Source organism: Gossypium hirsutum, chromosome A07 (assembly GCF_007990345.1).
Source record: "Gossypium hirsutum isolate 1008001.06 chromosome A07, Gossypium_hirsutum_v2.1, whole genome shotgun sequence".
NCBI classification, from domain to species: Eukaryota; Viridiplantae; Streptophyta; class Magnoliopsida; order Malvales; family Malvaceae; genus Gossypium; species Gossypium hirsutum.
In genome coordinates this window covers 52,022,788-52,094,876 of record NC_053430.1, presented here as the reverse complement: position 1 = coordinate 52,094,876, position 72,089 = coordinate 52,022,788, and the positions used below count along the sequence as shown (strand labels likewise).

The 72,089-nt window shown below is 33.6% G+C and overlaps 2 protein-coding genes, 1 long non-coding RNA gene and 1 pseudogene across 7 annotated transcripts; 2 read left to right on the top strand and 2 right to left on the bottom strand.

Annotated features, from left to right (window-relative positions):
- Positions 1-29,844: 29,844 nt before the first annotated feature.
- Positions 29,845-34,481, top strand: LOC107898300 (elongation factor Ts, mitochondrial). Of its 4 annotated transcripts, XR_005930013.1 has the most exons (10): positions 29,870-30,115; positions 30,297-30,612; positions 30,727-30,899; positions 31,070-31,159; positions 31,738-31,912; positions 32,096-32,280; positions 33,519-33,644; positions 33,740-33,882; positions 33,995-34,083; positions 34,196-34,416. XR_005930013.1 is itself a non-coding variant. In XM_016823824.2 (9 exons), exons 2-9 carry the CDS (start codon positions 30,318-30,320, stop codon positions 34,239-34,241), a joined length of 1,179 nt encoding a protein of 392 aa, XP_016679313.1. In that variant the 5' UTR covers positions 29,845-30,019; positions 30,297-30,317; the 3' UTR covers positions 34,242-34,481. The 4 variants fall into 4 exon arrangements, 2 of the variants coding, with proteins under 2 accessions (XP_016679313.1, XP_016679308.1); XM_016823824.2 differs by lacking the exon at positions 33,740-33,882 and having other exon boundaries at positions 29,845-30,019; positions 34,196-34,481; XM_016823819.2 differs by lacking the exon at positions 33,740-33,882 and having other exon boundaries at positions 29,845-30,115; positions 34,196-34,481.
- A 10,743-nt stretch (positions 34,482-45,224) lies between these two features.
- LOC107898294 (uncharacterized) lies at positions 45,225-47,632 on the bottom strand (annotated as a pseudogene).
- Positions 47,290-54,321, bottom strand: LOC107898285 (auxilin-related protein 2). 2 transcript variants are annotated; one of them, XM_016823805.2, is made up of 8 exons: positions 53,367-54,321; positions 50,567-52,220; positions 50,340-50,472; positions 50,136-50,236; positions 49,965-50,030; positions 49,120-49,209; positions 47,902-48,078; positions 47,290-47,738 (listed from the first exon to the last, which is right to left on the bottom strand). In XM_016823805.2, the coding sequence occupies exons 1-8, from the start codon at positions 53,969-53,971 to the stop codon at positions 47,700-47,702; spliced, it is 2,865 nt and encodes a 954-aa protein (XP_016679294.1). In that variant the 5' UTR covers positions 53,972-54,321; the 3' UTR covers positions 47,290-47,699. The 2 variants fall into 2 exon arrangements, 1 of the variants encoding a protein (XP_016679294.1); XR_005930765.1 differs by lacking the exons at positions 47,290-47,738; positions 47,902-48,078 and having other exon boundaries at positions 50,321-50,472; positions 53,367-54,305.
- Positions 54,322-64,894: 10,573 nt separating this feature from the next.
- LOC107959075 (uncharacterized) lies at positions 64,895-69,855 on the top strand. The gene is made up of 5 exons (XR_005930080.1): positions 64,895-65,078; positions 66,884-67,209; positions 67,327-67,411; positions 67,513-67,779; positions 69,472-69,855. It is a non-coding gene; the product is annotated as an uncharacterized lncRNA (long non-coding RNA).
- Positions 69,856-72,089: the final 2,234 nt, after the last annotated feature.

Sequence of the window (72,089 nt, the reverse complement as noted above, 5' to 3'; positions counted from 1 at the left end):
ATTAAGTTAATAAAGTAAAAGAATAAATGAAATGAAATAAAGAAAGAAAGAACAACAGAAGCATTTCGAAACAAAGGAAAGAAAAGAAAGAAAGAAAATAAAAGGAGGAACTAGGGTTTGGGAGCTTTAAGCTTTAATTGGTAAGTCAATTAAATCCTTTTTACTTAATTTTGATGTTTTAGAAACTTTAAACAAAGTTTTGTTGAAATTAAGTTGAAGTCTTAGAAGTCCATAGGTTTTTAAGCATGGTTCATGTTGGATAAATTGTTGAATTAGGGATTTAATTGAATGAATTTAATGAAGTTGCTTGTGAAGCTGTTGAAAAAGGGTGGACTCAACCCATTATGACAATTGTTGGTGGCAACACATGACTAAAAGATAGAAGCAGATGCACTATTAAAGAAAAGAAAGGCTACTCACAAAAGCTCACAAGCTTTAAACGCTATATTTAGTGAAGTTGACATGGAACAATTAAGAAGATTTCTACTTGTGAATCAGCAAGAGAAGCATGGACTATTTTGAAAAACCAACATGAAGGGAATGCCATTATCCAAACGTCGAAATTGCAAATTTTGACTACCAGGTTCAAAAATTTAAAAATGTTTGAAAACAAATGAACAAATCGATTCAAAGACTAATATGTCATTTATCAAGTCTAATTGAGGAGATATTTTGTCTTGGGCATCAGAATGGATAACTCTAGAAGGTAGAGACATAGATGTGATTGACAGTACATCCAATAAGACCCGAGTAGAATAGATCATGAATCCATTTATGGATTTATTCACTTGTGACGTTCATAGTGCAGCATGAGTGACTCTTATACTTTGATGTAAGTAAAAGCCTAAGTTCAAATAGATTAGGAACCGAAAGTTGGTCCCTTGGGTATACAACTTCTACTATATGTAGCATCATTCACAATAGTAGAATTTATAGCACAAGACATTGACAAATGATATCCTCTCATTGACATTACATGATAGATGAAAAGTAAAGGTGGTCACGAGTCATTTATCTTTGTGATTAATGACTTAATTACTATATGATAGTAATTGACTTTTCATGAAGGAAGATGTAATAGTTACCATGAAATAAAATATGATCATATTGGGAGAAAAAATATATCCTATGAGGATAACACACTTATGACAAGGTCATTGGACAACTACTGGTCTAGTGGCTTATGTAGTGATATGTAATTGGGGAGAGCTTAGTCATAATACTATAGTGGAATGACTTCATAACTAAATGAGTTTATAATTAATAGGCAAAAAACTGGAACTTTAATATAAATCATTTGAACGCTAATCACATATGTCTAATCAGTCCCTCCATTAGCTTATTGAAACCAGAAATGAATTGCATGTTGAATGAAATAGATAGAAATGATAAAGTTAGAGGATGAGTTACATTCGAAAATGAATGTGGTTTCTCATTTAGTATAGAAATAACTTGAGAATTAATTTAAGTTTTTCAAATTATTATTTAATTAATTCAAGTTCGAAAATGGAATAAATTAATTGGTCATAGTGAATTCGTTAAAGGTAAAAATTAATTATATTTTCTCATAGATTCTTTTATAGTAAAGTTTCCATGTAAAATAACTAACAAACCCGATACCAGAGAGGCCCAAAACCGCTCATAGTAAACATTAGGGGTGACAACCCTAGTTAAAATAACTAGGGTTAGCCACCCCTCTCTCTTAATTGAGGGATTGTTTTTCTGTTAAACAGACATTCAATGCATTCTACTAATTCCACTAGGGTTTCACTTCCTCTTTACATAAATAGGTGGCACCGATAGGGCTAAAAAATAAAATAAGTTACATACATTTTGAGATATTATTATTCTTCACAAAACTAGTGAGAATTTATTTGTAAGTATAAATCTTATTGCATGGCATGTTTTCAAGTCCTATTTTTAGTGGTCTTTATGTTTTTGAGCTCGTTTTAGCTTAATCTAACTAAGTTGGAGGTTAATTTGCAAAACTGTTAAAGGTTGAGGGACTTGTCAGGGGTTTTTTTAATGTGTTTTGATGATAGTTGATACATTATTAACTTTATTTGATAAACAAACTTGTTTTATTAAGTGATTTTTTATGAATTTTGAGATTAGGGATTAAATTGTTAAAAGAGTCAATCATGGGTTTTGGTGTGAAATGTTGGTAATTAAGGGCTTGTAACACTCCTAACTCGTATCCGTCACCAGAATAGGGTTACGAGGCATTATCAAATAACACACCTCATTCACATACATTTATACATTCATACTTAAAATCAATTGAAAACATTCACAATGTCCCTTATAAGGCTCTACAAGACCTTAAAACATGCTTAGAAGTGGTTCAGGACTAAACCGATAATATTTGCAAACTTTGAGAAACTTAGAAAATTTTCAGACATATAAGGGTCACACGCCCGTGTGAACAGGCCGTGTGCCTCACACGGTCACCAGACACGCCCGTGTCACAGGCCGTGTGAAAACAGGGCATACGTACTGACTTGTACCACACGGCTGGAGACACGCCCGTGTGCCATGGCCGTGGGAAAATTAGGGAGGTTACTAACTTGGGTCACACGGCTGGCCAAACGCCCGTGTGTCTAGCCCGTGTACCCTTCGAAATGGCCACACACGCCTGTGTGCTAGGCCATGTGCCATTTAGGGGTATACTGACTTATGTCACACGGTCAGTCACACGCCCGTGTGCGAGTCCGTGTGACACACACATGGCCAGAAGACACGCCTGTGTCAAACCTGTAAGGTACACTGACATAATTCGTAGGGCTACCCTAGGGGACACACGACCGTATAACATTACCGTGTGTCACACATGGCTGAGACACACGCCCGTGTCTCTACCCATGTGGACAAAAATAAGCCATTTGTAAAGCCAATTTGCCACTCTTTCCACAAGCATACAAATCAACCAAAATAGCACCACTTCATTACATTTTTAGGCAACCAAAAACATACCAAATCAATCACATATCAAGCTATAAATATCATCAACCAATTCAACTAATAAATTCCATATACTAATATGCCAAATCAAGCCAACATATAAGGTATTATATGCATCATATATATCACTTATCAAGTACATAACTTAAGCCAACTTAAATGGCTAAAAGCATACCAAGATTTACATCATTAACAAGCCAAATCACATGGCTAACATCATAGGTCAAAACATACCAAAATGACTCTAACCTATACATGTGATATACCATATATATACAAGCTTCAAAAGTACCAACAATTGCCCGATAGTGTGATGACGTTTCCCGATGATCCCCAAGTCTGAGCTACCTTTGATTATCTATAAAACATAGACAAATAACACACAGTAAGCTTCATAGCTTAGTAAGTTCATAGTTAAGCAATTAAATTCATCTAATAATATAATTCAACCATTTGCACATTACCAAATCAACATTACATTAATACAAACCTTATTCATGCCTCAAACATGATTAAATAACATTTCATTAAACTTTCTCAATGTAGTACTTGAATAGGTTACGTACATACTCGTATCACCTCGTACTAACCTCTTTCTCAACCATGGCATTCATTTATCCGTTGAACCATTAGAGATAGAAATCGGATACTCACAAATCACCATCGATAAGTACCTATACCATGGCCCATAGCCAAATCAAGGTAACTTATCCTGGAGTACCTATGACATGGCCCGTAGCCAAATCAAGGTAGCTCCTCTCAAAATACCTATACCATGGCCCGTAGCCAATGCATTAACTTAATGATATTACATTATCATCATCACTGTACTTAAGGTTTAACCAGGAAATTTTGCTTGTTAACTTAAATCAAGGTATTATTCACACCCGGAGTGCTGATATCATGGCTCGAAGCCAATGCATTAACTTAATGATATTACATTATCATCATCACTGTACTTAAGGTTTAACCGGGAAATTTTTCTTGTTGATTTCATCGTTGAACACTTCTGTATAGTCGTATTCACAATTCAAACATTATCCATAATCTCATAAACTCATTTTATACAATGTCAAAGCATATAACATTCATTTACAATGAAATTAACACCTACGAACTTACCTCAGTCGTAAAAACAATGGAACTAGCCGATTAATCAAGTACTTTGTTCTTACCTCGATCTAAGTTTGAGTTCCTCTTTTCTTGATCTATATGTATTCAAAATTAACTTATTTAATCACCCATTCATTCAATTTCATCCAAAACACACAATTTGGGACATTTTACACATTAACCCTATAATTTCACATTTTCTCAATTTAGTCTCTATTTCATAAAAACACAATTTACATCAATTTCAATTAAACCCAAGCTAGTCGAATATCAATAGGCTCCATAACAGCCCATATTTATTTTCACACATTTAACCACATATTTTACACTTTTCACAAATTAGTCTCTTTTATGCAATTTCACTAAAAATCACTCTACAAAACATGATAACCTATCAACAAATACTTATTTTCCATCATCAAACATTCAAGAACACACGAATTCATCAATTTCAACTTTCAAAATCATCAACACTTTCAAAAATTGAGATATGGGCTAGCTAGCACTCAACGTAACGATCACAAAAATGTAAAAATCATCAAAAATCGAACAAATTTCATACCTCAATCAAGATGAGCAATGGCCGAATGGTTGAAATCTTAAAACCCTATTTTTTTTTGCTGATTTCCGGTTGTAAAATATGAACAATAAGATGATTTTATGTTTTGCTTTATTAAAACATATACTAATTACTAATTTACTAATTTGACCTTGATTTAAAACATTAATAAACATCAAATACTTGCCCATTTATGTCAAATTCCACTATCAATGGTCTAATATCAACATAAGGACCTTTCATTTAATAAGCCATAACAATTAAGCACTTTTAACTTATAGCATGCTACTTTTGCATTTTACGCGATTAAGTCATTTTTCTCGAATTAACCACTTAAACGATAAACTTAGCACACAAAATTTTCACACATATGTATTCACATGCTATAAACGCCAAAAATAATATAAAAATAATTTTATGACCTCGAATTTGTGGTTCCAAAACCACTGTTCTGATTTAGCTAAAATTGGGATGTTACAGAGCTGTTCCAAGGTCCCTTGTAGAATTGGTTAACATGAATTTAGGTTCAAATGGTTAAAATTAAAGTTATGAGCTTAAGGAATAAATTGTGAAAATTTAAAATATTAGGGGTAATTTCATAATTTTACATAAATATGAGTTATGGATTAAATTGAATACTTGAAGTGCTTAATTGAATGAAATTATCTATTTAGATCAAGATAAACAACAATCGGACTTAAATCGAAGGAAGGGGAAAGCTTCAGATTAGTTTTAAATTCTACTTTTACGACCATAGTTATTGAGATAAGTTCGTATGAGTTATAATCATATTAATGATAGCTAAATTAATTATTTACTATATTGTGTTAATATAAACATACTTGAAAATGCTTATGAATTGATTTTTTGAGTAATTGACGGATAGCGAATCCCATTTGAACCTTTAGAATTCTTAGGATATGAATGACATGTCATTAGGTATTTCATGTTTCCGGTGTTGGTCTTGAATGTCCTACCGATGGCTGAGGTCTTATATTTGTTGCAGATTCTCCACAGCTCGTGTGAGCAATATCGTGGAGCTAACATTTCGACCCAAAGCTCGTGTCAGCAGGCCCATTTCACATCTTGTGTGAGCACTATTGAAAAGGAAAGGTTATGATTATATAGAAAGGCACACTATGTGTGAGCATTCCCGAGTATCTGATGTAATTCTAGATGGTTCATCGAGTAAGTAAAGGAAATGGCATGGTAAGTATATAAATAAAATGGTTCATGATCTTATGAAAAGGTTGATAAATTAAATTATGTATATATGGAATCTACTTACTATATGTTTAAACTCATATGTATCATGGATGAACCTACTAACTTAAGAATTTGATGGTGCATATATAGGCTTTTACTAAGCTTATGGACTTGGTAATGACATTATACATATTTTATAGTTTGTGCTAAGGAAACGGTATGTTATGTTTGAGTTTATACGAGCTTCCTAAGCATTCATTACTTATGTAGTTACTTTTCTTTGTTTTATAGATTGTCAGAAGCTCGATCGGTTGGAAGCTTGTCAAGGATTAATCACACTATCCAGCAACCATTTCGGTAGTTTTGTGTATTTTGGCCAGGGTTATAAATGGCATCTATAGGAACTTTTGTAATGGTATTTTCTGAATGTGTAATGGATGTTTTAGTATGCACATGCTTTGAAGTTTAAGTTTGGTTTGATTGACTTTAATGCCTTACCAAGTTAGGTCATTTTGACCACTTTTAAGTGCTTGTATATAAGATCCATTTTGGTATGTTTGTAATGGCATGTAAGGGGTCATATGTGATATCATTTGGTAGATAAAAGAACTAGGTTCTATGCTTGAAATATGGTTATGTTGCTTTGATTTGATCAATGATGTTTTGACACAAATGTGGTGCCTTTGAATTACATATTGGTTAGATGAATTAAGATGTTTGAAATGGTATGTTTATAAGTGTTTGATTGAGGCTTAGGTCAATTGAATGTGTGCACAAATGGAATGGATGGTTAAGTATGTTTTGGCCTTGAAATGGATTGTTTTAAGTCATACGGCTGTGTGACATACACGACCTAGCTACACGGTCATGTGTCATTTGTAAATTCCTAGTATATTAAGTCAATAAGTTACACGGCCTAGCACATGGCCTGCGACACGGCCATGTGTTGCAAGTCAGAGAGCTACTATAACATCCCAAAATTGGGTCTAGTTAGAACAGTGGTTTTGGGACCCCAAATCTGATGTCAAAATATATATTTTATGATTATTATGAGGCCTATAACATGAAGGTAAGCATGTGTTAAATTTTCATGAAGAAATTCTTAGTGTAAAGTGTCCAATTGGAAATTAGAGACCAAATTGAATAAATTGCAAAACTTGGATTTTAGAAGTAATTTGCATGAAATTGCTTTAGATTATTAATTTTCAGGTCTGAAAGAGTAATTTACCCAATTTCTAAGTTTTTGGAAGTTTAGTAAGGAAGGACATTTTGATCATTTGGTAATAAAATCAATAGAAAGGAGAAATAAAGGAAAAAATCAGCCATTCTTCTCCCTCTTTCTACCGAAATTCCAAGAGACACCATATCTAAGGTTTCTTCACTTTCCAAGCTCAATAGTAAGTGATCCTAGCCACGTTTTTAATGTTCTTTGTATTTTTTAGATCCTTGAAACATGTTCTCTCCATTTCTACCCATATTTTAAGCTAGGGTTCATGTATGCAAAATGACCCATGTGTGACATGTTTGTCCTTTGATGATTTATGGGGGAATATGAAAGTTAGATTTGTGTTAAACATCTTTTCCTAAGTGATTTTCATGAAAAACCACTAAAAGGACCTTTTCGCAAAAGGTACAAAATATGTGGTAAAAATGTGAAATAGAGGAAAATGTGGGCTAGTATGAGTTTATAATACATTCAGCTAGGCTTGGGTAACCAAGGAATTGCATGTATTTCATTTTACGAGCCTAGGGATTAAGTTGTAAAATTTTGAAATGTTAGGGGCAAAATGGTCATTTTTCCCGGGGGTGAATTTTAGGTCCGAAATAAATAGCATGAGGTATTAATAATTTATTTTTATTGATATAGACCCCAAGGAACCAATTCTGGAGATCGATCGTGGAAAATGAAAGATTTTAGAATAACTGAAATACGAAACCTAAGCAATTACCTAGTAAGTTCGTGTAACTCGAATGTAAACTATCTTTAAATACATTAAAGATGTATGTACATGTATGAATTATAATAGTAATATTGATTGTATGACAACTCATGAATTATTAGTGTTATGATGAAATATCCCAGATGAATAAAAAGGGATGTCTGATGGATTACTCGAAAATGAAATAATGGTATAAAGGATCTAGCTCGGACGGGTGATCCTATAGTGATCTAGCATCCTGAAGAATATGTGTGCTTTGATAGATTTAGCCCAGACAGGTAATCTGGATAGGATCTGAATTTAGCCTGGACTGGTAATTCAAACCTGAACTCGTAGGAGTATATGTCATTGTAGGGGATTTAGCCTGGACTGGTAATCCTGACATTACTCTATGAGTTACGTTGTGGGGGATTTAGCCTGGACTGGTAATCCCGCCATAAAAGTGAGGTTCACGAGAGTGCGTATTTAAAAGATCACTTGCATGATTTGATGGTAAACGAGATATCCATCGAGATTCTAAGAAATTCGACGGGATTAAAATGTTAAATGGGAATAGACATGTTTAAATTGATGAGCTCATCTATGAAGGATGTTACATTGTACTGGCATAAGACTAACTTGATGGTTGAGTACATGTGATAGGTAATTTTACCATAAATGTTTGGCCTGAATGTCTTATATGGTTACATGCTAAATAACCGGTAAGTTTACTTTCCTGTTATTCAGACTTACTAAGCATGTTAATGCTTACCCCTTCTCTTTTCCCTGTTTTACAGAGCTCGTTGACTTGTGAAGATTGGAAGACGATTTGAGCATTGTCGACACTATCAACTTGTCTTGTGTTGGTATATAGATACTTTATTTTGTTCCAATGGCATGTATAGGTTTTGGTTATTTTGTGATATGTGTCATTTGTTGGCCTATGTAACGGCTTAAATATTAAACTTATTCTTTTTGTATATGGCCATAAGACATGGCTCATTTTGATGTAGGCTATGACCTACTAATTGTGCTTGTTTGTGGTTAAATGTTTTTGTGATGATTAAATATGGTATATTATAAATAGACATATGAAATGTGACCAAATCACTTGGGATGGTTAGGTCATAATTGGCAATGAGTTATAACAATGAGCCAAGTCTAAATGTGTTTTTGAATGAGATGGAAATCCTAAATATAAAGAGGATAAATTAGCATGTACATAACCGATGAGATGAGCTTAACATGCAATAGACCATTTATGGTAGTACTCAGACATATTTAGGCCATGTTAAACACCATTGAGGTTCACGAATATGAGTGGTTATAGAGGGTAACCATTGGCTTAGAATTGTATTCTCCAAAAGGGTCCACATGCGTGGTAGTAAAAACAAGGGTAGAGACACGACCGTGTGTCTCAACCGTGAGGACACAGCCTAGCACACGAGCGTATGTCTTGGCCATGTTTCCCTAAACGCATGATGACATCATAAATAGAATGCTTGAGTTTTTTTGACACAGGTGACAATACGGGCATGTCTAAGCCGTGTGAAGGACACGGGCCAGGGACACGGGCGTGTGCTTGGTCGTGTGAGAACCCCTGTAGGTTCGAAATGAGAAATAAATTAAATTAATTCCACACGGGTAAGGGACACGGGTGTGTCCCAAAGCACACGGGCGTGTGCATTGCCTCCACACGGGCGTGTGAGGCTTAACCTAGGAAATTTTCCAAAAACTTTCTTAAGTTCTCGGTTTAGTCCCAAACCATTCTCAATTTATGTCTTGGGCCTTGTAGGTCCATAATAGGGACATTATGAATATGATTGATTGGTTTAATTTGGAAAGAAATTTTATAACCTGAAATTTTCCCGAAAATGTCATGTTTGTACACAGTAACACCCTGTACCTTGTCCCGGCCTCGGGTACGGGTAAAGGGCGTTATAGCTACATGGCTTGTGACATGACCGTGTGACCTAACTCAATGAGTTACGCGGGTGGAGACACAGGCTGGGACACGGCTGTGTGTCCCTTCGTTCGATTGTTACATGACCTGGGCTATGTCACACGACCGTGTGACCCTTGTTTTCAAATTTTGCATCTTTTTCTTAAATCTTTTGTTTTGTTTCAAATTAGTCTTGGATTGCTTCTCTAAGATATTTTTATGGCCTCGAAGGCTCGATTTAGGAATGCATATATTTGATAGGTTTTTGAATAAGATAAATATATTAAATGATATAATGTTAAATTATGTTTTGATTATTCGGTAATGCTCTATAACCCTAGTCTGACAACGGAGCCAGGTTAGGGGTGTTACAATCATAAGAAAAAAGGTCATTCAGTTGAAAGCCAGAAATGTATAGGATCTCTCTAGCCTAAAACACTTGTATTATTATTGTGTATGAAAATCGTTTTCGAATTAAATTTTCCATTGAAAGGCACACTTGATGCCAAACATAAAAGAGCCATCTTTATCATTTTTTTAGCTTTCTTTTATTTTTCCCTACACCATTTTTAGGTTTTTAGTTTTTCCCTTCTTAGCTTGTTAGTTAGTAAATGGTAGTTCTTCATTTTACCGTAGCTTTTACTTCCTTTCAATTAGATACAAAAACTTTCCCCTTATTACTTTGATTTCTCTTTAAAATATCCAATAGATTTTATCTTTGAGAACTCTCAAAAGTGTAAAAATCTCAACTTTGGTTTTTCTTTCATCACCAGTAGTGTTGTTATCTTCTCCAGCAACAATTCTCTAAAGCGTCACTAAGATTTTCTCAACCTTGCCTTTTTATGTTTTCTTTTATGAATCATTTAAACATGAAATAAATTGATATTTGTATTTTGGTGATGGATAGTCATTAAATCTTATGGTGGTTTGTTGATTGAAATGTTGCATGGTTAGTTTTTGGGTCAGGGACTAAATCATAAAAAATAGACTAAATTGAATAAATTTCAAAATATAGAATTGATGCCTATAGGTGAAAATTTAGATAGGTGAAACCGAGGAGATTCTATTGCGAACCAATTCAATTGTCCCGATTTAGTTTAGCAAGGTCGAGAGATAAATCAGGCTAAATAGTCTAATTGGTTAAAATGGTGATCAAAAGTTAAAATTGAACCAATTAGGAGTTTGAGTAATTTAGATCCTTAATCTAAGAATTGACTAGAAACATGGATATCAACCAACCATTTGATTTCATTAATTGATATTTGTGCACTTTTTTCTGTTATTCGATTTAATTCTTTTAGGTGTAACTTAGTGTAGTTAGCATTTGATGATGATTTTCCATAATATGACATTTTGTAATTAGCTAGCTAGACTTCTTATTTGCATGCAATATCATTGTTAGTTACCTTATCGTCCAATCTCTCTTGGGTTCGATCCTTGGAATACTCTAAGTATTCCATTGTAACACTTACTAATATTATAACTGACCAATCACACTTGCAATTAAGCCGCCTTAATTCTTGATATTTTGTGTTGATTCTCTTTTCGGTGTTCATACGTCGTGGCATGGTTATATCTACTTACCCTTTTTCAACATTAGGAATTGGGGCATCATCCTCATCATCCACTACCACTATAGTTTGCCTAACCTTTGCATGCTCCTCACCTTCCCGCTTAGGGTTATTATCAGTATTACTAGGGATACTCGTGTTAACCTTTGATTGCAATGCTTGGAGTAATTTCTCTATTTGACCTTGCATTTGATGCATTGTCACGTGCATCGAATGCATCCTTTCATCAAGCTTGCTCACCCTAATGGTAATTAAAGGGTCATTACTAATGATGGGTTTTCTCCCAACTTAAGGTTAGGATGATCACGCCACCCCAGGTTATAAGTATTCAAATAGGAGTTACCATCCCTATTACCTATATAGTTTACCTCAGCATAATTCCCTTCTTATTACCCCAAACAATACCTACATGGACTACCAGATACAAGTGTTAATTTTAAGGTTGTTAAGCCTCTCGAGGATTTATTGAAACTTATCCTCACCATTGATTGCATTCACAGTCGACGGTTTAGCTCTATACTTGAACTCACTAGTCAGTTACATGTATGAATTCATTACCATGTGTTAGATAAGTTGGCAACCCTCAACATATGTTTTAGACATGAACACCTCTATAGATACTCCATCTAAATTAGACCTTAATTCCCATCCAAACCATTATAGAAAATTTGTAACTGCAACCAATCCTTAAGGCCATGGTAATGGCACTTATGTAGCATAAGTTTGAAGCGTTCCAACAACTTATAGAGTGATTCCCCTTCTAACTACTGAAATTTGGTGATGTTCACCCTTTTTTTCATTGTCCTGCTTGGTGGGAAATACTTTACAAGAAATCGATTGGCGAGTTCCTCCCACATTCTAATTGAAGCTACTGACTGTGAATCTAACCACATAAAAGAGTCATCACATAATGAAAAAGGGAAGACCCGAATACGAGTAACGTCATCAAATACCCCATTATATTTAAAGGTATCATACAAGGTTAAGAAGCAACTGAGATGTTATTTAAGGTCTTAATTCATCGAACCCTGAAAACGCAAATTATTCTGGATCATCAAAGACTTAATCTCAAAATTATTAGCATTGACCATCGTCCTGTTGATACTGTCTCACACAACATTTAAGTTGGGAATGGCATAGTCTCTCAATGTATGATGTACCATTTTTCTTGATCTAAATAGAGGGTTAGGTACCTCTTCTTATTAAACTTGCAACAATGGTTCCTCAAATTTTGAATTATATGAACACCCCTCACCCATATCGGATGCTAAATTAGGGTTAAAGGACGTTACCACACATAATAGAGCAACATCATGTTATATCAATGTAAAATTACTCTAAGCAAATGTTAATCATCAAACATATAATCAAAAACAAGTTATTCATATATATTATCGGGGTTAAATTGAGCTTATAAAAACTCTAAAACAATTTAAGACAAAACAAGGACTCATTTGAAACATTTAAAAAAAAGGAGGCAAAAATACAAAATAGGGGTCACAAGGTTGTGTAGCCAAGATGAGGCCGTGTAGAGTAGAACCGCACAGCTAAGTCCCCAAGCCATGCTACAAACTGATGTCGTGTAATCCAAGGTCTCATGGCTGTGTAACTAACTGTGGTCATTTATACCAATTGACACCTAAATTACACAGACCATACGATCGTGCCATATACCCGTGTATACCTCTATATCTTTTTCTGAAACCATGAAACCCAAAAACTTACCTACTCTTACTCCAAAAGCACACTCTCTTGATTTAACTTCATGTTATAAGCTTGTAAAATAGCAAGAGCTTCAAACATATCCTCAATATGCCCCCTCAAAGTAGCACTCTTAACTAACATATCATCCACATAAACCTCAATATTGCAACCAATCTGCTCCTTAAAAATCTTATTAACTAGTCATTGATAGGTTGCTTATGCATTCTTCAACCCAAAAGGCATAACTCGGTAGCAGAACAAACCTTTCTCTGTAAAAAAATGTCTTATCTTAGTCCTCCTAAGCCATAAAAATTTGATTATACCCTGTGAATGCATCAATGAAGCTTATGAACTTGTAACTCGCTGAAGCATCCACTAATCTGTTAATTGATGGAAAAGGAAAACTATTTTTTAGGTACGATTTGTTGAGACCGGTAAACTCAATGCACATTTTCCATCATTAGCCTTTGTTACCATAACAACGTTCGATATCAGTCAGGGCACTCCACTTCCTAAATAAACCCCGTTGAAAGAAATTTCCCAACTTCCTTCTTGATGGCCTCCACAAACTATGGAGTGAACTTTTTCCTTTTTTACTTAATTGGCTTGGCTTCGGGAGACACATTCAGCCGATGTACAATCACTTGTAGGTCCACACCAGGCAAGTCCGCTACTGACCATGTAAAAATATTTGAATTATCCCTCAAGCACTATACTAAGTCCATATTTTCCTCTTCAACTAATGTTGATGAAATCCTTACCAACCTTTTTATGTTATCATAAAATAATTATAGATTTTCTGTGACATTTGTTGCCTTTGGCTTGTGAACTCTTTCCTTGCTTCTAACATCCAAATTATCCAAATCTAAAACATAACTAGCCACCTCCACCTGCTGTGAACTCTAACATTGTAACTCTTGCTCGCAAGTCTGTTTAACCGACAATATATGATATTGTCTAGCTAACTACTGGTCAGATTTCATAAATCCTACCCTCGTTTTGGTAGGAAATTTGATTTTCATGCAAAAAGGTAGCAATTATCATTCTAACCATTCTCATAATAGGACACCCCAAAATGGCATTGTAAGTCATAGGATGGTCTGCCACAAAAAACTGAATGTATTCTGTACCAATATGTTTGCCATCCCTAAGGGTAACGAGTAGAGTAATACACCCTTTTACTTCAATTGGGTGATTAGCAAAGTCATATAAAGGGCTCACCTTATTTAAAGCCTATTCCTTCAATCTCATCTTCTTATATGCGTCCCAAGTTAAAACCTCTACAACACTTCTACTATCAACCAAAATCCTTTTAACCTCGAATCCAACAATAGTTATTATCACGACCATAGGATCATTTCCTTCCTCATCACATGCTGACTAGGTCGCATAGATGGTAGACTCGACAAAATTCCCAAGCTTCTCACCTGGTTAAGAATATAGGTACGAGAAGCATTTAAAGGAGTGTAAGCTTCAAATTTTCCATAGCGAACATACTTTCTCATGTGCTCGCCTTGAAGCCTCTGGAATGCCCTTGATGGTTCATTATGTGAATAATTCCTCTATTTTCCCCCACCTTAGAACCATAGACTCTGAGAAGAAGGGCCTTGTTGGCCACGCACACTTTTACGACCCCTAAACTGCCTATCATTCCTCTAAAAGGTGTTGCGAGCTGGTCTTTTGATTTCTTCTGCCTCAACAAACTTATGCGCCCTCTCATATAAGTATGCTAAACTCTGCAATCTATTATCAATAAATGAGTACTGAACATGCTTGCTTTGAACTCCCATGATAAAGGCATCAATAGCCCATTAGTCCTCCAATTTCTTCGTATTCAACGTGGTTGTATGAAACCTATAACAACCCATTTTCAATGGTGTCGAAAACAATAGTTTTGAGACCATAATTTCGACTAGTGTGTCAGTGTTTTATTCTTTATTTATTATTTTTATATTTATTACAATGTACTATTAAAATTTGGTTAAGAAATTTTAATGTTTAGTTATTTAATTAAGTAAAAACGACTAAATCGTAAAAGCTGCAAAAGTTAATTGTTATAGGTAACTTGTGTCAATTGGCTATATGAGTATGATTAGATTGTTTTATATGGTAATTAAACCAAACCTATATGTAGTGGATGGTTTTGGCTTAATGATTAAAGAAATTTCTATTAATTTACAACGGTAAATAAGTAATTTAGTAAATAAAATGATAAATTAAATAAGAAAAGATGGATATCATCTTCTCCAATAGGTTTTTGCCATTTGAAATACCCTAGAAATAAAGCTTGAAGGTTTGGTTCATATTCTTCTATGCATGTAAGTGATTTTGGCTTCCCTTTTTAGTAAGTTTTATGTTTTTGGAATCGTTTTAGCTTAATCTAGCTAGCCCATGGACTAATTTATAGAACTATTAAAAGTTTAAAGACTTACCATGAATGAATTTGAAGTGTTGTGAAGTTAGTTGTCAAATTTATGAGCTTGATGGCTAAATAGGAACATTTTGTAAAGTAGCTTTAATTAGTTTTAAATTTAATGACTTAATTGCTATAATGTTGAAATAGGTATGGTTTAATTGTAATTATTTAATTGTTAAGGGTTGTAAAGGGACTACAATGAATTCGGCTTAAGGGTTTTTAATTTAATTGTGGAAATTTTGCAAGTTTTAATTTAGGGACTAAATTGTATAAAGGGTAATTATTGGGGTTAATTTTATAAATTTATTTTGATTAGGGTTATAAGCTTAAATTTAAGCTATTTGAATTGTTTAATTGAATGAAAATAATTATCTAGATCAAGAAATGAATAAGTCAGACTCAAATTGCGGAAAAGTCAAAGTAGCAGAGTAGTCATCGATTTGTGTTAGTAATTTTTTTTGTATAGGTAAGTTTGTGTATTGATTAAGTTCGTTAATTATTATTTTGGTTGAATGTTTTATTAACGTTGTACTTTATATAGCTTTAATTGATTGGTAAATGTTAACCAGTGAATTAGATTAGATTATAATGTTAATTAAATTAATGATTGTGTTTGAAATATGAGCTGCATAGATGTATCTTTGACAATGTATAATAGAATGAAGATAAAGAATTTGAGTATGTAATGTGTCCCGTTTGAACCTAGTGAATACTTAGTATACAAATGATATGGCATTAGGGTTTATACAATTTCGGGTACAGGTCTTGGATGTCTTACTGATGGTTGAGATATTGCATTTGCTACGGATTCTCCACTACTCATGTAAGCAGCATCATGTAACTTTACATCTCAACCCACAGCTCGTGTAAGTAGGCCCATTTAACATCACCTGTGAGCATTACAGATACGGTTACAGTTACAGATACAAGCACACTTTATGTGACCATTGTTCCCGTGTATCTGACATTGTTTCATTTGGTTCAACGAGTAAATGAAACTTAATGGAATAATTGTAATTACAGAATATGTTATGTAACCTTAATGAATGAAATGGAAAGGGCTGTATAAATGCTTGAAATATATGAATGTTACACATTGGAGGTGTGATGAATGTAATGTATGTGGATACATTCCAAATATATGTTTCATGAAATGGGTAGATTCTATGTTTCATTATTGAACTCACTAACTTGTGAGATTGGTGTTGTAATTAGGAAATGAATAATCACATGAGCATGCCAATGGAATTATGCATAAAATATGTAAATTAAGCCTATTTGGTAAGTTTGCGTTAGTTATTTTTATTTTCTTTTAGATCATCGGAAAGCTCAAGCGATAGGAATCTAATTAGAGCTCATACACACTATCCGTCCATCATTTTGGTAGATGTTCTGGTTACTTTGGTGATGGTTATAAATGGCATGTATTAGGGATTTTTATGTTATTTTGCAAATATGAAGTGGTTTGAACTTACTTTTAACTTATTTATATATATATGACTTTTAGTTTTGGCTTGTAAATGTCCATGTATATGTGTTTTTGGCCACTTTGTTTATGCCTCTTAAAAGAAAATAGGATACACTTGAATGGAATGTGAATGGTATGGTTAAAGTGGTAGTTTTATTTATGTTTAAGGTATGAACTTGTAGCATTGACATTAGATTAATTTAGTGCATGATTTGTGGTGCCAAATGATGCCATATTGGTTAGGCACTTAGGGCGAATGATTTGATATGTTTTAGCCTTGATTACATGTGTTTGAAAGCATGTTTAAGGCTAATTTGGTTTTGTCTTAGTACCTAAGGAAATTAGTGTTGTTTTGCCTTGTTTTGGAAGCAATATTAAGAGCACAAGGCTTGGGACATGGGTTGTCACACGGTCGTGTGCCACACACAGTCACACAACATAGCGTGTGTGATTTTGATTTTTAGGTGCAGGTTTGCCCACATGGTCACAAAGAGTTACACAGCCTGATGACATGACTGTGTGACCCTATTTCAATTTGTACACGAGCTACAACACGACCGTGTGACCCATACTTTGAATGGTACACAGTTCGACCACAAGGCCACATTTCTAAGCCATACAGTTTGGGCTCTATCACTCTAGCCAATACAAGAACAAACACAATTCATACAACCAAATCAACCACAAAGGCATTTAACCAACCATGAAAATGCATCTTTTATAACTCAAAATGAATATTAGCCATCATTCAAGGCTTAATACAAAATGAAGGGTTTCCAACCCAAGCCGACATATTTGGCCAATTCTCAAAGTCGCAAAATAATAAAGTCTAAGCCCTATACATGCCATGTTCAAAAATATAAATCCAACGATACCGAGTGCTTCGGTCGATAGTGTGATCGATATCTCTGACTTCTGGTGATCCTTGAGCTAGTTAGGCGGCACTATAAGAAAGTGGAAAGAAAAGGGGAGTAAGCATAAAAGCTTAGTAAGTTGCATATAAATAAATATACAACAACTACTTATCAATCATCAATAAGCTCATAATACAAAGTGGGCATAAGCATTACTTACTCATCAATATCCATACAATTTACATAGCATATATACATATTAAGCTCACATCTCATATATAACAATTTGGTACCTGTACCACTCACAACACGGTTATACTTTCCTTATTGACTGAAAATCATAACTTTCACCATTGAACCATTAGAAACACTACCAGTTATTCATTAAGCCTTGAACATGAGTGAAAGTGCCAATGCCATGTCCCAGACGTGGTCTAACACTAGTTCTCCCCTATCTGTGTCGATGCCATGTCCCAGATATGGTCTTACACTGACACAACTCTTAGCCGATGCATGTTCCAAACGTGTCTTACACTAGCACTCGTCTCAATGCCGATGCCATGTCCTAGACATGGTCTTACACTGGCTCTCATAATGTGGCCGATACATGTCCCAAACATGTCTTACACTAGCTCACATAAGTGATCCAAATGTCATAGCATGAATATCCAGTTTATTTCCTAAGGTTCTAACGGGATTTCTACTATCACAATTATCATTATGCATTCTCAATTCACAATCAAGCAATTCATGCTATATTAATTCAATGAAAATTCAAACACACATAGTAGCAATGTAGTTGTATTATTTACATACAACTTACCTCGGATTACAAAATACATACGACTAGTCGTTTAGTCGATTTGCTTGGCTTTTCCTCGATCTAGGTTTGGATTTGGCAATTCTTAATCTATATTAGCAAAATAAATTCATTTAGTAACTAAATACAATTTGGAAATCAAAATTTCACATCTTTGGTAAAATGACTATTTTGCCCCTAGACTTTGACAAAATGACCATTTTACCCCTATGCTTTAAAATCAATTTTTATCAAATTTATTTGTATCTCAAGCCTAACCGAACCATTATCACTCTTATAGCAGCTTCAAATTCTTAATATTTCACACATTTTATCAACTATTTTACAACTTATGCAAAATAGTCCTTTTAGGTGTTTTCATGCTAACACCTTCCAATAAAAGTTGTCTATTACACTACTAAGAGTCATGTTCTTCCATAAAAACTCAGAAACCATTACAAATTCATTCATGGAAAAACCTTAAACTCTTAATCATTTTGAAAAATAGACCCCTCATTTGAAAGCTCATGCTTCAAGGGTCTCAAAAATGCAAAAATATTTAAGAAAAGCCATTAACATCACTTACTTGAGAGAGGAATAAGTGGATAGAAATTTTTTTGAAGCTTTCAAGCCCTCCTATAGCTAATTTTCGGTCAAAGAGAAGAAAAATAGATGAAGAAGGTGAATGCTAGGCTTTAAGGTATTATTAAAATGTATATTATAACATCAATCAACCTAACCATTTGACCAAATACCCTTCCTTGTCTCATGGCCGGCCAAGCTCTTCTAATAGGGTCTAATTGCCCTTTAAAATCCCCCAACTTTCATTCTCTAACAAAATAACACCCTTAGCTATCAATTTAAGACTTTTGCACTTTATGCGATTTAGTCCTTTTTTACAATTGGGCTCACAAACGTTAAAATTAATTCACCAAATTTTTTATGCACTTATATAATCATGCTATAACATCAAAACAATAATAAAATAATTTATTCAACTCTAGATTTGTGTTCCTGAGACCACTATTCCCAGTAGGCCTTAAATCGAGCTGTGACATTTCTCCCCCTTAGGGATTTTTGTCCCCGAAAATCTTACCGGTGAATAAGTTCGGGTACTGATCTCTTATAGTCTCCTCGAGTTCCCATGTGGCATCCTTGACCCCATGTCTCTGCCACAAAATACTCTTATTGCTTAACTGTTTGACTTCCCAAGCCAAAATCTTGACTGGCTCTTCGCCATAAGTCATGTTCAGATGAATCTCAACCTCTGTAGCGCAATCACATGCGAAGGGTCTGATCTATATCGACGTAACATAGATACATAAAACACATAGTGATTCTTTTCCAATTCTGACGGCAAGGCCAATCGATAGGCAACAAGCCCTACTCTCTCAACAACTTCATAAGCTCCTATGAAACGGGGGCTCAACTTGCCTCTTCTACCAAATCTGAGGACTTTCCTCTACAGGGAAACTTTCAAAAATACCTTATCACCGATTTGAAACTCAATTTCCTTTCGTTTTAAATCCGCATAAGATCTTTGCCCATCCGAGGTGGCCTTCAAGCAGTCACAAATCACTTTAACTTTCTCTTCAGTCTCTTTGACTAAATCGACCCCGTGAATCTAACTTTCTCCGAGCTCAGTCCAATATAAGGGCATTCGACACTTTTGCACATACAAAGCCTCATAAGGCGCCATTTTTAGACTTTCCTGATAATTGTTGTTGTAGGCGAATTCCACCAATGGCAAGTATCTTTCCCAACTTCCCTGAAACTCGAAAGCACAACATCGCAACATGTCCTCTAAAATCTGAATCACTCTTTCCAACTATCCGTCAGTTTACGGGTGAAATGCCGTGCTAAAACTCAACTTGGTTCCCAATGCCTCTTCTAACTTCTTCTAGAACCTCGAGGTAAACCTCGGGTCTCGAACTGAGATAATCGATAACAGCACCCCATGAAGCCTTACAATCTCAGAAACGTACAAGTCAACTAGTTTCTCGAGGGAGTAGTCGATACGCACTGGTAAGAAATATGTCGACTTCGTTAGTCTATCCACAACAACCCATATTGTATCCTTCTTTTCCGAGGTTACCGGCAAACCCATCACAAAATTCATGGTGATCCGATCCCACTTCCACTCAGGGACTATGATAGGCTGAAGTAGGCCTTAAGGGACTTGATGTTCAGCCTTCACTTGCTGACACACTAGGCACTTAGATACAAACTCTAAAATGTCTCTTTTCATACAAGAACACCAATACATTTTGTTAAGGTCGTTGTACATTTTCACACTGCCCGGGTGGATGGACAAACAACCATTATGTGTCTCTCTCAGAATCATCTGAATAAGCTTATCGTCCTTGGGTACACAAACTTTTTCTTTGAACATTAAACATCCATCGGTACCAATACGAAATTCAGATTCATTTTCCATTTTACACTAAGTCATCTTAGCTTGTAGCTTCTTATCCCCTTTCTGAGCTTCACGGATCTCTTGTAGAAATGTCAATCTAGCTATCAGCTCTGCTAAAACCAAACCATCATCAAAGAATACCAAATTGGCGTTCATTGCTCTCAACGCAAATAGCGATTTTCTACTCAATGCATCAGCAACGACGTTCGCCTTTCCCGGATGGTAATCTATTACCAAATCGTAATCCTTTAACAACTCTAACCATCAACGTTGCTGTAAATTCAACTCTTTTTGAGTCATCAAGTACTTTAGGCTCTTATGGTCGGTGAATACCTGACATTTCTCACCATGCAAATGGTGTCTCTAAATTTTCAACGCGAACACAATGGCAGCCAACTCTAAATCGTGCGTCAGGTAGTTCTTCTCATGTGGCTTTACTTGCTTTGAAGTGTAAGCTATGACTTTACCTTCTTGCATAAGCACGCATCCCAAACCATTCAAGGAGGCGTCGCTATATATCACAAATTCCTTACCCAATTCTGGTTGCACTAAAATCGGGGCTTCAGTCAACAACGCCTTTAATTTCTCGAAACTCTGCTGGCACTTTTCTATCCAATCGAACTTGAAATCTTTCTGCAGCAGTCTCGTCATCGAGGTAGCTATCATAGAGAATCTGTTTACAAACTGTCTATAGTATCCGGCCAAACCCAAAAAGCTTCGGACCTCTGTCACATTTCTCGGCAGTTTCCACTCAACAATAACCGAGATCTTACTTGGGTCAACTTGGATCCCGTCACCCTATACAATGTATCCTAGGAATCCGACTTCTTTAAGCCAAAATTCACTCTTACTAAACTTGGCGTATAACTGCTTGTCTCTCAAGGTTTGCAATACAACTCCTAAATGCACCGCGTGCTCGCTCTCATCACGCGAATAAATCAATATGTCATAAATAAAGACGACGACAAACTTATCTAGATACGATCGAAAAATACGATTCATCAAATCCATAAACACCATCGGGGTATTAGTCAAACCAAAAGGCATAATGAGGAACTCATAATGCTCGTATCTTGTCCGAAACGCAGTCTTCGGCACATCTTGCTCTTTAACCCTTAGCTGATAGTAACCAGACCTCAGATCGATCTTAAAAAACATGGTGGCTCCCTTCAACTGATCGAACAAATCATCGATCCTTGGAAAAGGATACTTGTTCTTCACTGTTATCTTGTTGAATTGTCTATAGTAGATACATAATCTCATCAACCCATATTTCTTTTTAACAAAGAGTACCAGAGCACCCCACAAAGCTCGGTCTCGTAAAACCCTTGTCCTTTAGCTCTTACAACTGTGTTTTCAAATCTTTCAACTCCGTTGGAGCCATCCTATTTGTAGCAATCGAGATGGGTGTTGTCCCAGGGACCAACTCGATTCCAAACTCAACTTCTCTCACTGGAGGAAATCCGAGTAATTCTTCCAGAAACACATCTGTAAACTCACAAACTACCGGCACTGATTCAATCTTCAACTCAGACACTTGAGTATTCAACACAAAATCTAGGTAAGCCTCATATCATTTTCTCAAATATTTCTCGGCAGGCAAAGACGATATTATTACAGGTAATCTATCCGACTCATCTAGTCTAAGCTGAAGAACATTCCCATCTCTACAATTCAACTCAATTATCTTTTTCCCGCAATCCACTACAACTCTATGAGCAGTCAACCAATCCATCCCAAGGATTCCATCAAACTCATTAAACGGAAATATCATCAAGTTAGCCAGAAAAACAATGACCTTTAATTGTCAAAGGACAATTTCTACACACTTGGTCCTCTAATACATGTCTGCCTAAAAGATTGGACACTTTTATCACAAACTCAATGGACTCTACTATCATGCTCATACGAGGTATCAATTCCATACAAATATAAGAGTGGGTAGATCTTGGGTCAATTAAAGTAATAACAGATATGTCATAGATAGAAAAGGTACCCGTGATCACATCGGGAGACTCTGCCTCTTCCTGGGCTCGTATAGCATAAGTCCTTGTAGGCGCTCTACCCCTAGACCTCACTGCGGTATCTCTTGCCGCACCCCTACCGCTAGCCCCAATCCCAGGGTTCTTTTGTGGTCTACCCCTCGACGGTACACTACTAGCCTTCACTTCTTGCTTCCTTTCTCTCTCTTCCATCTCAAGACAATCACGGATAAAGTGGTTTAGTGACCCACACTTGAAACAGCCCTTTTCGTTTCCTTGGTACTCGCCAAAGTGACGTCTTCCACATTGCCAACACCCGAGCCTATTTGGTCGAGTACTACCGACACTCGCGATCGAAGTGGTCTGGGCTCTAGCTATCGTGTTCCGCTGGTTCTTGTTTCTATTCGAATATCCCACCGAAGTATTCAATCGGGTAGTAAATTCCCTTGATCTCTTGGATGAGGATTGATGTGATTTCTCCATCTGTCTCTTCTTTGAATCCCGCGACTCGAAAGCCACTTTCCTTCTTGCCTTTACCAGCTCTTCTGCCTTGCATGCCTTTTCAACGAGCACTACAAATTCTCTTATCTCTAAAATACCAACAAATACTCGGATATCTTTATTGAGGACATCCTCAAACCTCTTACACATGGTGGCTTTTGTGGACAAGCACTCCCGCGCGTACTTACTGAGCCTCACAAATTCATGCTTATATTCCGTCACTGACTTCGGCCTTACTTTAGCTCTAGGAACTCCTTCCTCCTTTGGTCTATGAATCTTTGGCTAATATACTTTTTCCGAAACTCTTCTTGGAAGAATTCTCAAGTGATCCTCTCTCTCGGTACAACGGATACGAGAGTATTCCACCACTGATAAGCCGAGTCTCGTAGGAGTGACACCGCACACTTTACACACTCTTCAGGTGTGCATGACATTTCGTTAAATACCCTAATGGTATTCCCCAGCCAAAACTCTACTTTCTCCGGGTCATCATCTAAACTAGCCCGAAATTCTTCAGCCCCTTGTTTTCGGATCTTATCTACCAGAGGCTTCTCTCTTCTAAATATATCCGCACCTTACGGAGCTACTGGGGCATGTTGAGAAATCGGAGGAGGTGAAGGAAGTGGAATGTTCAGATTCACATGAACAAACTCTGTGTACCAAGCATCCATCATTCAGAGGTAGGCTTCCCTAGCCCCTTCACCTTGGCCCATATTCACAGGCTCACTCTCAACTGGCGCGGTCCCTTCGGCGAGAGCTAGCGCATTACTTTCCACGTCATCCGCCGTGGCTCTATTAGGATTCATTTACTATATAAAAACATAATTTATAACATCAATATACAATTATGGCATGTATGGCTAGACTCGTACTCTCGCTAGGTTAGTCCTAAAACCAACTAAACCATAGCTCTAATACCACTAAATGTAACACCCCATAGCCATAACCCACGCCGAGGCAGAGTACAAGGCATTACTTAACTTGGTCTCATACACACAAACAATCTCAAGTCACCAAGACTCGGCCCAAACTAAAACTTTTTCAATTTCTATTTTAAAATTTTCATTAAGGGCCTACAAGCCCCAAATCGATCACCTTAAACCAACTATAAAGATTTTTCCTTTAAAACAGGGCACACGCCCATGTAGAAGGACAACACGCCCGTGTGACCCTCTCGACATGGTCGTGCTGATGGTCCGTGTGGCTTACACGGCCTAAGCACCTAGGGACACGCTCGTGTCCCATACCCGTGTGGAATTAATTTCTAATTCACAACTACAGGGGTTTTCACACGGTAAGACACACGCTCATGTTAATGGCCCGTGTCCCTCACACGGCCACGACACGCTCGTGTCCTAGCCTGTGTGTAAAAACATAGACATTTTATTTCTCACGTCAGCATGCTCCAAAAGCCACACTGCGAAGGCACATGCCTGTGTGCTAAGCCGTGTCCATAATACGGTTGAGACACATGGCTGTGTCTCTGCTCGTGTGTTTAATATCATGCATACTGACTTGAAACTTTTAAGTGTAGGAGACACATGACCGGACCACACACCCATGGGGCAAACCATGTGTCACACACGGTCTAGACACACGCCCGTGTGTCTACCTGTGTAAATAATATAAGGCTATTTACCAAGCCCTATTGCCACCCTTAAAAAGCCTAGTTTCATACAAATACTAGTCAACACCAGAACAAACACAATTCATACAACCAAATCAACCACAAAGGCATTTAACCAATCATGAAAATGCATCTTTTATAACGTAAAATGAATGTTAGCCATCATTCAAGGCTTAATACAAAATGAAGGGTTTCCAACCCAAGCTGACACATTTAGCCAATTCTCAAAGTCACAAAATAATAAAATCTAAGCCCTATACATGCCATATTCAAAAATATAAATCCAACTATACCGAGTGCTTCGGTCGATAGTGTGATCGATATCTCTGACTTCCGGTGATCCTTGAGCTGGTTAGGCGGCATTATAAGAAAATGGAAAGAAAAGGGGAGTAAGCATAAAAGCTTAGTAAGTAAGCATAAAAGCTTAGTAAGTTGCATATAAATAAATATACAACAACTACTTATCAATCATCAAAAACTCATAATACGAAGTGGGCATAAGCATTACTTACTCATCAATATCCATACAATTTACATAGCACATATACATATTAAGCTCACATCTCATATATAACAATTTGGTACCCGTACCGCTCACAACAAGGTTATACTTTTCTTATTGACTCAAAATCATAACTTTCACCGTTGAACCATTCGGAACACTATCGGTTATTCATTAAGCCTCGAACATGAGGGAAAATGCTGATGCCATGTCCTAGACATGGTCTTACACTAGCTCTTGCCTATCCGTGTCGATGCCATATCCCAGACATGGTCTTACACTGACACAACTCTTAGCCGGTGCATGTCCTAGACATGTCTTACACTGGGTTACATCTCAAGGCCGATGCATGTCCCAGACATGTCTTACACTAGCACTAGTCTCAATGCCGATGCCATGTCCCAGACATGGTCTTACATTGGCTCTCATAATGTGGTCGATGCATATCCCTGACATGTCTTACACTAGCTCACAAAAGTGACCCAAATGTCACAGCATGAATATCCGGTTTATTTTCTAGGGTTCTAATGGGATTTCTACTATCACAATTATCATTATGCATTCTCAATTCACAATCAAGCAATTCATGCTATATTAATTCAATGACAATTCAAACACATATAGTAGCAATGTAGTTGTATTATTTACATACAACTTACCCTGGATTACAAAATACATACGACTAGTCATTTAGTCGATTTGCTTGGCTTTTTCCCGATCTAGGTTCAGATTTGGCAATTCTTGATCTATATTAGCAAAATACACTCATTTAGTCACTAAATACAATTTTTCAATCAAAATTTCACGTCTTTGGTAAAATAACCATTTTGCCCCTAAACTTTGACAAAATGACCATTTTACCCCTATGCTCAAAAATCATTTTTTATCTAATTTCTTCATATTTCAAGCCTAATCGAACCATTATCACTTTTATAGCAGCTTCAAATTCTCACTATTTCACACATTTATCAACTATTTTACAACTTATGTAAAATAGTTTTTTTAGGTGTTTTCATGCTAACACATTTCATAAAAGTTGTCTATTACACTACTAAGACTCATATTCTTCCATAAAAACTCAGCAACCATTACAAATCCATTCATGGAAAAACCCTAAACTCTTAATCATTTTGCAAAATAGACCCCTCATTTGAAAGCTCATGCTTCAAGGGTCTCAAAAATGCAAAAATATTCAAAAAAAAAGCCATTAACTTCACTTACTTGAAAGAGGAATAAGTGGCTGGAATTTTTTTTAAAGCTTTCAAGCTTTCCTATGGCTAATTTTCGGTCAAAGAGAAGAAAAATAGATGAAGAAGGTGAATGCTAGCTTTAGGGTATTATTAAAATGCATATTATGACATCAACCAACCTAACCCTTTGACCAAATACCCTTCCTTGTCTCATGGCTGGCCAAGCTCTTCTAATAGGGTCTAATTTCCCTTTAAAATCCCCCAACTTTGATTGTCTAACAAAATAACACCCTTAGCTATCAATTTAAGACTTTTACACTTTATGCGATTTAGTCTTTTTTTTCACAATTGGGCTCACAAACGTTAAAATTAATTCACCAAATTTTTTATGCACTTATTTAATCATGATATAACATCAAAATAATAATAAAATAATTTATTCAAATTTAAATTTGTGGTCCCGAGACCATTATTCCGACTAGACCCTAAATCGGGCTGTTACATAATGCTTGAACTTCCCTATGCAAAGCATCCATCTCATTTTGCCACGACTTTGCATGTACTTCAACAACCTCTTATTAGAGAGGCACGACATTGTCCTAGAGATCAAAATGGTCAAACTACATCTTTCTCCCCAATTCTCATTCTATTTGAGCAACTCCTAGTGAAACAATTGTTATTGCTCGAACCTGGTACTCAACTTAGTCATTTGTTCTTCCATTAATCTTAGTTGCTCTTGTAAACCAAACAATTGTTGCGACGATCTCTCTGATCAGAGGGAAAGGATGGCCCCTGACCAGATTGAACATTGAGATCAAAAGAGTTAGAAGCACTTCATTGGCCTGAGTTGCCTAAGTATTCTAGCCAATCAGCAAACCAGCCAAGAAAAATGTCAATCTCTAGGGGTTGATTGCCAGTGTTAGAGCCTTGAACTTAGTCCGATGGGAAGTTGCTAGGGAAATTCTCGCTAGGGTGAGTTATCTTGATTTTCTAATTTTCTGATAGTCAGAAGTCTGCCCACGCTCACCGTACAAAATTGTAGAGCATTTTTGTTTTACTATCCCTCAATGAGGCTAATTTTCCTATTTATATGATACGGTTCCTGGATGTGACGTCCTAAGTAGGCCCCTATGCATGTTAACACATACCCTATCCTAAGATTAACACATGTTCTCTAAGTGTGGGTTCGCTTGCATGATGATGTGAACTCACCATTTGTGAGCTCATGTAAGGATGCGAGCCCACCACGTGCAAACTCACGTAAGAAAACTATGCATGCTATCATTATTAGAGTAAAAAGGAGTAAAAAGGATTGGGTCGGTCTCAGTCAGGTAACCAGGTAGCAAGTTGGTAATGGAGAACACCATAACAATATTATAATAAAGATGTAGCATCGATAATTTAGAATATTACAATATAAGTCTATAATTACTAATACATAGTATATTATTCAAATTTAACATCTTAATAAAATATTATTTTTATTAAACTATATTTTGAATTGGATTTTAACTTTTACAAATTGTATTGGAGTGTTGGGTTTAGTTTCTTTTTTATTTTGGAATTGATATTTGGGCTATAATTAGTTTATTTTGACTTTGAGTAATAATTAATATATTGTTTGGGTTTGGTATTGGTATAATATATTTGAGTTTTAGAATAAGTATTTTGGAATACGAGTATTAGGTTTACAAATTTAATAAGAATGATAAAAGTTATTCGATTATCAATATGATATCATAATAAACAATGAAAGATATTTTCGTCAATCAATATATATATTACATAATAAATTTTACATACAATTAGCAACTTATTTATTTATATATAAAAGAACTCTATTGAATATGTAATTTATGTTTTTTATAAAATAAATCTAAATTGTGTTGTCATTGCATAAAAGTAAAATGAATTATAATTAAAAATTAAAATATTTATAACTTAGAAAATTTAAAATTATTTAAGCCCGTCAGAGCCCATTCAATTTGATCCAAGCTCGAGTCCAAAAAAATTAGAGCTCAAAAAGTTTTAATCTAAAAAAACATTAACCCAATCCAAGCCCCACTTGAGTTCTCCTATTTGCCACCTCCACTTTGTTATCATTTGGTAAAGTGGTATTGAATTGAGAAAAAGGAAAAGTTGTCCTAAAAAGTTACTGATATAAAAATTGAAAGAAAATTATAAATTTCCTTTTTAATTGTTGTTTTATGCTGTCTAAAAAATCTTATGTGTTCTTTATAATGACACCAAACTTGTCATAAGGTGTAAAATAAATATTATTAAAGTTTGTTACTAGTTTAAAATTATTGTAAAAAAAATAAAAGTTTTTAAAAATTAATAAAAAATATAAAGTTTTTGGAAAAAAAAACTAAAAATAATAATAAATTTCAAAAATAAAAAAGTTTGTAAAAAAGTGATACTTCCCTAAAATAGAAAGTTTACAAAAAGGGACAATTTTGTCTAGTAAACTTCCTCCGACCTCATGAACGTTACTAGAAATAAAGTATCGAACAAAAAGATTGAGCTTCAATTTAATTTGATGTGCCTTATTTTTAGGTATTGGCTTGTTGATTTTCTATAGCTCCTATCAATGTCATATTGCTATTTCCACATAATTCTCATAAAAAATTTCCTTTATTTTAATTAATGAATTTAATAATTATTAATTGAGTTATGATTAAAACTCCAACAGGTCTAAAAGTAATCAAATTATAGAACAAAAATTAAGTCACCAATTTACTAGAGCAATATTAAATTTCATCTAATAAATTTAATTATTTCTATTTGAATCAAGAATAAATATTTAAATTTTAAAAATATAAAAATTAAAATTAATTTTTAAAAAAAATTCAAAACACATCAATTAAATAATTTTCACATGGTACATAGTTTGAGCAAGAGCAAAGAAAGATTCCAAAATTTCAATATTATATAAAATTATTTAAATTGATTTATTTTTACTTACTATTGGTAATGTAAAAAAATGTTAATTCAAATGCATTAAAACGCATTAATCTCTTATTTAATATTAAAAAAATTTATTAATAATTCTAAATATTGTATCAGATATCATAAACAACCTATAATAATGATTAGCATATATTACTTTTGCTTGATTCGAATTCCATGACTTTAGCTGATCAAATTTTTGGAAACAAATGAAACATAGTGTCTGCATCAAATTAGGGTTCGCCTCGGACAATTGAGTTGGGTTTTAAGCCCATTCGATCCAGTCTTCTCCACCTAGTTCCAGCTTCCACATTCCAAACCATCTAAAGCTGAAACTCAGGTTTATACTTCGTACTCGTTTAGACTTCAGAGAGTTTCATCAAATTTTCAGTGTTCCATTTCTGTATCTTAGCAAATCCACTCGTTTCATTCAAAGGTAGCCTCTCTTTTCTGTTTTTAAATATATACATATACAAAGTTGAATCCTTTTACCAATACTTTTTGATCCTCTTAAAACCTTTAAACCCTGCTTCAAACAGGAACTCTTGGTTTTTCTGTTTACGTCTTCTTCTTTTTTTTTTTTTATGGATTTCTTTTGTAACTGTCGTTATCTGCAGCAAAAATATTAGACATAGAAAATGGCTTTCTTCAAAAATGCAAAACAACCGCTTGGGATCTTTTTGTACAACATCAGGCTGAGTACTTGTAGCAGACATGGGTACTCTACTTGGGCAACCAAAGGAACCTCCTTTGCTCAATCTACAGATACCAAAGCCTCAAAAACTGCTTATTTGTATTGGGTTTCGAGAAGATTCAATTCTCAGGCAGCTTCTTCTGCTGAGCAAATGAGCCTTATCAAGCAACTCAGGGAAAGAACGAGTGCTCCCATAAAGGATGTCAAGGCTTCTCTTGTTGATTGCAATTGGGATATTGGTATTCAATAGAAAATAGGCTGATTTTTTTTTGTTTTTCTCTGATGTTATTTTTTCCCTTTTAGAATTGGTTTATATCAAATTATTTTGGATTATGATTTTGAATTGAATGCAGAGGCTGCACAGAAAGAATTGAGGAAAAGAGGAAAGGTTTTGGCCATGAAAAAATCGTCAAGGACTGCTACTGAGGGTCTGCTTGCTCTGGCTCAAAATGAGGGCAAGGCTGCTGTAATTGAACTTAATTGCGAGACGGATTTCGTTGCCAGGAATGAAATTTTTGAGTACTTGGTTAGTGCGAGTTAAAGGGGTTAATGATTTTCTTGTTAGCGCAAAAATTCCAATTTGAAGCCTATTCTTGAAAGTTTTGCTCTCTGTTTCCCTTTCTTGTATGCTACTGTTGTTACTTTTATTGGTACTGCATCATTGCTTGTAAATTACTGATATTGTGTTTCATACAGGCTTTGGCATTGGCAAAGAAAGCTTTGTTTGTCCAAAACTCTTCCCAACAGATTCCTGGGGTTTTCTCATTTGGGCCTGAGTGTTTAGAGGTGAGAAATTTCTATACAAAAGCTTGTTATTATTTCTTTTTGAATTGGCATGAGATATGTTGTTTGTTTTTACCCTTTTCCATGTACACAATGTCTTAGTCCATATTTATAGGTTGGAAGATTCTTTTACGGTTTCACTCTATCTTCAATCTTTGTGATCAATAAGAATCAGTTTTATAGGACCTCATCTGGGGATAAAATTCTGACGTTCTTTATGGGGTATGGAAAAATGGACTGTATTAAGTAGCGAATGCAGTTTTGTCTAATCTCTTCAAAATTCAAAAAAGCAACTTTGGTTTTCGTTTCTAAGTGAATTCTCTTGTTATGGTTGTAAAAGGTAATCATATGTGCTTTAAAACTTTTATTATGAACTCATTCTTGTTTACAGATGTCATGAAACACTAATTGGTTTTCCCATCAAATCAGTGAATAAAAGGTTTGGTAGGTTAGCATAAGCTACTTATGTTGGCATTTTATTCTGAGTATGTGTCAAATACCTGTTCCCCTCTTCCGCTCTTTTGCAACTATAACGGGAATTGCCATGTCTTGAAGCTCCTTGATTATTCAATTGCTACCAGGACTTAAAATTAAATCTTGACCATCCAAAAATTAGTGGGGAGACAACCATTCAAAATGCAGTTACAGAAGTGGCTGCAATGATGGGAGAGAATATAAAACTCAGGAGGGGTGTTGTGATGTCAACATCTTCGCATGGAGTTGTTTCTGCTTACCTCCATAGATGTCCTCGACCAGGTTTGTTTCGTGGTGTTATCGTATTGTTTGATAGCCAGCATGCTTGCATCCCTGCCCGCACAGACATCGAGTGCATTTCTCCCCCATTTTTCAACGTGTTATCTTAGTTGTAATGTTAATTCCTTGCAAGGCAAATAGAATTTGGCACAACAAAAGATATAATAATTTTTAATGTGGATGTAGGTTTGGGCCGTATTGCTGGAATTTTATCTCTTGAAGTTGAGAATGAGATTTCTCAATTGGATGCCCTCCAAAAGGTTGGCTCAGAGCTAGCAATGCATATTGTGGCAGCGAAGCCATTATTCTTGACAAAGGAAGGTGTGACCTCTGATGTGCTTAACAATGAACGCGAGATTCTGAAGTCTCAGGTACCTGTAATTCCATTCTCAGTTGCCTCTATTGTTTGCAAATTTGAATTATGCCAAAACTTTAATCTTCATCTATGGGAACAACCTTTGACACTAGCAAGGAGATGACCAGGGAGTCTTGTTAGTATAGTTCTTAAACCTGGACTAGCCATAGTGATGGACTGCTGTTCTGAAGTCCCTATCTGGAAGGGGTCTATACCTGGTCAAAGTTTTTGATAAAGATCTATTGCAAACCAGTAGACTCCTTTGCTAAATTGCGTCAAGTGAAGTCACATGAGTGCTTTGGTCGGAATTCAACCTATGTGTATTATTGGGTAAGACCCTTTAGACTAGGTCTTGTCATGTGTGGTTTATTGGTTACAAGTTCAAAGTGGACATTTCATATATAATTAAGTCTTTTAGATGGTAACTATTTATGGTACATATATTCATTTATTGAAAGGTTTCACCTATTGAGCAGACATTCATAGGCAAACTGTCTTAGCCGGGCTCTTTCCCTTATTTTTACTTCTTCCTCATGAATAACCTATGACGAACAGGTGGAACTCATCAAAGGGAATTCCAAACCTTAGACTCTTTAAGCGAGAGTATTAAACCTCGGAATATTGGAATAAATTTTTAATTAATTTTATTTCTCTCAATTAGTCTTTTAAATAGAGGTTACATAGGTTTACTTATTTGAATAAAAAACTTATAAGCTAAGGAAATTAAAAGAAAGACTCTAAATAAATAAAGACTTTTAAACCCTAATACCACAGATACTTTTAATTAAAGATCTCCTAAAGATATAAAATACTCATAAATGAAATCTCCTAATACCTCTCCTAATAAAATAATAATAAACTAATCTAATAATAATGAATGGGCATCTAACAATAATGGGGGCAGGATTTAATAACCATGATTTCTATGTTTTTGTTCCTTTCATAATGGAAGAGAAGATTTTGTTGGGTCTGCGGAGAAGATTTTGTTCGACAGAAATGTTTGCATATGTACAATAATATCTGATTCCCATTTCCTAGCGTGATAGCTGTAATTTGTAGTTAATAGCAACTTACAGATATAAAGCCTTAGAAAATGCAAAGCCTTCTTGGATATATCTGCAAAATACATGTCAACATGTAATCTCTTGCATAATATTTGGAAGTAGTTTTATTTTGATGCATCATATACAATGTAATGTGACTATCCTGGTCTTAAACTTCATTTCTATGGATACTGATTTATTTTTATGTCAGGCCATAAGTACCGGAAAGTCTCTGATGGCCATAGAGAAAATGGTTGATGGTCGTCTGCGTAAATACTTTGAGGAGGTTGTTTTTATGGAGCAAAAGTATTTCTTAAATGATTCTTTAAGTATCAAGGTATCCTCTCTGTTGTATTTCTAACTTAAACTTGCTTTTAACTAATATGAAACTCATAGCTCTTCTTATTTGCTCATGGGATTGGGAATTCAAAGGGGCTAAAAAGAGGGTATCAGAAGGTCGAGACTTTCAAAGTTAGTCTTGCCTTGAAGCTTTGTACCCAGTAGTTGGTGGTGCACTCGCTTCATTGTGGTTCCACTTTTATCAGCCTATGGGGAACGTTCTGTCTATACACGATGTAAAGATTTGAGTGCATTAAAACACTTGTTGACTAGTAATACTTCTGATTGCGCAAGTGTATATGGTTTTTAAAAGTGAAATAGTGGATTAAAACTTATACCTTGTGCCAGACAATTTTGGATAATGTATCAAAGGAAGTGGGCTCACCAGTGAAGATTGGCAACTTTTTCAGAATGGAAGTTGGAGAAGGAATTCAAAGGTAAAGCAATCCCTACATTTTTATTTTTATTTTTCCTCGTGTGGATGGGCTGCCCTCACTGAGATCATTCCTTTCTGCTAATTCGGGGTTCTTTTGGCGTCCTTATTTTCAGCCAAAAAGCGTCGAGATCAGCCGAACCTGTTGCACAGGCTGTTTAAGCTTAAAGACATAGTTCCATGAGGGCAAAGGGTTAAACCTTGAAAGCAGTCGACATAGGGTTAAGATTCTTATTTATACTGAAATAATTGTTTTGGTGGCCTTTTCATTTCTTATTCTCTGGGACTGTTTTGTTCTATATTTTGCCTGTTCCAAGTTTTCTCTGGATTTGATCAATTACCCTTTTTGGTCTGAAACAATGTTGGAATAATCAGGAAAGCATCCTAGTTTCAGTAGGCAAATAGGAAATGTTAATGTTGTCTTCTACATTATCCAATTCCCCGTATCGACTTATTTCATAAAATAATGATGGCCGGATACTTCCATAAGTATAACAAGACACATTATTAACTTTCATATCAACTGTTTTTAATGCTTTTAATTGTTTATTAATTTTTCAAATACTATATTTTTAATTACTCAAATTGTTGAACGTAAAATTTATTTATTTATTTCTTGTTAATATAAAATTTTAAATCATAATTACAGTATTTTTTCATTTTCAGTATACAGTTTTATGTAATTAAGACAAAGGAAGATTATTCAAAATAATAAGTTATTTATAAATATTTTATATTTTCTTATAACCAAATATTTACTAAAATTAAATTTATTAATTATAAATGTAATAATTTTGCAAAATAAACAAAAATATATTTAAAATGATAAATTTATTAATATAATGGACAATAAATGTTATATTAGTCTGTTTAAGAGTTCTTTCAAACTCGTGCTTTTATATATATATATAATTAGTTTTTATATAAAGTATATATAAAATGGTATTTATTTAAGTGAGTTTTTTTCTAAAATAGTGGCTTAAGTTATTTTGTTTAAATATATTATATAAGAATTTTAAAAGTTGGAAGAATTTTTAAAATATTTGTTATCTAAAAAAAGTTTTTTGGGTTTTTAAATTAAATTAGTATTTAGTTAACTCGTGATATAGTTTTATAATAAGATAGATTAATGATATAAAAAAGATTTATTTTTATATAGTTAAAATTGACTTACATCTGACAGAGTAAATCATTATCAACTCACTTGTCAATGATTGTCTGTATATTTCAAACTCACAATATGAAATTTGGAGTTAAATTCATAACGAAGTGAAGTATAGGAATAAACAAGTTTTCTTATTCGTACGATGTACGAATTTATTATATTTATTAATTAAATTATATTTAGATTGTTTTTTTTTTTAAATGTATCATTTCACTAATTACATGATGCAAAATTAAAATATAATAATATATAAGTGATACGAGTCACAAAAGCCTAAATTCTTGAAGGCGATGCCCAATAAGCAAATTCCCAGCCCAATCAAGAAATCCATCCATACTTAGTTGAAAATCAGGCCAAATTGTCAAAGTGGCCCAAGTTGTAAAGTTTTATTTTTATTTTTATTTATTTATTTATTTATTTACTTAGTTTAAATTTTTATGTCAATATTCAGTCCAAGAGTCCCAGATAAAATGACATTTGACCGAATTTCCATATTAAAATAATTAGGAGTTTTTTTTATTTTAGTTTTCTAATTAGATTAGGACTAGTTATAAGGCCTATTTAAAGGCATGGCTGTCCACCTTGTTAAACACTTATCATTATTATTAAAATTTCAGATTTGTTGAGAGCAGAATTTTCTTTGAGTTTTCTCCAAGATTTTTCTCTTGAGTTTTCTTTAGAAGTTGTTTTAACAATCTTTTTGATTGTGGGAGCCATCTTCAACCTTCTTCTTGCCATTGATATTCTTTGGAGGGGAGATTAGAGCCGTTTGAAGGGAGTTGTGAGATCTTTCGAGATTTCAAGGCTTCTTAGGACTTATCTTTTAATTTCTTACTGTCAATTCTTTCTTTATTTCTACTTGTGCTGAATCATTATCTAATCTATTTTCTGTTCTTATTGTGTTTTCAGCCTTTTTCTATCTTAAGGAATCAGCCCAAAAATCCCCAATTTCTAGGGTTTTTCCATACTCTTTTTGGGTGAAATTAGATTGTCGAAATTTGGGGAAAACTATCTTGGTGTTCAATTGGGCAGAATCACAATCTCCTTGAGGGTTTCAAGAACCCTAACACTTATTTCTATTCTCAATTTGATTCTTTGCTGATTTGGGGATTTTATTTCAGATCTGAAAATTCAAAAATCTAATCTTTTAATTTTCTGTTTCGTTTCAAATCTAATTGTTTAGGGTTTTCGTAGGAGTTTCTCGTGACTTGGCAACTCGATCTTGGTCCGCGTGCAACCCCGTATCAATAAGTTTTAATTTTTAAAACATCATAATTGATTTTGAAGGTTAATATGTGATTCTATCTATTTTCTTATTTCAATCCAAAATTCATTTGTAAGTTTCGAGAAATATTGTTGATTTATTATGGAAATGGTTTTTTAATAATTAAATGTTATTATTATTATTTTTCTTTAATATATTTAGTTAAATTTATAATTATGAAAATTATAATTTAAAATTGAAAACAATTTAAAACATAACCAATTCATTAAATAATCTTTACTTTTTCTTTTTAAAATAGATATAAGTGGACAATTAAAAATGTTTATAAAAAAAAAAGGAAATACTATTCTCATTAAATGGTTGAATATTTATTTGGTGCGTAACTGGTTGATTATTTAATAAATTTAAATATTAGATTGAAAACAACAAAATAAATATTAGATCATATATAGAAAAGTTGGATAAAAAAATGGTAAGTTTTTTATGCTTGTGAATCAGTGAAAATTTGAATCACGTTTATTAGAGTAAAGTAAAAAGTTGGAATTTTAATATTAAATAATAAATAAATTAGTTATAATTGCATATTTATACAAAAATGAAAACTTAAGTTCTAGTTTATGTCAAGAAAATTATTTAAAAATTAAATTTTTTAAAGAGAAAAAATTTAAGTGGCTGATCGCATTGTTAAGATGACTTATGATAGGATAGAAGATATATATGTGTATATTGAAGCACCCAAGGAGCTTGGAGCTAGTTGTTGTGTCATTAAAACAAATGGTTTTCTCACATATGATAAATTAATTTAATTATTTTAATAAAAAAGTCAATTAAAAAATTACTCATTTACATATGCCAGTATATTTCTACTCATTTTTATGACATTATAATAATATTTTGTGTGTGTTTTAGATGATAAATAAAAAAAAGTATTTTTATAATTATAAGCGTAATGTATTTTATTCATTTGAATAAAAATTTTAAATCATTATATTTATAATTAAAATAATAATATTAAAAACGATATGTGCTTTCTATAAAATAATTGAAGAACAAACAAGATTTAAATTGACAATTTTAATTTGTTGATATCAAGTTTAAATATTTATAAAAATTAATATAATGATATTCTATAAAAATTTTATTCACTGATTTTTGTTTATTGTTTTTAACATGGTTTAATTTTAATATTTAAATAATAAAAAATGGACTAGTGGTACAACAAAGGCAATGTACTAAAAAAAGCCCTTTTATTTCGTTATTTATCGAAATGGTCCGAATTTTTCATTATTTACAGGAAAGGACCATTTTTCTCGAAAGCGCGTCCACGTCAGCGTGAAGTCAGGGTACGTGTCAGTAAAACACTCCCTCAAGGAAGCGTTTTGCCCCGAACGGTCATATGACCGTTTGAACTCCAACGGTAAAAAAAACTATAAAAGGCCCCTCCCCTTTTCATTTTTTCACATAATAGTCCTCTCACAATCTCTCTAAATTCTTTCCAAATTCTCTTAAATTTCTCTCAATTTTTGTCAAAGTTGTCTCTAATTTTTGCAAAAAAGTTGTGTTTAATTTTTTTTGAATTAGTTTTGTTTTTTAAATTACGAAAATATTCGATCGTGTTAGCAATGGCCGGAGAATTAATTCGTCTCGATACAAAACACATCTCCGTCGATCAAATAACAATGGTAAGTGATAAGTTTAATTAATTTTTGAATAGTATTTAATTTTTTTTCATTTATGTAATTTTAATTAATATTTATTTTATAATTTTTTTATAACAGTCTGTAGATCGGGTGTTGCAATGCTATATCCGTAATATGTCTGGTCCTCCATCGCCATTGATAGAGAATCACCTGCGGGAAACGGGTTTTTGGCACGTGACCACGATAGGTTGGGGGTGCAAGTTGGACCCGAAACTAATCAGTACATTGATAGAGAGGTGGAGACCCGAGACGCACACTTTCCATCTTCTATGCGGAGAGTGTACTATCACTCTGGAAGACGTGCAACTGCAATTAGGATTGTCGATCGATGGGTACAAAGTCACCGGGTCTGTTCAATCTGCTGATTGGGGGCCATATGCTACGAGCTTTTAGGTGCTATTCCAGATAATATTAACGAAGGTCGGATCGAGATGGGCTGGTTACAAGACACATTTCCGTAGCCGAACAATGATTCGGCTGAATTAGAAAGAATACGATATGCTCGGGCATACATTCTTGAGATGATTGGAGGTTATCTGATGTCGGACTTGTCACGAAACCGCGTACATCTAAGATGGCTGCTGAAACTCGTTGATTTTAGAGTAGCAGGTAAATTAAATTGGGGGTCTGCCGTGTTAGCAACATCGTTACAGGAGATGTGCGGGGCGACGCGACCGAATAAAGCCAAAATCGGAAGATGCCTATCACTACTACAATCATGGGCACGATTTCACTTTTCATCTTTACGTCCTCGAGTGAGCCACCCATATACATTCCCACTAATAACTAGGTAAATTTTATATTAGATCTTACAATTATTACGTAGATTTAAAATATAATTGTATGCTAAAAAATTATTTAATTAGGTGGAACCATTCGGCGAGTTATGTTGGAATACCCACATCTCTTGAAGATATACGGCTTCTATAGAACCAACAGTCGGAAGCACAAGTAAGTATTAAATAAAATATATATACATAATAAAATAGTTGTTTTGTATTTAATATTTAGTATTTATTATTTAGTATTACCTATATAACTAATATTTTTATCATGTTCATATAGTTTCAATAGACACCATACGAGGATCCGGCAATTTGGGCAGTAATTTTAGATGATTTTTTTGAAAATCTGAACATTTGGCATGTGAAGGTCCCATTAGTAAACTGTGCTATCGTGGAGATGCACCAATCAAATAGGGTATTGCGGCAATTTAGATTCCAACAACTGATTCCCGTAGAATCTAAGGTGCTCGATGATGAACACAAAGTCGACTTACTACTATTGAATACGGATTGGCTGAGACACTGGTCAGAATATATCGAAATGTGGGAAAATTGGTATGACTATATGCCTACTCGAGAATCGATCATCGTTCCTGAGTTAGCATGCGTGCCGGAATACATGCCATAGTTTAGGATCCATGACAAGCTATATTTACTGTCGGAAGAGGAGAGGCGACGACAAATTCATGTACAAAGGGAACGACGAGGCCCTTTAAATTTAAGAAGAAGGGATGACGACGCGGGCCCATCAGTAGTGCCCACACAATCACCAGGCCCATCAACAGCGCCCACACAGCCACCTGTGCCAACACTTCAACCGACGACACCCATATCACAACCTTTCAGATTATGCCTGGTGCGTATCTTGACCCTTATATGTATCCTAACCCTTTTATGTTTCCTTTTCCCAGTCCTATGGCAGGTTGGAATGCATGGCCCGATTCATCTCCGTTCCCAATTACTCTGAGTCAACCACCGATCAATAGGCCACCGTCGCATAAGGGATCGCACGATGCTCCGTCGGGAAGCTCTTCTTTTTACCATTCCCCATCGCCTTATGGAATTCAAACACCTCTACCATGGGTGATGCAAATACTTTCGCATTCATTATTTTATCAAGGTGGGTCATCCTCCCAACACCCATAACCAGATCCCCTGTCGGAGGAACCACAACCCCTACCGGAGCAACTACAACTCTCGTCGGAAGCTGAACCAATGAGGAACCCAGAGCGTAAACGTCGATGACCCCTATGTGGCACTGATTTCGACCGACACCAACATTGATTTTTTTAATATATTTATAGAAACTTTTTTTATATAGTTTCATATAATAAAATAAAAGTTTTTTTTTAATATTTTAATTGTACTTTACTTTTTTTTAATTTTAATACAATAAGTGTTCTTTTAAATTAGCCAATAATTTTTATTAAAATAAATGTTATTTTGACTATGGAAATATTTTTAATATTTTTTTATATTTTTAATAAAATATAAATAATGCAACATAATTTTATTACAAAAACTATCAGCTATTCCAATTTGGACATGATCGAGTTATATGGCTTAGGTTCCTACACCATCCGCACAACCTCTGTTGGTTCGTTCTTTCTTGAATATCCATATTGTTACATATTCTAGTCACACAAGGTCGACCCTTTAGTTTGTGACTCAATTCTCTATCTGGTAATAGCTTAAACGGAGCAAGCGATACAGACGGCCACTTACGTTCATCTGGGATCGGTGGGAATACATGTCTCCACACGTTGTACATGTATTCTATTTTGTACACTTGGTTGACATACGTTATGGGATCCAGACGGAGATTCTGACAAGCTGCAATTACATGAGCGCATAGATAACGTAATGCGTCAAACACCCCACAGTCGCATGTCCTATTTCTCAAGTGTACACAATATTGCCCTCCAATAATACCTTGGTTCGGTCTGTCAAACTCCGTCACACGTAACCATAGGTTGTTGCGATCGTGACACACTATGTGCATGGTGTTGGCTCGTGCCTTTGCCTTGTTAATCTCTTGCAATACCTTCGTGCACCATACATGGCCTTTATAACTCGTTGCTCATTTTAGAAAGAGTGCCGCTAAACGAAAATATGTCTCTCGCACAATGGCTGTTATCAGCAAATGACGCATTCCTTTTAGAACAGAATTTATGCATTCAGCCAGGTTTGATGTCATATGACCATATCATAGGCCGCCGTCGTATGCTTGTATCCACTGTTCAAAATGTATGTTACAAAGGTAATCTGCGCCTTCTTCATTAACTGAACGCAAAACCGCTAACATCTCATGAAAACGGTCTTTACTTATCTCATACCCTGTCAATATAAGTTGATAACGAAAATTACATACCATTCATCCATTCAGAATAAATTAAATATTACAAATGAAATTATATTAATAGAGATTAAATACCCATGTTGGTCACATGTCATCGTTCAGTTGTAGATTGATATTGCCCGTAGTAGTTGGACGCAATGTGACTTAGGCAATATCGATGGTGTGTACAATGCCATTGGCTTCCTTGTCGCTCAATTGCGACTAGTATTCCAATACCCCGATCCGATATAATGCATATATCAGGTTGGGGGCAGACATGCCTCCTTAACCTAGAAAGAAAGAAATTCCAGTCATCAGCTGACTCTCCCAAGTGTTATTGCAAATGCAATTGGAATGATTCTCCCACTGCCATCCTGTGCCACAACTAGCAATAGCCGATTGGTATATCTACCATACATAAAGGTACCATTAATTTGTACCAATGGCTTGCAGTATATAAATGCATCCCGACATTGTTTAAAACTCCAGAATAGACACTTGAACACTTGGCATCCACGGAGCAATCGATCGTTGTAGTATGCTGGTGCCGTTTCAAGGTCTGTTATGCAACCTGGGACATATCTCTCCAGCACCTGACACTACTGCCACACTTCATTAGATGAAGCATCCCACCTACCATGCATCTTTTCCAACGCCTTCTGCTTAGCTATCCAAACCTTGCGGCAAGAGGGCGTGTACTTCAATTGGCTATGAATATTGGCAATTAAGTCCAGCAATAAAGTCTTTGGATCCGTCTTCAGCGTCGGTAGTATTAAGCTAGCTAACATATCTGAATCCATCTTGGGATGATCTTGTGAAACACCTGTCAACGAAGTATGTTAAATAATACAACATTAAGTAATAACAGTTTTATTCAAAAACCCTAAACACTTAGTGATACTTTACCGCCAACACATGTATGTTGACCTTTATACTTTTTTATCTTCCACAAGCCTGTCTTTTTCTTCAATGAAGCCATGATTTTCCATGAACACGTATCGTCTTGCACTGCACACTTGGCCTCAAACTTATCGGATTTGGATTTAATCATGTTGTAGTTAACCCCGTTCATGATGTTATGTTATTTCAATGCAGTAAGAAAACTATCCTTATTGGAAAACTCCCTACCAACTTCAATTTCACCCGAATCCAATGATGAACTTGTACGGTCACGCCTTTTGTATGGTAGATCTGGAAACTCCAATGCATCATCTTGAGATAGATCGACATTATACATGTGGGCTAAAGGTGAGTACGCCCTGAATCGTGGATCTTCTTCTTTTTCATCTGAACCCCCTTCAACATCTTCAGTTATGGTTGGAACAGGCCCCGGTTCAGAAAATAATCCATCTTTTACACCATCAGGGCAGGGCTCTCGAGGTGGATCCACATCGGACTCATCATCCGACCCACCATCATTTGCAACGAATGAGGTCCCCTCGCTGGTGGATGTCGTAGGGAGTACATCATCCCTTCTTCTAGATGTTTCATAACGTCTCCAATCCGATATAGATTGCCAACCACTAGAAGTTGATGACATTCCCAGTACGTATTTCCAGTATCAAACATCGACCCACCGAGGTACATGTCCCATCCACTAACGGAGTGTCGTGCAGGGGTTGTGTATTCCATACTGCTACCAAACACAGGCGCTTCCGTATTTTGCCACCCACTAACTGAGTTCGGGCAGGAGTCGTGTATTCCTCTCGAACAGCATTAGATATTGAAGTCGCAATGTATCATTTGGTGATGAAAATTGTACATATAACTCATGATAAGGTGATCCACTAGCAAGATGAGTCTGGACCATTGCCTCCAAGCTACGAGGACTTTTGATGTCGAATGAGTCATATCTCACGAGATCAACCGAAGTACAAAATCGATACTTAATAGACAAAACTTTTATTGGCGTCGTTTCGAAGATTTTACGCCTAATTCTTTTACGAATTTCTTTCAAATCTATGTTCTGGTTAAAAACTAGTCGTGTTGTGCTCTCCGACAAAAAGACAACGCCGTTCTCGGTGTCACGGACCTCGCCATCATAGTAAATAACAGCACTAACACGTTCACTCATCTTCAGTTTTTATTTTACTTTAGCCTCAATTTCTCTTGCTGTAACTTATACAACCTGGGAATGAAATTTGGCTCATTTATAGTTTAAGGCTTTATCAGATACTACTGTAGCAAAGAGCGTCCACGTGGGAGCTTTTTCCGTAATTTTGCTAACAGTGCATCCTTCTTGAAGCGTTTTTGACACTATTTATTCAAAACATCTTCTTAAAATTATTTTATCAGATACTACTGTAGCAAAAGAACGTTCACGTAGGAGCTTTTTTCCGTAATTTTACTGACAGTGCATCCTTCTTGAAGCGTTTTTGACACTATTTGTTCAGAAACATCTTCTCAAAATCATTTTATCAGATACTACTGTAGCAAAAGAGCGTCCACGTGGGAGCTTTTTTCCGTAATTTTGCTGACAGTGCATCCTTCTTGAAACTTTTTTAACACTATTTGTTCAGAAACATCTTCTCAAATTTATTTTTCAGATACTACTGCAGCAAAAGAGCGTCCACATGGGACCTTTTTTCCGTAATTTTGCTAACAATGCATCCTTCTTGAAGCGTTTTTAACACTATTTGTTCAGAAACATATTCTCAAATTTATTTTTTCAGATACTACTGTAGCAAAAGAGCATCCACGTGGGAGCTTTTTTCCGTAATTAATAGTTAATTTAATTAATAAACTCTAAAAAACCCTAAACCCTAATTTAATTAATTTTTTTTAATTTCATAGTTAATTTAATTAATTAACCCTCAACTCTAATTAAATTAATTTTTCCTTTAAAAAACACAAAAACCTTAAACCACTAAAACCTTAATCCTAAAACAATCAAAAACCCTAACTTTAAAAAATCTTAAACCCTAATTTAATTGACTTTTTTATTTTCATAGTTAATTTAATTAATTAACCCTCAACTCTAATTAAATTAATTTTTCCTTTAAAAAATACAAAAATTCTAAACCACTAAAACCCTAATCCTAAAACAATCAAAAACCCTAACTTTAAAAAACCCTAAACCCTAATTTAATTGATTTTTTTTTATTTTCATAGTTAATTTAATTAATTAACCCTCAACTCTAATTAAATTAATTTTCCCTTAAAAATACTAAAACCCTAAACCACTAAAACCCTGATCCTAAAACAATCAAAAACCTTAATCATAAAAAAACTTTAAACCCTAATTTAATTGATTTTTTTTTTATTTTCATAGTTAATTTAATTAATTAACCCTCAACTCTAATTAAATTAATTTTTCCCTTAAAAAACACTAAAATCCAAAACCACTAAAACTTTGATCTTAAAACAATCAAAACCCCTAACCTTAAAAAACCTTAAACCCTAATTTAGTTATTTTTTTTATTTTCATAGTTAATTTAATTAATTAACCATCAACTCTAATTAAATTAATTTTTCCCTTAAAAATGCTAAAATCCAAAACCACTAAAACCCTGATCCTAAAACAATCAAAATCCCTAACCTTAAAAAACCTTAAACCCTAATTTAATTTATTTTTTATTTTCATAGTTAATTTAATTAATTAACCCTCAACTCTAATTAAATTAATTTTTCCTTTAAAAACACAAAAATTCTAAACCACTAAAACCTCAATCCTAAAACTATCAAAAATCCTAACCTTAAAAAACCCTAAACCCTAATTTAATTTTTTTATTTTCATAGTTAATTTAATTAATTAACCTTCAATTCTAATTAAATTAATTTTTTCTTAAAAAATACTAAAACCCTAAACCTTAAAAACTCTAACACTAAAAAAAGAGACAAAACGCTCCCTTAAAGAAGCGTTTTGTTGATACGTACCCTAATTTCACGCTGATGTGGATGCGCTTTTGAGAAAAATAATCATTTCCTGCAAATAGTGAAAAAGTCGGACCATTCTATAAATAACGAAATAAAAGAGCTTTTGTTTTAGAGTTTTGAAGTGTACGAGAAAAGTGTTGGGAGAATGGATGATGAAATAATTACACAAGGCATGGCGTGTGTTGTTGTTTTCCAATGCTATATATAATAATAATCATTCTTTCCAAACAGGGATGATTCCTTGAGCTGCCAAACGCTTTTCAACCCAGAAAACTACATGCTTCGCTGTGATTTTCTTCTCATCAACCAGGAAAGGCTCCACGGTGCCATCATTCAATTTCAGAGGACCTGCTGAGTTTGTCATATATTGTTCATACCTGTAAGTTCTTCATTAGGGAAGAAAGCCCAGAATGAATAAGGCCACCCATTCTTCAGAAATGAACCTTCCAACTGTCAAGTTCGGAATGTGAACAAGATTCATAAACCCCGTCTATTATTAATAAATTAAGGAGGAAATAGAGAGACAAAACCTTGTTGTCTTGGAAAGAGAGTTGGATTTGAGAGAGATGATGTTGGGATTCAAGTATTGTTTTCAATGGAGGAATAACATCCTCCCACATCAACTCCGGCAGTGACTTTGCTGCTGGTTTGGGGCGCTTGCCTTCCTCCTTATTCTCAGCGGTGGCTAATACCAAATGGAAACACTTTTTAAAGCAAACTCGCGACTCCAAAAGATGAGCTTTGCTTATGGACAAAAGTAGCTCTATGTCACACCACTTAGAATGGAGAAACCTACTCACTCACTTGTAGGAGTTGACGATTCTTGAACAGCAGAACAGGTAACACATCCACGAGAAGGAATCAATTTACTCATCAAGTTACACACCAATGGTTCAACATGCATGCATACAAGACTAGAACCGGAGTAGTAGCTATACAAAACAATATATTTAACAATTCCCAAGAAGAAGCTCTTGAGTTGTACTAATTTTAAAATTTAATTGGTTATTCAGAAAATATGAAACTCTTTCGTTTTCAACTGTGAATTTGAACTTGATGATGCTATACAGAGAAAGTAAATAATCTTCACAGCAAACAGAGAGTTTGTACCTATTATCTATGACTGGAAATGAAAATTGTAGCTATATACAAGATAAATTTACCATTGATAGTGTGCAGGAGAAAGAAGAGTAGGTGGCTCTGGAATTCCAACTAAGGTATGAAGATGATGATGGAAAGCTCGACAACTCAACTTCTCTCGTCCCCACTATAGCCATTTTAATACTATCACTCCACACGACAGGATGAACCTCTTTACCTACTTCCAATTTTTGTTATTTTCCTTCAACCATCAAACATTTTTGAGGCAAAGGCAGAGGCAGAAAAGATCGATTAGCATTCAATAGAAGAGAAGAGCAAAGCTCTCCGATCCACAAGAAGTTTAGGAGAATATATGCCACTGATTTCCTCAATTTTCCTTCTCTGAAAAACGATAGACGATAGAGATACTATTTATTTTCCTACTGGGATAAGCTTAAATAAAAAATAAATAGGACGAATATAGTGGTCCAAATACCACAAACAATCTTAGGAATGAAAATAAAAAAGAGGAAAAATAGCAATGGCTCTTTCCTTTACAATTTGGTAGGAAAAAATGGCACATTAGCAAATGTTTTCAATAATCCAACCAACCAAACTATTTTGTTTTAATAACATAAAATTTAATCCAGACTTCTAATTTATAAAATACATTTAAGCCTACCTATGTATTTTAGGTTGTTAATTATACTATGCTATTATTTTACAGATGTATTTACCATACCATCTTAGTTGATCCCGCAGCAGTTGACTGAAACGGAATTCGCAGTCTCCAAAACCAAAAAAGTTGGCTCAAGGTGCATCAAATTATAGCTTTTTCCAATGCGAGTGTTAACACGTGATAATGTTTTTCTTCAAATGAAAGTAAGCATGCATAATTTTTATTTAGTTATTCATTTATGTTTTGAAAAAGAAATTATGCATTCAAACAGTCGAATATGAATAATTAAAATTAAACGATAGAATTTTTAAAAAAATAATTTCCTTAACAAGAAACCAAAAGAAACAAGAAAAAGGAGGATATATACGAACCACCTCAACAATCATACACTATACCATGCTATTTGTTTTACAGCCATATTTGCCAATTTATATTTGTATTATAAAAAGAATAAACACAAAATACCCCTCATCTTATGCATATGGGGCGGATGATTTTAACTGATTGATTCGCTGAATTATATAACTTTCCATAGCCACAAGCTGGATGAAGCTTAATATACACCAACCTGATCCAAATAACAGTACTGCACCCTCTCACGTAACCCTCCCATGTTTTTCAAGCAGCGCCGGGCCGATGACAAGCTTTAACTGCTCATTAATGGTTCATCAAACCAAAGCAGACAGCAGCAGATAGAACAGTCATGTGTTCCACTCCAAGGCACAGTGTAAAACCATGAATTTGATTGGCTATATAACCCAAGAATCGAAGGTCAGAACAGCTCCTCTGAATTGAACTTGTTCCAGGCTTCCTGTTTTAAATGGAAACAAAATGAAGCTATCTGAGAAAGAAAACTAAATGAAGGACCTATGCAAGATAGCATCATAAAAATGGAAATCAGTATAATTAAAGGCTCTAATACTAAAATGGCACAACAAGCATGAAGTGCTTCAGTCAAAAGATTTACCAAGTACCTTAAGCAAGTCAAACACCTTCTCTGCAACGTATTTCTGTTGAAGATTGGCACCTTTTTGCTGGACTTTATCGGGATGGATGCAAAGTGTTGCCTTTCTGTAAGCCTTTTTAACTGCAGCACCCATAATCAAATCCGTCAAAGAAACAGGCTGCCAACCACATTCGGGCCAAAGGACCTAATATCAAACAGGTTCAAGAGACAAATTAGTTAAATCAGTAACCAAATAAAATTTGTACTACAACACATTCAAATAAACAAAATGATGAAGAGAAACAACCATGAAAATTTCATAAGGTCCCTTTCCATTCACTTTAAAAGGACCTCTTGTCAATATCATAGCAGTGGTCATCACAATCAATCTAATCAAACCTTCAGATGAATGTTGGCATAGGTAAGTTCAAGAACCTGTGATGCATGTATCCTACATGATTGTGTATTAGATGCTTACACCAAGTTCAACATCCACCTACACTGGCTCATTTGGTAGCAAGCAAAGAACAGGGATGCCACATGTTATGTAGCTCAACCATTAGATTAAAAACTTTTTCCTTCCTTAATCCTTTCTTACCTTCCTACCATACCTTACAGTGGTTCAAGAAACTATAATGCCCACTAAATAATTGCATGCATGTCACAACAGTAGTTCCTTGACTGAAAGAATGAAACTGTGAGAGCCAGCTGGTGAACATCATGTAAGGGAAGAAGCTCTAAAGACATACTTTTATGCCTTTTAGTCCTTAATTCTAAAAGTCTGCTAGATCACAAGTCTAAGCTAACAAAATGGCCGCTGGACAACTTTCCAGCCCTGTATCCTTTTCAAGTTTGAATTCTACTTAAAATCAGCATCAGATGTTACAGAACATCCATCAGACATAACAGCAATGCAGTGAATGTAAAAGAGTTGGGCAACTTAAATAGGAGATTATCAAAAAGCTTAGAGTTAAATTTCAAGGAGTTTCTTATGTTTGAATCCCTCTCGCTCAGTCTTCCTTCAACAATGTATCTCATACTTTGCTTTGAAGTCCTCTACTGCTTGTATGAAGCATCTCAAAAATGTAGTACATCAGACAGTGGGCAATAAAATGAGAACTGTGCAAGATATATAGCCAAAAAAAGGGGGGGGGAAAAAAGGAAAGAAAGACAGCTGGTTCCTACATAAAATACTATGCAAGAGAGGACAAAGAAGATTAAATGGTTGTAATAAGTTATAACACACATATTGCAATGTTGACAGCAGAGCACGCAAATTTCCCTCTTTTCCAGCAGCCCATCTCTTGATTTCAACATCTAGTGTTTCAGAAATTCTCTGAAATAAGATCATAGATCAATATTAGACAAACAATAACTAAAATAAACTTTTGCAGACATGTGCACGTAGGTACAGAAACTTGTAAATTCCAGACATATATTATACAAAATGCTTTCAGTATGTATTATTCTACATTCAATACTTGAGCCAATCAAATCCAAATTAACATAACATTCGGGTGCAAGACTAGTTGGGCATGTTAAAAAAACCTAAAGTTTCATATTTGACATTATTCCTCAGTCCTAAGGCATCTCATTGGTGATACCGGGGGTTACGAATTGAGACAAAAATACGGACCAAGTTTCAATTTATTATATATAACATTATCAGGAGTCTCCACATAATTATGTTAAAGGATCAAGAACCAAGTTAATCTTCATTTTTCCTCATGTAAGTTTTATCCAGAGCCAAAGCAACCGATTTCCTTTGTATATATTAGTAATTTAGTACAATCCTTTCAAAAAAAGGTTAGTAGTTTAGTACAAAGAATAAGTAAATGTTTAACCTGCCCTAGAGTTAACTTTATAAACCCTGACCTTAAAGAAGGCAGAGTGAAGTGAAGAGCAATCAAATGTGCCATTGTGTAATGTATATGATATGAAGGCTGGGGTCAGGAGAAAAAAGTCATTTAGGTTGGATCACATTGAAAAGTAAACTCCAACAAAACGCCCACTCAAAAAATAAAAAGACGACAAAAAAGAATAGAATGAACAAAAGTAAAAAGAAAAAGAATGTTCACTGCATCTGCTTACATGTCTCTCAGCCTGCTCCCTTTGCACTTGAAGGTCCCGATGATTTTTCTCAGCCAGTGCTTTTGCCTGGATACAAGAACTCAATAGTAAAAGAGAGCTAGCAAGCAGTTTATAAGTTATAACAGGACAAGAGAGAAAAGATAACTAAATCATGCAACAAAGAATACATACCGCGCGCTCCTGAGTTCTTTGCTGGCGTTCCAACCTGGCTCTTCGCCTTTCTTCAGTTTCCCCATCAACCTCTTGGAACTCCCCAAATGAGGATGCAGCAGCTTTAGCAAGAGGAGGAGTTTGGTCAGTTATCAACTATGAAGAAGAACATATATAAAACATTACAGATTCACAAAGATCATTACATCTCAAGTTTGCAAGTACCTCCAAAAATAGAGCTGAGATCATCAACAATATTTGCACTTGAAGAAGCTTTCCTCATGCTAGATGAGGATCCGGCAGATGTTCCCCTAGCTACTTCAGGCCCTCCCTTATTTTGTCCATCAAACAGGGGATCCTGCAAAAGCAAAAGGTTGGGTTAGAAACTGGACAGACTGATACTACAACACAAAGCAGAAGCTGAATACAGTATGACATTCTTATAGTCTTACAGAAGAGTTAGTTCTTGGTCTTGGAGCACTGCTTGGTCGAGAACCCATACTAAAGAAGGATTCAAGATCATTGTCATTATTTTGCTGGCTTGCCCTTGCAGAAGCAGCTGCTCTTTCTCGAGCCTCAGCAGCAGCCTTCTCTGCAGCAGCTCTTTCAGCTCTAAGCTTTGCTTCAGCTCTTTCAGCCTTCTCTTGAGCTTCCTTCTCTTTTGCTTCCCTTTCTCTCGCTTCCGCAGCAGCTCTTTCAGCTCTTTCTCTTGCCTCAGCTGCTGCTCTTTGACGGGCTTCAGCTTGTGCTCTCTGCACTGCAGCCCTTTCGGCACGTTCTCGAGCTTCAGCAGCTGCCTTTTCAACTGCAGCCCTTTCAGCTCTCACACGAGCTTCAGCTGCTGCTCTTTCACGAGCTTCTCTAGTAGCCCTTTGAACAGCTTGTCTGGCCCTTTCCTGTTCCCTCTCTTTCTCAAGCCTTCTTTGTTCTCTCTCTTTCTCCTCCCTTTCCCTCTCCAATTCATATCTCCGTTGCTGTCTCTCTTCCTCCTCCCTTTCCCTTTGTTGCTTCTCACGCTCCAATCTCTCGTGCTTTTCTCTAGCTTCTCTACCCAAAGCATCTTGCATAGCTCTCTCATCTTTATCCATTACACCAGCCTCTTTATTTCTTGCAGCCTTCAAATTCTCTCTCTCCCTCATTTCCTTTGCATGCCTAAATTTAGCCTCTGCTCTATCCATTGCCTCTTTCATCGCAGCAGCAGAAGCTACAGCAGCAGAGTTGGTCCCAAAATCATCACCAGAAAAATCTTCAGCATGGTCCACATTATTCCAGGCCCTACCCATTGCAAAATCTTCTAGTTCATCAACTTGAGATGCAACAGAGCTGCCTGCAGCAGCACGAGTTGAATGAGGGGTGTCTTTGTACTGAGCTGAATTTGGGAAAGAAGAATTGTCATTGATCTTCTTTTTTGCATTAGAGGAAGAAAATGAGCCTGTCGCTGATTTTGAAACTCGTGGTGGTCTTGGAGGTGGTGGTCTTGAAGGGGGTGGGGCACTAGTACGTAGGGTAAAGAGAGGAACCTCTGACACAGTGAGCCACACATCTTCAGATGTGTCAAAGTTCTCTTCAGATCTTGGAGTTGCATTTACCTGGGAGCTAGTGTCGTTAGAACCAAAATTTGAGTAAGGAGGAGGGCTAGCAGTGTGATGAACAGAGCTATGAAAATCAGTTGACATACTAGGCATGTCAAACACAGGTTGCTGAGATTCAGGAAAATTTTCTGTAGAAGGCATCCTTTTCTTAGTATAGTGCTCAAAATCTTCATCATTTGGCTCTTTACTAGCAGGAGTTTGCAATCCACTCGCTGTTCTTAAAGGGTTCCTATCCATTCCTCTCTTATTGATCTCAGTTGACAGAGGCACAGATTTTCCAAGACCTTCAAGAGGATCTATATCATCAAATAGTCCCTCATTTACAGATGACACTCCAGACTTCCCTGATCCATTCAGCTTAGTTATTTCTTCCAAAGGGTCCACAAACAGCCCTGAGGATGAATCTACTGTGTCTGATGTTGATTCAAAGACATGAAAAGGATTCTCCATGACATTAGAGCCAGTCTTGCTTGAATTAGAGGCCGGTTTCTGGGGGGCAGCATCTGATGTTGACCTGTCCAAAGAATGGAGCATGACATCAGCTAATATTTATATGGTATTAGCTAAGTCTTATTAAGAACAAAAGACAAATATAGAGTCTAAACTCTAAAGTAAGTTTAGAGTCCAAAGATACATATCTCAAGCTTCATACAATATGTTTAGAGTTCAAATGTACCATAAACATAAGTAGTCCTTTTACTGCCTTTCTTCACACTAAGCTAGCAGTGACATGCACAAAGAGTTTCAAATTAAACTAAACACAATTGTAATTGCAAATTTGTAAAAAGTTTTTACATGTTTGGTCCACTTACCTCTGGCATAGTGGCCACATCTAACACATTGGCAATTTACAGTAAAAGCCTCATCCTATTTCTAAATTCTACCCATCAAATGACTTAAAAACTAAAAAATGTTCATAAATCTCACAAGAAAAATTTCGAAGTCTCTGGCATTACCTATTGCTATTGTCCTATTCTAACAAACCTTGGATAACCAACATGATACCTACCCAATCCAGCCTAATAATGAATTCCACCGAGCAACTTTGGCACCTTAAATGAGCAAGTAGAAATAAACAGAAGATGACAATCATTCCTGTACCAACAAAAATATTGCAGAGGCTAGCAGGACGAAGTAGGACTAGTAAAGCTACATCTGTATTCATGTGAAATTTCTAATAAAATGTTATATTCAAGCAAGTGTGAGCCTGGTTTGACAATAAAGAGGCATTAATTGACAAATAGGTCTAGCTATTCAAGTAACCTAAGTAAATTTTTGCAAGTAAGTTGCCGTCTTTAGTATCTAACATTTTTGGACAAATGGCTAACTTGTCAATATTTAGAACAGACAACCAGTAAAACATAACCTTGATCAGTGCACTTACAGAAAAAAGCACTAAAATCTTAACCACATCCGCTTAATAAAAAACTGGGCTTAAGAATACTAATTTCATTGAAATATTTTCCCCATTATTAGCTAACTGCTGATATCTAAGCTGCCAATATCACAACCAAATCCCAGAAACTGCAGACTTAAATGCGAAGCACATTTATGCAAAATACCATAAATCGGAAAACTCTAAAATAAAAAAAGAACATACAACATAGAAGTGTACAATATTTATTTATATAAAACCCAAGCCTTATAACCAGTAAATTACCTCGCCGATGCGGGAGAGCTACTCCGACCAAAACCAGGAAGCAAATCGTCAAAAAGAGGCGCGTCTTTCTCCGCTTTCATTTTTTCGCTCTTCGTCTTCGTCTCAGACTCTTTACTCCCTAAATTCCCAAGCAGATCATCAAACGGCGAGCTGCCTGGGGACTTGTCTCTTGAGCGAGACGTAGACTGGGAGATCCCGAAAACGTTGTCGTACTTAGCAGCCGAGGCTGATGAAGAGCTCTTGACCCCGGGTAATCCATCGAAAAGGTCATCATCGTAAACAGGCTTGTCAAAAACCGGCGGCTTAGAGTCCTTGAAAAATGAGTCGTAATCGTACGACGACGTTTGCTCAGCTGTGGCTCGCGACTCCGAGGAGTATTTTGGGGGCCCACCATAGAAGTCGTTAAACATGAGCCCGTCGCGATCCTGATCGTCGAAAATGGAATTGGAGGATGATCTGTCGTTGCCGTATGAGGACCGGATAAAATCGGATCGAAACCCGTAATTGGTACCAGATGAAGGATTTCTAGGAGGTGCCATCGGGGCTGACTTGCCTTGGGGTTTGATCCCAAAATCTTTGGCCAGTAAACCTGGAAAATCATCCATTTCGAATCGGATTCTAGTATTAAACCGCCTGGTTTTATCTAATTTCCTCGCTGATTTGCCGAATCGATTTCGCCCCTAAATTTCTGAGGAAGTTCAGATCTGAGAAGCAACAAGAAGAACAAAAATGGAGGGTGAGGACTTAATTATCAAATAATTTTGAGCAAATTAATGAAAATAATAATTATTTAATTATGATTATTTTGGATTTGAAAATATTTATATGTGGGAGAAAAATGGAGGGAGGCAATAATTTGCGTTTCCGGCTTTTTATTTTATTTTATTTTTCCCCGTTTCTCTATGCTTCCTTTTTCCTTCCCTTTGTTTCAGGGCTAGAGTATAACATCTTCTTTACTCTCTCTAATCATAATCTATTAAAATAGTCATTTTTGTTTATAATAGTTTATATTTTAATTATTTATATTTAAAATATTATATTTTAATTACTTATATTAAAATATTATTATATTTTAGTCACTACGTCATTAATTATCGTTAATAAGATAATGATAAATTAATGTGACACGTTAAATTATTATTTCTAAACAAAAAATTTAAGTTAAATTATACAGTTGGCCCTCTATTTTTTTTATTTTGAGCAATTTAATTTTTTTATATTATTTTAACTTTCCTTTTTTTTAAACTCTTCTACTTCTTCCTTTGTTTTCCTCCTTTCTTTATCTTTTTTAACATAGTTTTTCTATATTTTTTATTTATTAAAATCTTTTTATGTTTATGAAAAAAGAAAAAAGTAAAAGCTGAAACCAGAATAAAACTTGATTTGTATATTCTTACCCCACAATTACAAACCTTCATCTTCCATGATTAATTTAATAAATCAATTTGGATCTCTCAATGACCTAGTCCACAAGTTTGCTTCACTCGAAGACCTCGCCAGTCGTTATTTATGACAATCTACCCTTAACAATGTTTCCCGAATCTGTTCCCTTAACCTCCTAACCAACCTCACAACCACCTTATCTATCTTACCTACAACATTCTCATCCTCTTGAAACTATGTTGTTTCACGAATTCTTCAAATAAGCTCTACACTTTTAATGACTAACAACCACTATACAAAACTTACCATCATCTTTACCCAAACTAGATTGGTTTCATGCTCCCTTTCTCTCTTTGGTTCATCCATGCTCAACTTCCAATCAAGCTTGCTTGGGAATATGTAAGAAGTTTAGATCAATTTTATTGTTTGCTTAATTTTATTTGTCAGAAAATAAAATAAAAGGCAAGAAATAATCTACACAATTCTGTAAAAGTTTGGAAACGAAAAAAATATTTTGAATATAAAGAATTCAATTTATGTTTAGATTTGATTAAGGATATAATTTTTTATATTGATTAGTTAGATCCAATTTTAGTTTCAAAATTAGGTTATATTCAAATCAAATTTTGATTAAGAATGATTGATATTTGGTTTTGAGTGAAATTCAATTTAGGAATCATGTGAGAGAACCAAAAACTTGGTTTATTTGGTGGGTAAAAATTATGTTTCTGCAATGAAGAATATGAGAAGTGAGAAAAATAAGGGGAAAAAGAAAAGGAAAATAAAGAAAAAAAATTAAATTATTTAAAAAATAAAGCTATAGGGACTAGTTTTAACAATTAGAATACATAGAAAAACCACGTTAAAAGAAATAGAGGAGGAAAAAAGAGAGAGAAGAAAAAGAGAATGGAAAAGAAAGAAAAGTTCAAGTAACATAAAAGAAAAAAAATTACTTAAAAAAAATATAAGGGCCAATTGTATTGTTTGACCTAAAATTTTCATTTGAAATGATGATTTAACATGCCACGTCACTGTAACACTCGGAGACTAAAATGTTACAACATGATAACGTTATTGACTAAAACGTAACATTTCAAACATAAGTACTAAAATATAACGTGAATCAAATAAAAGTAACTATTTTAATAGTTTACCTTTTTTTTTCCTTCTTATAAATGACTTTAAAGAAAAAGAAAATAAAAAAATGGAATGGTTGGTTTGGAAAATTTCATTTTGGTGCAGTTTTCTTTAGTTGTTTAGCGGTAGAAACCTGGAATCAATTTTTATATTTCTATACAAACGCACTAAAGTTTTGAATCTTTATTATTTTTACCACGCAAATTCCGAATGTTGTGATCAAGGAATTATCAAAGCCAAATGGTTTGCTTGACCATAACATATATATAAAAGCACTTTTTTTTTTTTTTACGAAAGTGATTAAGGCTAATTCTGTCTGAATGCCCCAAATATACTCATCAATTATGGGTCACTTTTTGAACATATCATTGGACCACTCCAATTAATTGCTTTAGCTTTCAATTTTCATTTTTAAGATATATTTGCACATCTAAAACATTAAAATTTCTTATAATTACTATCTACTCTAACAAACCTAAAGCTCCAAACTTTATCATTTTATTATTCTTATAATAAATTAATACTTTTTTTACATTTTAATTATATGCTTTTTAATAAGAATAGTAGTAAAGGAAGATTGGATCCTGCCATCTCTTCATTTTAATCCTTCAACCAACATTTTTGTTTTTCCAAAAATATTTTACTCCATTATTACTGCCATTTAACAAAGAGCCCCAGAGAGAGGGTAAATTAGAAAGAAAAAAAATAAAGCTAATTACATATTTAGGCTAATTTCCCCCAAATTAAGGAGAATAAATCGATTTTGGAGAGAAATAGAAAATATTTAGCATTAAATTACATAGAGAAAGGAAATAAGAGAATAAATCTATTTCAATGTTGATTTGTGCGCAAAAGCTGGATTTCCTTTAACAATCTAAAGATAATTCTGATTGCAATTGAAAATAAAAAAGAAATAAATAAAATAACTACTTAATTAAAGGCTTGGATCAAAATCGAATCCAAGGTAAACAAAGAACAAAATTATGATTATAACATAAAAAAGATTAAATTGAAATAAAAGAAAAACTAAAAATAAAAACTTAAGCCTAAATTAAATGGCTCAGTTGGCCAAGCCCCTCAAAGTAAGGCTAAATATTCCTATTTATAGTAAAAAATGTCTAACATAATTAGGTTAATTATGACCTTCAAAATTGATAATTATTTATTATGCAAACTAAAACACCCTTGATTAAATTATGCTGATTCGTCACCTGGTGTCGTGACACTACCTTTCGAATCTGAATTCTTTGGCTTCGAAGTTCGGTGTTGTGATACCACAACCCGATGTTGCGATGCTGCCTTTGTCCTTTGTGTTCTCAACTTGAAATCAGTGTTTTGCACGCTCGAGTAGCTCGTTAGTTCATTTCTAGGTCCGTATAGGTCCATTAGGTCATCATATGGCTAAAAATTGCATAAAAACGTTTATTTTGCAAAAATTAAAATTAACTTACTAAAAAGTAAAAACGTAATAAAAACATGTAAGAGAGCTAGAAAACAAGCTCGTTAAGTGCCGAAAAGACTTTAATTTGCCACAACAATTGTGACAGATCATTGATCCATCCCCACTCGTAATGTAACGTCTCAAATTTTTCGGTATAGTAAGTGACATTATTCTAGAAACTGCTACAATAAATTTTTGAGAAAAAAATTGATAATGAGACAATAAATATAATATTTTAAAGGTATTATAAGGATTTTTTTGTTGGAAAACAATAAAGTAGAATTTGGATATGAAAATGTGGAAAAAACATTAACTTGTAAATTTAGAAAAGATAAGGACAATAGTGTAATTTGACCAAATTAAGGAAAATAAAAGTTAATGTATGGTGTGCCTTGCATTTATCAGATATTTTGCATACATTTTTTGGAGACAGACATGCGACGTCGAGACAAGAAGAGTTGTGACGTCGCAACGAGGGGAGTTGTGACGTCGCAACGATATCTTGCCTAATGCAGCCACGTTTTAGACTCCAAGCGGAACTTCATCTCCCAGTTGAATTTTGAATACTTTAGAGATACTTTAGTCATTTTAGCCCTTCTATCTCCGCATATTCAAAGGGGCCGTTGTATCGATGTTTTGATAAGCCAATTAGCAATGTTTTTCTTCAAGGGCGACAAGATGTCGTTGCATATGAGTTTAAGAGAGTTTTCATGGTAACTATAGAAAGAAACTTGCTCCCAAGTTAGAGCTTTGTTTTCAAGTTTTGGGTTTGTACGTTTAGTACATTTGGATTTATTTTCTCCATATTGTACTCTCGTTTGTTTACTTATTTATTAAAAAGCTAAAGCCTCTTTTGCCGATGGTCTTTATCCTCTCCGGAGGAGTTTTCCATGTAAATATTTGTGTGTTTGATCTTTTCTGTTTTATTTGTTCGTTGTTTATATGGGTCAATCCCCAACAAATTTAAATGGCTGGGATGTTAAAAATGATGTTATATGGCTTTTTTTATTTGCATTGCCTATACCAATCAAAAGCTCTATTTCCCTTTCTCTTCTGCAGTCCAATTTTTTTTCCATAAAACAACTTTGGACATCATGAATTTTTAAACTAAAATTCAAACAATATTTTTCTCTGATCTTCAGCATTAACTATTAGATCGACTTGCATCTAATGTATATTGTTGTGCTTGTTCATGGGTACTAGTCCACTGTAACAATCATCAAATCGTTGCTTAAAGCTCGCTGACAGAACTTTTTATTTATTTTAAAAATAAAAACTTAACAATCTTATAATAGCCCAAATTTCAGCGATGTCGGAAATAGTGGTTCGAGACCACCAAATCTGAAAAATGAACTCGTAGATTATATTATTTAATATTTATGAGCTAAATGTAGCTTTTAAAAGATATTTGAAATAGTAAATTGTGTTTTATAAAGATTTATTTGGTCAAGAAATTGAGAAAAAAAGTATCGAGATCTCGGTGTTATAAACTGAGCCATAAATATTTTTATAAATATTTACAGAGTGTCAATAAGGTAGTATTAAAGTTTCGTTAGAAAATTTTGACGTTTGGGTGATTAATTAAATAAAAATGACTAAATTGAAAAAGGTGTAAAAGTTGCTCGAAGGATTAACTAACTCAATTATCAAATGAGAAAGGACCTAAAGTGCAAATAAGCCCAAAGGAGATATTTTGGGCGGCAATAGCTGAGAAAAATCAGGAAATGGGTGAAATAAGGGCAAAATTGAAAAATTACCAAAATTAGCTAAATAAAAATGGGACCAAATTGGAATATCTAGAATTTTCTTCATTTTCTCTTTATTTTCATCAGCTGAAAAACAGTCATGGAAGAGGGTTCAAGCTGGTTTTCATACTCTAGCTTCATGTAAGTTTAATTCTTGTTTTCTCCTTGAAATTTCTAAGATTTTGGACTTTTACAATTGGGTCCAACTTACTATGTCATTAGTTTTTGATTCCATGGCTAATTTTTAAAGTTTTTATGGATGAGTGTTGGAAGAATATGATGAATAAATATAGAATTGAAGCTTTAATTTTGATATATGATGATTTTATCAAGTAAAATTGATGGAATTTGATTTTAGGACCTAATTATGAAAGAGTTTGGAATTAAGGTCTAGTGCTAAAGTTCTGATTTTCAAGGGTTATGAAGTAGCTTAAAATGATAGACTAAAGTATTAATTGAGAAAAATTAGCTCAATTGAGGGGTTAATTGAGCAAGGACTGAATTGTATGAACTGTGAAATTTGGGGTAAAATGGAAATCAACATTTTGCATTAAAACTGTTTTGGACAGCAGCAGTAGTCTAACTTCGAAAAATCACCAAAAATTGTAGAAATCGAATGAAAGGATGAATAAAATATTAAATTAAATCTTATTGAATCTAGTCTCTTATAGAAGAAACGATGTAAGCAATGGAATTGTAGAATATTTAGGCATATATTCCGATACATATTAATTGCATATAGTCACATAAAATTCCATTTAAATGCAATTTATAATAATTTTCATAGCATCCACATACTCGTTTAGGCATACATCACATTACACATATATACACTTTTTAAAATAATTTGGCACTAGGGCTATGAAACATAAAAGTGAGCTCTATTTTCACTTATCGGATATACTAATCTGCAACACACCATACGTAGACTCATAGAGTCGAACATATCCTATAAGTGTAGCTTATAGCTAACACTTTCTAACCCACCAAACACACATATCTCGGTGAATGGAGTTTAGCTCCCATTCCCTTATATTTCAAAAAACTATCACTGGGCTCAACTCCCCAAATATCACAACACATATAAGTGATTACTCACAATCCGATGACATGCCAACTAAATCCAACAGTCTCATCAAGTCACAAGGCCAAAATATTCATACTGTCATCAAATATTACTTTACTGATTATTCATACATATTCTCTGCATAACCATATCATTTGCACATTATACATACTGTCATATGGCATGTATAACATACCCTCATATTTGTTGTCACAACAGTCATCACAACATGTTCATATTTTGTCACATCATAACTCTCTTTATCACAATTCATAAACATATTTATGACAATGATTTTGGGTTTCCCTGTTCTGACTTTGGAAAATCATCAAAAATTGAAAAAAAATAATTAGGGGCTTAAATTTATATGTTTAGAATCCTGAATGAGTCTATTTTCAATAGAAACTAACGAGAATATTATTCGAATCCCGTACAAGGAGATAATTAATTTTTAGTGAAGAAGGATTGGAACTGTCAGACAGCAAAATAGGGGTGATTTTAAAGAATAAACTGTACTTATTAGCTAAACCAAAAATTCTGAAAATTTTATAGTAAGAAGATATGTAAGTCTAGTTTCAGGAAAAATTAGCGGATCTTAATTTGGAGCTCCATAGCTCAAGTTAAAAATGATTTAGTGACTATGACACAGATGGACAGCTTTGGAATATAAAATAAGTAAATAGTGAAATTATAGATAATGTTACTTATAAGTGTGTTATATACATTAAGGATGTGGAATGGAGAGGAAGAGGAGGAAAATATGTGAGTGACTTATGCATAAATTGATCACATGCTCGATTATATTTGGTAAATGTTAAACTTTGTTAAAATGAAAATTGTTATAAATTCATGTTTGAATTAAATGTTATATATGTTATAGAATAATTTGAATATTTGATATTGCCTAATAAATGAATATCTGATATTGCTTAGTAAATGTCAAGCCAAATATAAAAAAAATGTTATAAGTGGAACATGTGTAAAAGAATGTGGTAAGTATTTTCATGGTTATTATTGAGCTCATTCATATGAATTTGTCATTTGAAATTGTGATAGACAGGAAGAAATAGTGAATGACATGCTTATGTATGGTTATATGTATTTATCTGAAACACAAGAAAATGATGGTAATATATTTGATATATGGAGACATGAGACTATGATATATGAACATGGAATATATTTTATAAATGTGTTTGTTCATAATTATAGAATTGTGCAACTCAAGTGTACTGTTTGCATAAAGATAGTATTTCAAATGATTTGGTGAGTAAAGCTCTAATGTGAGATAGTCTAAAATCAGAACAAATTGCTATGAAAGCGTATTTAAAATACATAAATATGATTGTTATAAGTTATGTGAATAAATGATGTGTAAAAGTATATGCATATGAGAAATTTAATGAAAGTTGAGTCCATACATGTTTCTTGGTATTTATATGAATTATATGACTAAAAATATGATAAGAATAGGTATTAGGGCTCATGATAAATTCAAATAATTATGCTTTGCATAATTATGTTGAATACAGATAAGCCGTAAGTTGATTACCATGTTATACGAATTTATTAAATATTACATGTTTACTTTATTTTACTTTTCCCCTAATTAATAATGATTCGATAAGCTCCGGTAATGCCTCGTACCCTGTTCCGATGACGGATACTGGTAGGGGGTGTTACAAATCTAGTGACTTAAATAAAAACTTTTGAATAGTTTAATGACTTAAATGAAAATTTTCAAATAATTCAATGATAAAATTGTACTTTTTAAATTAAATAATCAAAACGAAAAGTTACTCAAAATTTTATAACTAATGGTACAATTTACCCAAAATATTATGATTCAATGCACTCGAAAAAAATACATTTTAATCGATAGGCTTAAAAATTATTCTCTTAGATTTCAATTCCATATAAAGAAGCTGAATAAACGTGAAAATTTTATCACTAATTATGGAAGGTGAAATGTTAAATTGAATACTTTTTTTTAACAATCTTATATAGGTTTTGATCATATCTAAAACTACCCATAACTTATACTAAACAAATTACAACATTATAATGAAACCTTAAAATGGTAAGTAAGCCAATACTACACAAATTAAAAAAAAAACCTTAAAATGGTAAGTAACCCTATATTAAACAAATTGCAAGAAATCCAATCCAGATTTAAGAATTTATGATTTTATCTATCAAAATACAAATTTGGGCGTACATTAGGTGTGTGTTTTCCTTGTGTCTTTATTAGTTTCATCTATATTAATCGATATTCGGTGTTGTGACATCATAGTCCGATGTCGCGATGTTGTCTTTGTCCTTCTCGTTCTCAACCTGAAATTAGTGTCCTGCATGCTCAAGTAGCTCATTAGTTCATTCTTAGGTCCGTATAGGCCCATTAGGTCATTATATGGCTAAAAATTGTATTATTTTGCAAAAATTAAAATTAACTTACTAAAAACTAAAAACAGAATAAAAACATGTAAAAGAGCTAGAAAACAAGCTTGTTAAGTGCCGAAAAGACTTTAATTTGCCACAACGAATTGTGGCAGATCATTGACCCATCCCCACTCGTAATGTAACATCTCAAATTTTTCGGTATAGTAAGTGACATTATTCTAGGAACCGTTACAATAAATTTTTGAGAAAAAAATTGATAATGAGACAATAAACATAATATTTTAAAGGTATTATAAGGATTTTTTTGTTGGAAAACAATAAAGTAGAATTTGGATATGAAAATGTGGAAAAAACATTAACTTGTAAATTTAGAAAAGATAAGGACAATAGTGTAATTTGACCAAATTAAGGAAAATAAAAGTTAATGTGTGGTGTGCCTTGCATTTATCAGATATTTTGCATACATTTATTGGAGACAGACATGCGACGTCGTGACGAGGAAAGTTGTGACGTCGCAACGATATCTTACCTAATGCAGCCACGTTTTAGACTCCAAGCGAAACTTCATCTCCCAGTTGAATTTTGAATACTTTAGAGATACTTTAGTCATTTTAGCCCTTCTATCTCCGCATATTCAAAGGGGTCATTGTATCGATGTTTTGATATGCCAATTAGCAATGTTTTTCTTTGAAGGCGACAAGATGTCGTTGCATATGAGTTTAAGAGAGTTTTCACGGTAACTATAGAGAGAAATTTGTTAAAGGATTTTTTTTTTGGAAAACAATAAAGAAAATTTTGAATATGAAAATATGGAATAAAATATTAAATTGTAAATTTAGAAAAGATAAGGACAATATGTAATTTGACCAAATTAAGGAAAATAAAAGTTTATGTGGGGTGTGCCTTGCATTTATCAGACGTTTCGCAGGCACTTATTGGAGACAAACGTGCAACGTTAGGACGAGGAGATATGTGACGTTGTGACGATGCGACGATGCGACGAGCAAAGGGCAACGTCACGACAAGGAGAGTTGTGATGTCGCAACAATATCTTACCTAATGCAGTCATGTTTTAGACTCTAAACAGAACGTCTTCTCCCAGTTGAACTTTGATTACTTTAAGGATATTTTAGTCATTTTAGCCCTTCTATCTCATCATACTTGAAGGGGCCATTCTATCGATGTTTTGATATGCTAATTAGCAAGGTTTTTCTTTGAGGGCGACAATATGTAGCCCCATATGAGTTTAAGAGAGTTTTCATGGTAACTATAGAGAGAAATTTGTTCCCAAGTTAGAGCTTTGTTTTCAGGTTTTGGGTTTGTACGTTTAGTACATTTAGATTTATTTTCTCCATATTGTTCTCTTGTTTGTTTACTCATTTATTGAAAAGCCAAAGCCTTTTTTGCTAATGGTTTTTATCCTCTTTGGAAGAGTTTTCTATGTAAATGTTTGTGTGTTTGATCTTTTCTATTTTACTTGTTCATTGCTTATACAAGCCGATCCCCAACAAATTTAAGTGACTAGGATGTTAAAAATAATGTTATATGGCTTTCTTTATTTGCATTGCTTATACCAATCAAAAGCTCTATTTCCCTTTTTCTTCTGGAGTCCAATTTTTTTTCCATGAAACAGCTTTGGACATCATGAATTTGCGAACTAAAATTCAAACAAATTTTTTCTCCGATCTCCGACACTAATTATTAGATCGACTTGCATCTAATGTATGTTGTTGTACTTGTCCATGGGTACTGATCCAGTATAACGATCGTCAAATCGTTGATTGAAGCGCGCTGACGGAACTTTCTTTTTTTAAAAAAAAAACTTAACAATCTAATGACTTAAATAAAAAACTTTTGAATAGTTCAATGACTTAAATAAAAACTTTCAAATAATTTAATGACTAAATTGTAAATTTTTATAATTAAATAATCAATGCAAAAATTTACTCAAAATTTTATAATTAATGATACAGTTTACCTAGAATATTATGATTCAATACACTAGAAAAAAATACATTTTAATCGATAGGCTTAAAAATTATTCTCTTAAATTTCAATTTCATATAAAGAAGTAGAATAAACTCGAAAAACTTATCACTAATTATGGAAGCTGAAATGTTTAAATTGAATACTTTTTTTTAACAATTTTATTATAAGTTTTGATTATATATCTATTTTTTTTGACATAATATCTAGAACTATTATTAAACAAATTTACAACATTATAAAGAAAGCTTAAAATGGTAAGTAAGCCTATACTACACAAATTTAAAAAAAAAAACCTTAAAATGGTAAGTAACCCTATACTAAACAAATTGCAAGAAATCCAATCCAGATTTAAGAATTTATGATTTTATCTGTCAAAAAACAAAATTGGGCGTATATTAGGTTTCAATATCGTTTTCCTTGTATCTATATTTAAAGAAATTATTTGCTTATTTGAAAAATAGAATACTGGTGATTGATGGAGAAGGGAGAGAAGGCAATCCAAGAAGAGGAGAATTCATCCTCCAAGCCTGGAAATGCATTTCATCAATCAGGTACATCAATCAAATCTCAATCTTTATATCAAAACTAGCCATAAAATATGGGTCACAATAAACATGATTTCCCTTCCTAATGGCTCCTCAAAATGTTCTCTTTTCTCTTCTCTAACCAATATATCAATTCTAGAAATTATTTAAGAAGGTAAAGGTTGATTAGATTTGTAATTCATTATTTTTAATATAATAATGATTAATTTAATTTTTAATATTTTTATTTTTTAATTAAATTTGATGATTAACATTTTAAAAATAATCAAATCATTTTTTTAATAGAAATAACGATGTGGTAGTTACATACACTCCATGCTAACATTATATTATTTATAATAAATATAACGTTAAAAAATAATTTAAAAGTTATAAAAATATTTAATAAATAAAATAAAAAATAACATTAAGTACACGTAGATTACAAAATTTAATATTTTAATCTATATTTTTAATAAAAAAATTAATTCAAATCTTTTTAAAAAATTGATGAAAATTTCAACTCTTGTTATGAATTAAAAAATAATATTTTTAATCTCATTATTTAAGATAATGGCATCATTAAAGAGTGCTTTAAATTTTTTTTTATTTGCTCCACAAACTTGAGGCAAAACTATTTATTTACTCACTCAGATTTATTTGTGTTCTTATATTAGTAATTTATTTTTAAAAAATTGTTATTTTAGTTATTCATATAAAATAAGTTGTCAATTTTAATAACTCCTATGAAATAAGTTGTCAATTTTAATTATTTTATTGTTAAAATAGGTTTGATCATCAAAGAAATATTGACATGACCTAATATAATAACAAAATTAACTCTCGATGTTTACTTATTTTATTAATTTAATCTTAATTTTGATAAATAAATAAAAAATAAATATAACCCTTAATATTTATACATGATAAAATTAATTGGATAACGTTGCTTGAAATTAAATCCTATTGCAAATCACTTAAAACAAATGCACACCAAACACTTATTAAAGTAACAAAGATCCAATGAATATAATAATAACACAGTCTTCTTTACCCTACAATCTAAAATCATCTCATCCCCCACCATCTTTTCACTAGCATTTATTGTTTTTTTACTTCCTACTTTTTTACTTTGATGTTCGCTCCAATTGTCACCTATCCAGTCGTCTTTGTCAACTTTTCTTGTAATATCTTCGTATCTATGCTCATCACACATAATTTGTAAAATCACAAGTAAAAAATGAAGATGCAAAATTCACATAATAAAAATTTTAAAAAAGAAAAAAATTCATGGAGTTTCTAAGGAGTTTTTGAGTATTTTATCTATTTTTATAAATTTTAATAAAATTTAAATTTTTATAATCAAGATCAAATTGGTATAATGTGTAAATATTAAGGGTCAAATTTGTTGTTGTTATTTTCAAAATTCGGGTTAAATTAATTAAATGGATAAATAACTATTAATGGTTAAATTTGTTGTTATTATACTAAGTTACTAAATATTCCTTTTAGTGATCAAACCCATTTTAACAGTAAAATAACTAAAATTAACAATTTATCTATCATGAATGATTAAAATAATAATTTTATTAAATGAGTGATCAAAATAAGAATACGAGTAAATTCACGCGACTAAATAGATAGTTTACCTTAAATTCAATTCATCGTAAAGATTTCTAAACGAAAGCATCCTGTCTCATTTTAATTTAAAAAGGAATGATATGTGTTACTAATACATTGAACCATCCTTCTAATGTGATGAGATTTTAAAAAAAAAACATTGAACCATCCTTGTAATAATATTGAGTAAATATTTATTTTCTTATACTCAGCACTGCCAACACAACCCATGGAGAAGCCATTTGAATACAGGAAACGACCACTTTCTCATCAAGAACTTGAAAACATAGCAAGAACTGATCCGAAGAGGGCAAAAAGGCATGGATTTTAGTTGGATAATACTATTTTTCTTTATTTTTATTACTTTCGCAGTTTCCAATGTTACCATTTTCTTCTAAATTAAAGGATTATTATAAATCGGAAATCAGCTTTGAGGGCTAAGGAAAAGAAGAAGCTTTACACTTGCAAACTTGAACAACGGTTTCAGAAGTTGAAATCCCAAGCTGCTCAAGCATCACTTCAATTCAACTTATTGCAGGTAATCACTTGTATAATTGATGAAGAAAAAATATTCATTTTAGCTTTCCATATAATTTAAGTGTTTAATCAACTTGACAATCTGACTGTTTTGTGTTGTTGTATGTAAAATGGGCAGATGGAGCAAAAATCATTGATTAACGAAAATTCGATGCTGAAAGATCATACAAAGTTGAGTAAGCAAATGATTGAGCTCCAAGAATGTAAGGGCTTCTTTTTTGCATACTTGTTTAGCTAAATCAAACCAAACCAAACCCCTAAATTAATTTGTGCTATAAGAATTTTGGTGTTTTGTTTTTTACAGCAAAAAAAGATGTTATTAGGAAGGAGATTAAGTTTTATCAACATTTTGTGCATACACAAATGTGTGGTACAGTTGGTGGAAACATGGTGAACAACTTAATTCCAGTTTGGGCTAACAATTCGTCCATGGTTGCCACACAAGGCTTGACTTTACTGCACCCAGTTGGACAACTATCCAATCAAACTCAGCTGCCCAGTGCCCAGGCCACAGCCACTTGGACAATAGAAAAACCTCAACAATCACTCTCATATTAACTACAAATTCCAGGTAACCTTCTTCTTTTGAATAACACATTTTTCAGTTGTTGGTTAATTGTTTGAGTTTTAAAATATTTATTTTTTTAGTTATATTTAAAGTGAGTATAGTTTTAAAATTTATTTTCTAATTATTTCATTAATTATATGTTCTAAATTATTAAATATTCTAAGTAATTCATTAATACACTTTTTCGTATCTGCATTATTGATCTGTAATACTGTATTGTGAATGGTTACTACTAACACAATTTATAACTAAGTCAATTAATTACCATAATAGTAGATAATGAATGTATTTACTACTTATTATGTCAACAATTCATTTCATATTATATTTTAATTGCTATAATATTTAGGTTATATTATTTGTGAAAATGTACAATTTTCCTTTTAAATTAAAAAATAATTTTAATATATTATAATTAATACATACAATAAACATCTACATCTCTTGTTGAGGGCAGTTGACAAAAAGAGACCCAGGAAATGTTATCTACTTATACTAATTTATCAAGTATTAGGGTTGAAGAATGTGTGTTTGGTTGGATGTTAATATGATATTAAAATATAATGAATAAGTGTTAGGTGTAATGGTAAGGCACATGGTATTATTAAGGGGAGGCATAGATTTGAATTTTGAAAACGATATTATTAAGAGTGATAGTCACTAACTTAGAACATTAACAATTAACAATAAAACAAAAATAGAATTAGAAAAAATATATAATACCAAACTATTGGGAACTTGGCTTAATTCATTTTCTTGTGAGTTTTTATCTTTTTACTGGTAAATGATACTATTGTTGAGCAACAAGCCATTGTTAATATCACCTAAATTGTTTTAACATATATGATCATGAAATGTTTGTATTAAATTATATCAAAATTATAAAAAGTTATTTTCCAAGTAAATGGTATGACTTTAAATAATAAAATAAAGGAAATGGAAGGGCATGAAAAATGAGATAAGAAAGGATAACAATTGAAAATAAAAAATAATTCAATAATTTGTATGTTTTACGTTTACAACATTTTTTTCTTATAATTATTTATTATATAAATTTTAATAATTTTAATAACTCTGTATTCCTAAGCATATTTTAATAATTTTGATTTTTTTTTGTGTTGCATTTATTTTTTAATTAATTTTTATGTAATATTTCAATTCATTTATTATTTATAGAGTTTTATTTAGTGATTCGATTTGAAGAAAAATATTGTATTTCTCGTGCCTCAATTCATAACATTTACATAGTTTGTTACAGTGATTTAACTTAAAAGAAAAAAAATATTGAATTTGTGTCATGTCTCAATTCATAATATATTTTACATAGTTTATTATAGTGGTTCAGTTTAAAGAAAAAAATTTGTATTTATGTGATGTCTCAATTCATAACATATTTTGCATAATTTATCGTAGTAATTCAATTTAGAGAAATTAATGTGTTGTGTTGTTTATTTTTTGCATGTATTCAAAGTATTATAAATTTATACATGTTAATAATTCATTATATAGAAATTTAAACATATTTGTATATTCGTATTAAGTTCATATTACTATAAATGTTGGAATGCTTTGATTATTTTCTCATGTATTTATATTGTGTTTACATGCCTAATTTTATGAAATTGCTTTTAAATTAAGAAGTACTTCTTTGTACTTGATTTCTCCAACTAATCTTTGTTTTTCTTTTCTTCACAGCGAGGTTTCCAATTTTGAGGATTTCATTATCTTTAAATACCAAGTCACAACTTTCCAAACTTCATGTGGCTCGTCAACACATATCAACATCGCTATTATTATCTCTTCGAAATTTGTCTTTACAGTTATTGAAACATTCAAAGTAACGGAACATATTTTTGTTGCAAAAAACAACATAGTTGTTTACTTGATCATCATCATTTTTTTTATCACTCCAAGTAACATTTAGGGACTTCTCTGTCTTCTTGAATGTATTTATACATTCAACTTTTGTGTTCAAAGCTTTGACATTCATGATGTTGAATTTCTTTCTTCTTATGATCTTTAGTAACCTTTCCTTTTCTCTTGCTAGAAAATTTATTAGTATATGAATTCTTATCATTCTTGGAGAAATGCTTAAGAAGTTTGTTACAATTTTTGGCAAGAAGTACAATCTCTTATAGGGAACCAAATGTGGGTTCAGTTGTTGTAACAATGAAAACAATATTCTTCTCATAATTAACTTTATCTCTTGTGCTTTTTTAAAGGTTCATCTCAAACATCTGTAGTAAGCAAATCAACCCATCTATTTGCATTGTGTTGATGTAACACCCTTCATCCGACCTGATCGTTGGGTCTGAGCTATAAGATGCTACATTCGTTGCGGGAGTAACTTCATACAATTTACAACATTCAAACAATCACATATGCAAACAAGTATCATTCACATTTTAAATATGCATCACAATCATTTTTGGGTCCTACAGAAGCTTAAGAAAGCTCTTTTTGTTAATTCGAGCATGAATTAGGACCAAATTGTAAAGTTTTGAAAATTTTAGAATCGACATCACGACTTTACAATCTCCACGTCGTGACCATGCCCCAGCGTGCATGCGACGGGGCTTAAAATTATGCTATTAGATATGGAAATATGTGTGGTGTCTGCAAGTGTACAAGTCAAATTGTAATATATTTTTGTTTTTACAACGAAACATTTTGGAAGTATTCCGAAGATCGTACTGATGCGGTCGTTGAGAGCACAAAAAATATCCTATCCCTATAAAATATTGAAAATAATAAAAATAATAGTATAAGGGAAGTAGGGTCAAATCCTCAGGGATCGGATTTGCACAATTGCTTGTTCCTCGAAATCCTGGTCAGAATCGTGCCTAAGAAAATTTACATATGTGACAGCCCTAAATTGACCCTAGTCGGGAAGTGGTTTCGGGACCACGAAACCGAGCCATAAGAAAATAATTAACAGTCATATTTAATGCTTATTATATATGAACATGCACGTGTGAAAATTTCATGCTTAAATTTTGTATATAGTATGTGAAATTTATCAAATAGGACTTGTGTGAGAAAATTTAGGATTGTGCTAGGCAAATGTCAAAGTGGCCTATTAATGCATGTTAGAAAATGCTTGTACTTGCATGTCAAATTACCCAAAATTTAGATAGTGGCCGGCCATGCTATGGGTTAAAACATATTATAAATATTTTGTGTTAATATTTTGTGTTAAAAATAATAAAATAAAAGGGTTAGTAATAAAGTAATAAAAATTGGGGGTGAAGAAAACAAAGTTCATCTTTGTTCTTCCTTGCCGAATTGAAAAGAAGAGAAGGGGGGAGACTTTCGGTCATGGAAGGAGAAGAAAGGTTAGTGAAAGGTGTTAGATTTGTTTTGAAATTCAAGCTTGTTTTAGGTTAATCATCTTGTTTCTTACTTAGCCCATGCCAAAAATCTTGAATCTTGATGGATGTATGGCACATTCGGTTATGGTTAATGAGGAGATAATTTGATTTTAGCCTTTAAACTTTGAGGAAGAAATTGTTGTTGCAAGAAGTTGAGCTTATTGATAGTATAAATTTCTAATGCACCTATGGTAATAGCCGAACATGTAGTTGTTTAATGTTTTGAACAAGTGCCGTTTAGATGTTCTAAAATTGTCTAAATTAGATGTTTAATCATCTAAGGGTTCGGCATTGTGCATTCTTGCTAAGATTTTGATTTGAAATCATGAGATCTTGTTGACTTGTGTTTAAATGGCATTCGGTCATGGTCTATGGGTGTTTGCTAATCCGGTTTAAGTGCATAGGTGTTAAATACTTTGTATTGGAAATTTTGATGTATAAGTAGAAGTTAATTAAGATGATATTGGGTAAATTTTTAGCTTAGTTGTGTTAAGTATTCGGCAATATTCATAATAATGAATATGAGAGTGTATATAAATACGTGGTTGTGCATAACTTAAGTAATCGACTAAAATATGAACACCACATAAGTATATATATACTTATATGTATGTTAGTGCCTTATGTATACACCTTGTTGCATTGAGACCTTCGAAAAAAATATGTATTAAAGTTATATTTGTAGTAGTTTAATGTGACTTACCAAGTACACAAATTTGAAAGCGAAATGGTGATAGACTTAAGTGGTAAATTGATTCAAATGAATTGGTTCTAAAATGTATATGAATGTCGTATGATTGTGTTTGATTGAGAGGTAAATTGTTTGATTTAGCTCAAGAGCTTAGAGGATCAAAGTTGGATAGGGGAAAGGAAAAAGTAATCGAATAGCCGTTGAAGTCGTTCGACAACATCCGAGGTAAGTCTTTGAGTAATGGAACTTAG

Excerpts from the sequence above, each read along its gene's own strand:
- LOC107898300 (XM_016823824.2), top strand. The coding sequence starts at position 30,318 with ATGGCTTTCTTCAAAAATGCAAAACAACCGCTTGGGATCTTTTTGTAC. Across the intron at positions 30,613-30,726 it reads TGATTGCAATTGGGATATTG|AGGCTGCACAGAAAGAATTG; the intron begins GTATTCAATAGA and ends AATTGAATGCAG. Across the intron at positions 31,160-31,737 it reads TTGGGCCTGAGTGTTTAGAG|GACTTAAAATTAAATCTTGA; the intron begins GTGAGAAATTTC and ends AATTGCTACCAG.
- LOC107898285 (XM_016823805.2), bottom strand. The coding sequence starts at position 53,971 with ATGGATGATTTTCCAGGTTTACTGGCCAAAGATTTTGGGATCAAACCC. Across the intron at positions 50,473-50,566 it reads GACCAAGAACTAACTCTTCT|GATCCCCTGTTTGATGGACA; the intron begins GTAAGACTATAA and ends TTGCTTTTGCAG. Across the intron at positions 47,739-47,901 it reads AGGTGTTTGACTTGCTTAAG|GAAGCCTGGAACAAGTTCAA; the intron begins GTACTTGGTAAA and ends CATTTAAAACAG.